Below are 72,089 nucleotides of genomic sequence, written 5' to 3'. Positions count from 1 at the left end.
ATAATAAAAGTGTCACATACCAAATACCCTACACTATATCCTGCAGCATGTAAAAGATTCTCCACCCAAATATCTGTGCTGCCAGTTCCCACGATTTTATCATGACAGCTGGTGTTTTTCTTAAAGCCCCATCTGCTGGAATCAAGAGATTGCATGAGACTCTCGTCTTTCTTGTCTTTTTTTTTTTTTTTTTTTTTTTTTTTTTTCTTTAAGGGACGTTTCTGGTTCTCCTGGTTGTGAGAAAAGCTTGAAAACAGGAAGTGAGTGCATCTTAAAGGCTCAGAAGGCAGATAAAAAGAACCCACCATTTATTTATCTCATGATTTTTCGTGTCCTGACACATGATGCTAGAACATGTAAGGTTGGCAGTACTAAAGTATTGTCCCATTCCTTCCCTGTTTAGCTGCCAGAACTGACAAGAATCCTTGCATGAGATGACATGACTGCAGATCACTATGACATCCACCGTCCTTTATATCTTGTACTTATCACATCACAACATTATTTAAACAGGGATGACTGCATTGCTAGAATATAATTTAATATAAACTCAGTTACAGAGAGCATCACATACCATTTGCAGGAAATCACTTTGAAAGAATTGGGTTTGTTTAGTTTGGAAAAGAGAAGACAGAGGGGACATGATAGCAGTTTTCAGGTATCTAAAAGGGTGTCATAAGGAGGAGGGAGAAATCTTGTTCACCTTAGCCTCTAAGGATAGAACAAGAAGCAATGGGCTTAAACTGCAGCAAGGGGGGTCTAGGTTGGACATTAGGAAAAAGTTCCTAACTGTCAGAGTGGTTAAACACTGGAATAAATTGCCTAGGGAGGTTGTGGAATCTCCATTTCTGGAGATATTTAAGAGTAGGTTAGATAAATGTCTATCAGGGATGGTCTAGACAGTATTTGGTCCTGCCATGTGGTCAGGGGACTGGACTCGATGACCTCTCGAGGTCCCTTCCAGTCCTAGAATCTATGAATCCACTGGTGATCCTTTGATGTCAAAAGGACAAATTCACAGCTGAAATAAGCAGACATAACTCCCTTGACTTGAATGGAGTTGCATCCGCTTACATGATCAGTAAATTTGGTGTTGAGAGTCCCTGATCTCTCCTTCCTATGTTTATGATGCTCTGTACACCGTCGCCGATGATTCGTTTGTGAAAGCTATACTTCTCTTTACACTTGTTTTGGGCATTCCAGATGTTTGGAGAGAACTAATTTCTCTGATTAAGCTTGAAACTCCCAGACCGACTTTGTATTATTAGGGCTCAATCTTTCATCTTGTTTTCTATTCCTTCCAGCTGTGAAAACTTATTTTCATCCATTTTTAAGTTTTGCAGACTTGGTCCAATCTTTTCAGTGCTGTGAGCTTTGGGGCACCACTGCGGGCCAGGTACAGAAATATAATTCCAGATTTTAGAATCAGATTGGTTTTTTCCCCTGAATTAGGAGGATTTAGCCAGTAAGGCATTAATGGGGTTAAGAAGTACTGTAATCAAATTGCATTAAATAAGAGAATAGCTCATCTCACAGTGAGAACCCTGAGGAAAAGGATTTTTTCGCACCAGAGTCGACATCAATATTCATAGTGATAAATTGGAGACAGCAGCCAAGGGTTTCACTCTCCAGCTCGTTGCCATATTTTGACTTCATGTTTCCTTATTGAGACTGCACTGTTGCAGATGTATGTGCTTCTGAACACTGAACACAGCTTCAGTGCATAGTCTTAAGTAGGGAAACCAAGCCTTAGGGACATGTTTCCATGCAATTCATTCTTCACGGAGAGAAAATAAGGATCAGTCTGCAGTTCACATAGCTCTAGCTGAAGATCTTGTGTTTGCTGCTCAACTGGTACCTCCATTGGCCATCTATTCCATCAGGAGGAGGATGCTGGACAGGGAGGCGCTCTGCGACTGTGGGGCCTATTACCATTCCTCCCTTGGTTCATGTACCTGGGCAGAGTTCCTCTGGGCTGCGTCTGCTGGCTCCCTAGAGGAGGAGCAGTGGGCACTGTCCGGGGTCCTCTGCTCAGTGTTCCCTTCTGGATCCCTGATTTTGAACATGTGACCCTCACTCCTGTCCCTGTTTTTCATTTGTTGTCCCCCGTCATTATTTGAGCCTTGGGTTAAGTAGCTCCTCCTCTTAGGCTGTGGGAGGGGCCTTCAGAGGTGGGCAGGCAATAGGTGGTGCCTCCATCAGATTGTTGTACTACAGTTGAATGCTGGATCTCAAACTCGCAAAATCTGCATAACTGATACTGAACTCAACTGAGCTATCTGATATAATTTCCAGGAAGCTGCAAAAATCAGCTTCATCAATCTCAGCTGAGAATTCCTTGCATAATGGAAAATAAATGATATCGTTCTTCTGAAGGGATGCGTTGAAAATTCCACGTTTTCTGTGGACGGTGTCAACATGGCCCCTAACAGCAGAAATATTCTGATCTCTATATTGTAGACTGAGACAGAGCATATTGAGATGAGTTGTTATAGCTGTTAGGAAGGGGACAGTGAGCAAAGAAATGCTGGGTCTTTCAAGTGCTCTTAAATGGGACGGTTTTGCTTATTTTTTCTTCTTTCAGAAATCCAAGGATCTGCTTTTTAAGTTGAAAACACGTAGAAGGCACTTTCCTGCATCCAGTCACTGAACTTGAGAACAGAGAAGAAAATCATATTCTGCATTCAACTCCTGAAGGAAATGGATAAATTTTCTGTGCCTCTGTGCTGTTTCCTCGATGAACGATGTTGACAACTTAGTTTGAAATGCCCTTTTCTCTGAATCAGTTTTTCTTTTCTTGCCTGCAGTCACTTGTACCCTTGCACAGGGATCGGTGTTGCACCATGTTTTAATGTGTTGTTTATAATTCACAAAGCACACGCCACCATGAACACAATACACAGATAGGCTCACAGCAGAAACTTGAAAGGGAGGAGACTCTGGCAGAGGCCTCACAGCCGCCTTAGGAAGCAGGGCTGCAGGCAGCTGAAAATCATTCAGGGGGCATGAGCGGAATCATCCCATGGGCTGGATCCAGCCCTCAGGTTGCTTGTTGGGCCACCAGTTTTTGTAGTCTAGGCATGGGGGAAGGGTTCACCCGCTCTGGTAAGCAGTACTGCTGGTCAAAAGCATTCAAAAACCTTGAGTCAAGCCTGAAAATATGATGAGCTTAGCTTAAAAATCATGAGATTTTTAAATGATAATTTTGTGGCTCATTTTATTTGCTTTCTAGTGTCTGAGCCTTTAGGGTGCACCTGGGTCAGTTTCAAGCTTCATAGTGGCAGAGAGTTTCTCTCTCTTGCTCTTTTTTCTTTTTTTTTTTTTTAATGGAAGATGAGATTCTTCCCCAATCTCATGACTCTATGAGCTAGAGCTTTGACAAAATCCTCAAGATCGCGAGACTTGCGATAAAATTGCAAGAGTTGCATTTGCAAAAGAAGCCTTAACTTCCCCCGCTCAGGGTATGTCTACACACAGCTAGGAGGGTGCTTCTGTGCGTTAGCAGTCGGAGTATGTACACAGGAGGGTGGGTGGGACTATACTTGAGCTAGTGCATCTGTCTACCCATGCTGGGAAGCACCCTCCCAGTTGCTGTGTAGACATATCCTAAGTGACTTCAGGATTTTGCTGGTTGCTCAGCAAGATGGTGGTGGTAGCAATGGGGGAATAAAAGGGTTTTAGCTGATGCTCTAAGAGGTGTGCCAGAAGATCAGGGGTATGGACAGTAGCCTCCCAACTGACCAGGGCAGAAAACAATTTCAGTCACCTCTCCACCCTCACCCTAGTGGCCATGCAACAAAACAAAACCCCACTAGCCAATTTGGGGGCTGGGGGGAAGGAATGGCCAATCAGCAGAGCAAAAATGGCTGGTCCATCAGAGCTGAGGGGGAAAAAAAGCCAAGTGGCACAGCAGTCCAGTGCCCCCTGGAAGCTGGTGCCCAGGGTGGCTGCCCTGCTCGCTGGCCTCTAGGACCAGCCCTGGTTACAGGCTGGGTAAGAACCCAGCTCCTTGGGAGGGGAGAATTTAGGCCATACTCTGGGTGCTTGGAAAGGAAATAATTGCAAAACGTGTGTCATAGTGTAGCATAAAAATAGACTTTTAACACTACCTTTACCGACGGCCACATAATATGCTTAACATTATATACAATTATAATACACCTGTACATATAACACCGGCTAGAGCACTCAGGACACCCAAGCCATATTCCCAGTTCTGCCATTGTCCTGCTGGCTGACCGTGGGAAGTCATGCCACCTCTCTGTGCCTCAGTTTCCTCACCTATCAAATGGGGATAACGATACTGACCTCCTTCGTAAAGCACTTTGGAAACATTGATGAGGAGCACTAGATAAAGGCTAGGCATTGTTAGGAACAGCCATAGAACAAGCTGTACGATTAAGTACTATTGTGATGGATGCTAGAGAAACCCCTAATATAGATAGGGTATTATTTATTGAACCCTAGCAATGTGCTTGACTCTTTACAATTACACAAAACACAGACCCTGCTCCCAGGAGCTTACAGTCTAGTCTGGACACAGACAAGACAAATCAGATTGAAATAGCACCTGGCATGCCAATATGAGAAGGAGGTAGAGTAAGACTTTGCAGAAGATTTGCGAAGGGATCGGAAGGAGGTTTGTTTGGCATACTCAAGGGAGGCGGTTCCATGCTGGGTGGAAGAAGGTCCAAAGACAAGAGAGGTAGATGAGTACAAAAGGAGCAGCCAGGAGAGGGGCTCAGGCCAAGCCAAGAGAGCTAGAGGAGGAGCAGAGATGTTCTTAATAGGACCCTACCAAATTCACAGCCATGAAAAACGCATCATGGACCGTGAAATCTGGTCTCCTCCCTCCCCTCCCCCAGTGAAATCTGGTCTTCTGTGTGCTTTTACCCTATACTATACAGATTTCATGGGGGGAAACCAGCGTTTCTCAAATTGGGGGTCCTGACCCAAAAGGGAGTTGCAGGGGAGTCGGAAGGTTATTTTAGTGGATTCGCGGTATTGCCACCCTTACTTCTGTGCTGCCTTCAGAGTTAGGTGGCTGGAGAGCAGCGGCTGTTGGCCGGGTACCCAGCTCTGAAGAGGGTGACCTGCCAGCAGCAGTGCAGAAGGGTGGCAATACATACCATGCCACCCTTACTTCTGCCTTGCTGCCTTCAGAGCTGGGTGGCTGGAGAGTGGCAGCTGCTGACTGAGGGCCCAGCTCTGCAGAAAACAGCGCAGAAAAGTAAGAGTGGCAACACCGTCCCATCCCATCCTTACTTCTGTGCTGCCGCTGGCAGCGGCTCTGCCTTCAGAGTTGAGCTCCCGGCCAGCAGCCACCTCTCTCCAGCTGCCCATTGCCATCGCAGCAGTGCAGAAATAAGGGTAGCAGTACTGCAACCCCCCCACACTCCTTTTTGGGTCAGGATCCCTACAATTACAACATTGTGAAAAAGAAGGAGCACCCGAATGTCAGCAATCAGCCTCCACTTTCCCCTTTGTAAGCAAAACAATGGTATAGGTGGAGCTAAATTAAGCTATTTCATAGGAGATGTCAGTTTTAGACTTCTAAGGCCTTGCCTGCACTAGGAAAAATGGGAATCCCAATTCTCCAGCAAGGATTTACGTATGAGACATAAGAGTCGATATACTCAAAAATCACATGGTTCTGATCCACCTATTCTGGTATTTTGACTCCAGCAGTGATGCTCCAGTGAAAGGCAAACCCCCCATAATGCAGCTAGCACTGTGCAGTGCTGTATATGGGGAGACGTGGGGGCGGGGAGGGGAAGAAATTCTTCCAGATTCCTGCAGTGATCTTGACCAATAACAGAGACAATAGATACGTAAGTGTAGTATGTCCCTGCAAGCAAGTTATTCCTGTTCTTCTCTGTATGGTGAAAACAAGGGGCATAAATTAAAGTTGCTTTATTTCACCTTAACCTGTGATTGATTTTTACCATAATCCCAACAACTTCTTCCCAATTTTCTGTTCACTGAGTCTCCCTTGCACATCACACATCCAGTGAGAATGTGTTAAGTAGGGTTGAAAATCCACTTTGCCTTGCTTGCACACCTAGACCTCCCAGTAACACAAGACCAAGAGTCTATTCAGTGATATCAAAATGTGGGAAATACATTGCGACAGGAAGTCGTTGAGGTCAAGAATTTAAGATTAAAAAAAGGGATTAGGCATTTATGTGGCTATCAAGAATATCCAGAGTTGTTATAATTAATGACAACAAACATTTCAGAAGGGCTATTAAAACTTATTCTTCAGGGATCTCTATTAGAAATCAGGGGCTAGAGGGATGGGAGATTGGCCATATCTGCCTACTGTGGGGTTCTTCTTAGAGCTGTGTGAAGAATGGTTTTTTTCAGTTTGCTGATAATTCTGAAAAACTGGGGGGGGGGGGAATCATTTTGAGTCAATTCAGAAACAAAATTTTTCAAAGTATTTAGTAATTGAAAAGTAAAAAAAAAAAATTGTTTGGGGTTGAACAAAACATGAGTTTAACCTGGAACAAAATGTTTCATCATAACATTTCATATCAAATTTAGTCTAGATTAATGGACTTGGAATCACTTCTCCATAAACATGCTGTCACTTAACCTCCTAGTTTATTCATCTGTAAAATGGGTACTGTAAAACTTCCCTCCCCATCTCATTAAGCCAATCTGTAAAGTTCATTCAGATCCTCACCTGAAAGGTGCTCTGTAAATACAAAGAACAGTCACACTAGTGAGCACTTTACGTGAATGACAAAAAAACCTGTGAAAAATCAGCCCTGACTTTAGCCTTGACCATATAAGGTTAAAAACTGGTGTCATAGTGAGGTTGGGGTGGCTGACAGTATGGGGCAAGGCGCTGAGGGTGGTGGGGCAGGTAACACTCACTGGGCTGGGGGGCAGGCGGTGCCGGGATGGGGCAGGGGCAGGTATTTGTCAGTCTCCAGTGCTCGGGCTTCGCCAGGGCCAGCAGCCTCTTCACCTCGGAGTCTCCACCGCTTGCCCAGGGGCCGCTCCTCCTCTCGGGCTCCCCGGCCACTGCCACCGCAGCCACCTGGGAGGATGCAGAGTGGGGGGCGCCGCCGCGGAGAAGACGCAAGGGGATGGGCTTGGCTGGGGCCACGCACCTGCCAGCCGAGAGCAGCAGGAACCGGGCGCCACTTGGGGGGAGCCGGGTGGCCCGAGCCCAGGGTGGCGGCAGCCTCTGCGGCAGCAGGGGCAAGCAGGGAGCATAGCCCGCCATGGGGCAGGAGAGGCCCTGCTGCTGCTGCTGTTTCCCGGCTCTGTCAGGAGGCACCTACAGCCACTGCCCCCACCACCCATGGAGCCGGAGCACAGAGCCCGGGGCCCAGCCCCGCCTGCCACCCGCTGATAAGGGCCGGGCTGCGGCTTCCGGCTCATCGCCGCAACGCCAGGCCAGGAGCAAACCCAGCCCCCAGCCAGCACTCCCTGCTGCCCCTGCCCGGCTCACCCCAGCGGCCTCCGCTCAGGCCCGCATCACTTTCACGGTAGGGTTACCATAGGTCCCTATTTTCCTGGACATTTTTACATATTTAAAAATTCCTCCCAGATGGCGATTTAACAACTAAAAAGCCAAACATGTCCGGGAAAATACGGACCTATGGTAACCCTAATGTTAGTCCAATAAAAGATATTACTTCACACACCTTGTCTCTCTAAAGATTTGGTTGAAAGGGGACCTGCTCTGGGGTATACCTCTCCTTAAACATGGATGCTCTTAAATACAAGCTTTGTCTCCCAAATTGCGTATGAAAAAAATGTTTTGTTTGGAAGAACATATAAAAGCCCTTTTCTAGCAGAGGAAGTTTCATTTGTTTAAAGGTTGCAGTAATCTGTTAGAAGAAAAGATTTGATCTAGCTCACTCCCTTTGACTCCCATTTTTGACACCTGGAAGTTTCACAGAGTGGGCACGTAGTGCATTTCTCTGGGGTGGGATAGAAAGATTTTGTGATCAAGTACCATGCCTTCAGGGTTTCTCTTATGATTGGGTTGCAGGGATGGTGTCTCTAGCTTGTTTGCCGGAAGCTGGGAATAGGCAACAGGGAATGGATCACTTGATGATTACCTGTTCTGTTCATTCCCTCTGAAGCATCTGGCATTGGCCACTGTTGGTATCTTGGCTAGATGGACCTTTGGTCCGACCCAGTATGGTCATTCTTTTGTTCTTATGCTCTGTAAAGTGCCATGGCAAGTGACTCCCCATTACCACAGATCAAATCTGAAGCACTTCCAGTGCTTACCAGCTTGATATGTTTAGTCTCCAATTCTTCTAAGTAGAGTCAGTCCCAGATAGGGTCATCCAACTGTAAAGTTTCTTGTGTAGAATATTCAGATCTCTCCAGTCCTCAACATTGTGTTATTTACTCAGACTGATTCTGGGGCTTTTGCCTTTCCGCAAGAATGCATCAAACATCCATAAAAAATGTTGTCTTATACCAAACAGGGAGAAGGGCTGACAACAGCTGAATAAAATTCAGGACTCTAAAAAGAATGTCCATCTTAATTAAATTAGCTAGATCCATCAGGTTCACTGGAAGGTCATGCCATCTGGTGAGATACACCCTTAGGTTCTGCAGAAGCAGATGAAGAGAAAAATGCTTAGTGACTTGGGATGACAACTGCATTCTAAAATACTCAAAGCCCCTGGCAAAGCAGTTGGCTTGCCAAACATTTGTTTTAACAATTTCCCTTCTTTTCTTAGGGCCCAAATCTGCTCCCATTAAAGTCAATTGGAGTTTTGCAGGATGAGAGCAGGGTTGGGCCCTGACTTTTCATTGACATTTGCTTCAGTCAGTCACGGTTGCCTGCTCTTTCACTAATTCCTCCTTCTCTTTTCCACAGCTCAGTGACAGAGTTAGAGCTTCTAGTTTCCTCCAGTTTCTAGTGAAATCTGAAAATCTAGGTTTAAAATAAAGGAGAAAGAACAGTTTTGTGATTACGCCACTGGACCAAGATTCAAGAGATCTGGTTCGATGCCTGCTTTTGTCACAGACTCCTTGTGTAACCATGAGCAAGTAATGTAATATCTCTGTGCCTCTGTTCCCCGTTTGCAAAATGAGGGTAGTAGTACTTGCAGGAGTGTTGAGAGAATACATTAATCAGTGTTTGTGAGATACTCAGATACTACAGATGAGAACCATATAAGTGCTAAAGGCTTGCATACACATGGAGTTATTCCCGATTAACTCCTATTCTGGAATAAGAATGTCCACACATCGAGTTAATCAGGAATAACTCCATATGTACACAAGCCCTCAGACAGGTAAAATAGGGGAGTCCTGGGCAGGATGGGAGGGAGGAAGCTTCAGTGATTACAATATATCCAGGACATTATTTTTCTTAAAAAGGAATGGGATGGGTTCTTACTACTGATTTTTATGTATCTTGGCTAATTATTAAACAACAATTGCATACTGGTAGTTATGTCTCAGGGAGATGAAATGTCTGACTAGAAGAGATCAAACAAAAATATATGGATCTCTGATTTCTACATAGCCTGGCTATATGAAAATTAAATATTGTTTAAAATATACTTCTAAGACATAAAGATCTTGCCTGAGGTCTGTAGTTTTCAGGGTCTATATTAGCTATTACCATGCAAGAAAGAGATCTTGGGAGTTATTGTGGATCGTTCTCTGAAGATTTCTGCTCAACATGCAGCGGCAGGCAGTCAAAAAAGCTAACAGAACATTAGGAACAGGATATTCTTCAAGAATACCATGCCCATAGTCAGCAGCAAATGATTGCCATGTGTACACAAAGATGCACATTGACAGGGCACACCATCCTGTGTGCATCTTATTACTGCAGCTTGCATAATGTGTGTTACCTGACGCAGCAAAAAGATGCAGATTAACCTTCCTGTGTGGACAAGCCGTAAGGGGCTGTAAATTAAAAAGAATACTTCAGCTCACTGTTTGCCTTTAGATTCTAGAACATAAGAATGGTCAGACCAATGGTCCATCTAGCCCAGCATACTGTCCTCTGACAGGGGCAAGTGCCAGATAATTCAGAGAGAATGAACAGAACAGGGCAATTATCGAGTGCTCCACCCCATCATACAGTCCCAGTTTCTCGCAGTCAGAAGCTTAAGGACACCCAGAGCATGGGGTTGTGTCCCTGACCATCCTGGCTAACAGCCATTCATGGACCTATCCTCCATGAACTTATCTAACTCTTTTTTGAACCCAGTAACAATTTTGGCCTTCACAACAATCCCTAGCCATGAGTTCTCCGGGTGGACTGGGCATTGTGTGAAGAAATACTTCCTTATGTTTGTTTTAAACCTGCTGCCTGTTAATTTTATTTGGTGACCTGTGGTTCTTGTGTTATGTGAAGGGGTAAATAACACTCCCTTACTCACTTTCTCCACACCATTCTTGATTCTACAGACCTCCATCATAGCCCCCCTTAGCCATCTCTTTTCCAACCTAAAAAAATCCCCGTCTTTTTAATCTCTTCTCATCTGGAAGTTGTTCCATCCCCTTAATCATTTTTGCCAATTCTAGTATATCTTTTTTGAGATAGGACACCCAGAACTGCACACAGTATTCAAGGTGTGGGCATACCATGGATTTATATAGTGACTTTACGATATTTTGTTTTATTAACTAGCCAGTTCCTAATGTTCTGCTGGCTTTTTAGAAAGCTGCTGCACATTGACCAGAGGTTTTCACAGAGAACTATCCATGATGACTCCAAGATCTTTCTTGAGTGGTAACAGCTAACTTAGACCTCATCATTTTATATGTGTAGTTGGGATGATGTTTTCCAATATCCATGACTTTGCACTAATCTACACTGAATTTCATCAATCATTTTGTTGCTCAGTCACCCAGTTGTGAGATCCCTATGTAACTCTTTGTAGTTAGCTTTGCACTTAACTACCTTTGAGTAATTTTGTATCGTCTGTAAACTTCTCCACCTCACTGTTTACCCCCATTTTCCAGCTTATTTATAAGTATGCTGAACAGCACTGGCCCCAGTACAGTTCCCTGGGTGACCATGCTATTTACCTCGCCCCACTGGGAAAACTGACCTTTTTATTCCTACCTTTGTTTCCTAGCTTTTCACCAGTTACTGATCTCATCAATACACTGACCAGCAGCTGTGCTTGTCTTGTTGGCTAGTAAGTTCTCGGCAGCAGTATAAACATAGGGCGATTATAATTCAAGAGTTATGAAACCACAAACATGTCCTTTATTGCCGGGCATTATTCCTATTGTTTGATCTCATGGTTGTTAAAGGAAGAGCAGCTCCATTCGCAGGCACTTAAATTTAAAATCTCTCTGGGTCCAACCCCGCACCATGGTTTGTAGCCAGCGCCTGGTGCTCCAGCCTCTTGCAGTAAAACCCAGCGGGAACTGGCGGCCTGGGGAGAAGGCAGCTCATTCCAGCAGCCCAGGTCCAGCGGGAGAGGCGGGCGGATTGCTCCTTTCTTCTCCGCCCGCATTAATGAAGCTGGAAAGCGCCGTCGCCAGCCCCCTCCCCACGCTCCTCCTCGCCCTCAGCGGCGAGCCGCGCTGCGCGCAAGCCGGTGCCTAAGCCGCTACCTGCACTGAAGCTGCAAGGCGCATGCTTCAAGCGGAGGGAAGGAGGAGGGAGCTGGAGGAGTGGGGGGAGACCAGCGATGCTGTCCCGGCCGGTTTAAACCGGGATAGACTGAGCTGTTGGGCGCTGCGGAGACTAAAGTTCTCCTCCTCCTGCGGGTCCGCTCCCCTCCTCCAGCCACTCCCCCTCCCCAGCTCCTTGTGGGTTGCAGGAGTTGGCGAGTCCGCCTGTTTGAATGGCTTTGCCGAGCCCTAGTTCTCTAGGATGCCCCGAGGGGAGGCTCAGGCCAATGCACACCCCAAGTAACGTGCGGCAGGGTTGTCCCGGGCAGGGAGACCCTCACCCTGTGTGTAGCCGCCAGCGGAGCAAAACGCGCTGCCCTGCTCCCATCATTGTGGGACTGGGGCGCCTCTGCTGGCTACCGCGGGGGCCGGGGCACGGTACTCACCTTCATTGACGCCCGGCTGAACACAATGTGCAGCGCCGTAGTACAAGGCACGGGATTCCAGCTGGGGGGAAAGTTCAGCGCGACCCAAGCGTGTGTGGGGGGGTTGTTTGATGACAACTGAAAACGTTTCTTTTGGTTGTTTTCGGGGGGGCGAGGGGGAGAACTCGCGCGAGCAAAGCAATCCCCTAATGTTTGCTGCACCAAAATCACTTTGAATATTGTTCACGTGGATTCGAGATCGCTGTTTGCTTAGGTGGAGCTGAGCGGTGTATTTTTAGAAATAGGGGCTGGGGGTGGAGAGTGCTGCTTTTATGTGCACGAAGGGAGGAAAGAAAGAGTTAAGCCCCGGAAACTATCCGCAGTGGTGAGTGACTCGCTCTCCCACTCCAGAAAAGCGAACTCCCCTCCGCCTTCCCCAGCTGAATGTGGTCTCCAGCAGGAATAGAGCCAGGTGTTACGTTTTTAAGAAGTAAGCAAATGCATTTAGAAACCAGAATGTTCCCTAACGAAAATTCAAAGTTGTCATCAGTTTGTCATCCCTATCGCTTTTTGATATAAGGCGTTGTTAAGACAATACATACACACCACACATCGTGTTTTATTAACGATACATACTTTGAGACATAAAATTCGAAATCACTACGATTAGGTGCCAAATCAACCTTAAGTTTTCCACTTACCTGAGACCATTAATGAGATTCCATGCTACAGAATAATGAATGTATAGGTATAGATCAGTGGATTTTTAGACAGATGTTCTAGATAACTGGCTATATATGCGCATGATACACAAGAATCTATATAAATACACCCATTTAAATGTATGCAGCATGTATATATATAGCTAGATTTTAGATAGTCACTATTTCTAGAACAATCTGTGCGTGTTTTTCCTACATAGATTTTACTGAAACAAACAGGAATTGGTAGTCTTTTAAGGAGCAGGTAGTTTTCAAGAAGAATTCTAGATTATCTAAATGCCAGACATGGTATGCTGCGAACTCTGCAACGTGTCAACCTGAACCTCAGTCAGAGAGCCCTTGCTAAACAAAGTCAGTCATATTTTTTCCCTCTCCAAGGAGACAGGCCCACCTCTGACAGATCTGCGTCGTACCTGTATACCTCAGCAGGGCTTCGATAGTTACAAGGAGAAGAGGAAATGAAATGCATGCTGTAGTAATGAGCAATAAAACGCAAGGCAAAGGAGGTGTTTCTCCTCCCCACCCCTGGAGATCACATGGTGACCCTTGCCAGCCAATACAAAGGACGCTAGGACCCTGAGGGACCCCCTGATTCCGAATTGCACCGGCTCTGCTGCATTATAAATACTTCTCCAAAACACACTGGCCCTCCTTTCTCGCTTTCTACCCAGCTCCGTTTGTTTCGCACTCATAAAAGCTGCGCCTCACTTATTGCTTGGCGTGTTTTGTTTCTTATTTAAAGCCGGGCTCCTTTTTTGTTTCTCGGCCAGTTTGCATGCATTGTTCGTCTCCCAAAATGGTTTGTGAGACTAAGATTGTGGCGGAAGATCATGAATCCATTTCAGGATCCAAAAAAGATGCGATCATTGTGTCTTCCTCCCAGATGTGGCCCTCCTTATCCGGCTCACCTTCCTCCTCCCCAGCTTCTCTGAGTGGCGTGGAAGGGGATTTCAAGAAAGACAACGTTTATATACGAGAATTTCATCCTTCCGAGCAAGAGGTGGTGCGCCGTATATTTTATGAAGGAATCATGGAAAGGATTCCTAACACCGCATTTAGAGGGTTAAAACACCAGCCCCTCATTCAGTTGATCTATGGGATATTCGCTAGTAAGTATATTCACTTTTTTTTAGGGGCACACTTGTTCAGCAATTTTAATAAAAAGGAAGCGTGATAATAAGATCTGTGTTGAAGGATGGAGAACCCATCCCTGCATCGATCCTATTAATATTTGGTGCAGAATTGCTGTCTCAGTGCTGCTGGTGCTGGAGGGAAAGAAAAGCCGCAGCCTCCGCATCCTATCCTGTCATGGTGCAAAAGTCAGGCCCGTTAAAAAGTCGCAATATTGCAAACAGCGGATCTGTACCTCGGGCGATTGCGAGGAGCAGGAATGAAGCGCTGGATCGCGAGCCACGCTTTGGAGATCACTGCAGAGCGGAGTGTGTGCAACGCCACTAAATGCATCCAGCCTGCAGGCAACGTGTGGGTAGGGCTCCCTGCTTGCATATGGGGTGCGCGTGGCTACTGGCTGGGGGTGGGGAGCGTTCTCTGGGGAGATAAGTTGGGGGCGGATGTTCTCTGCAGGCTCGAGAGGCTGCGTGGTCAAGGGGCTTCTCTCTGGAGGGAGAGGGGCGTGCGGCTGGCTCTGTATGTCAAGAAGAGGTATTAGTGGACTGGGTTTGGGGGCAGGGACTTGCGCGTTCTGCTTCTGCCTGTGTATGTGTGCGCGCAATGGGAGGGGAGAGTCCCTGCAGCTGGTTGGGGAAGGGGGTGCAGCCGGGGTGTGGTATTGTGTGCGTCTCTCTGCACTTGGGGGGAGAAGTGTGTGTATGGGGCGGTGCGGGGGCGGGGGCTCCTCTCTGCAGGCTTGTGGGGGTTTGCTGCCCGGGGCGGTGCGCATGGCGCTTTCTCGGCGCAGCCTGGCAGGAGTGGGACTGGGAGCTGCTGCCGCCTGTGCGGGAGGAGGCGGTGGGGCCCTGCCCGCAGCAGCCAGACCCGCATTTCCAGTTATTCCAGGCCGGGATGCTGCTCTCTGTTGGGGAGGGGGGGAGGTGAAGCGATGAATGGAAGCCGCGCCGCCGCCCGCACCTTTCCCCGCTCTCTCTAGACACCTGGGCGGGGCAGCGGCTGCAGCCGGGTTCCAGCGTTACCTAGAGACCGCCGGGCTCGGGCTCGAAACGCGTTCGAGCGGCTGCAGCTGCTGGGGAACGTTTGACCCAGGCGGTCTCGCGCCACCTCCTGGCTGCAGAGACTGCTGCTGGGGTCGCCCTCCTGCATGCAGCCGCGCGGGGCCCTGACCTCAGCAGGGTCTAGGGGCGAGACGTTGTTTGTAAGCAGCGCGTATTGCAAAGAGCTGCCGGTTTAGTATTCATTCAAAGCTGCGTGCCTTATTAGTTTATTAAACATTGCATCTTCTGGTTTGATGCAAGTTACAAAGCTTCATAAAACGTAGACTAGGCGGGATCCCTGCCTTGGCCAGCTGACAACCGAGAGGAAACTAGATTGTTGGTGCTTGATGGGGTTTAAAATGAAAAAAATTACCTCTGTAAGATAATGTTAGCTGCTATCAATGCAAAAGCTCCCCCGAAGAAAACGCCACGTGGACCCTTTTTTCTCACGCCCTTGCCCTTTGCATGCGGCAAGACAGCTGGGTCCTTCACCTTTTGGGCCAGGGAGAGAGAAGGGAATGATAAAGAAATTAAAGTAACTTTTTGTAATTATTGGTAAGATACTAAATGCACCTGAGAACAATGAAGTCTATGCCCGCCTCTCTCTGTGCCAATGAGATCTAAAGACATCCTTGCTTAAGATTCACAGCTTAAAGTGATAAGTGATGATGGGGCAAGCAGCCATCTCGGTGCTGTCTGCTATATTATTTTCAGTGTCCTGCATTACGTTGCTTCCTGATACTGAAGCAGACTAGTGTAAGGTTTTGGGATGGCTGGCCCTTAGGGACCTTCTGGAAAACCAGTATATTTCCCAGTGACCAAAATAATTAATTAATAAGCACGCAGCTACTGGGTGGTGCAAAATATCTTCCTTAGTCACAGTTGTGCTTTGTCCCCTGTAGTGCTGTGCCAATGAAAAGCCACATGTGGGCATCTTGGTTTTAGTGCTTTGATTTCTCTGCAGGAATTGGTGATGCAGTCAAATCTTGTCTGAGCAGCAATCACAGACATATCTTAATGGAGAGAGACATCTGTCTTTTGATATTTGTGTGAGACAATAATATTTGCAGGATTTTTCAACTGTGGCAAGTTGGATGGGAGTTTTTACAGAAACCACTGCAAAATCCTTCATCAAATGTGATATAATTATTATAGTTGAATTTTTTTAAAGTAAGTTGTGAAGTGGGAGTGTTAAATAAAACTTTTTACAGGCTGTTCTTAAATGAAAAATGTGCTATTAATCTAAAATATGTTGTGAAAATGTAAATTGATTAGCTTTTGTTTATATTGTACAAATGTATGTTATGTCTGTGATTTTTTTTTTTTTTTTAAACGGGTTTGTATTCCGAAATCAACACTAAATTCTCTTTTCTGACAGGTATCGTTTATTTCTCTTCCTTATCTCCATAGTAATATGCTTTGTTGTGACCAAGTCCTTGCTGCTGACCTGCTGTTTGCCCATCTTTCTGATGGGCATGAGGTACTACTTCAGTAGAAAAGTTATCCTCAGCTATCTCGAGTGCGCGCTGCATACGGACATGTCTGATATTGAGAATTATTACATGAAACCACCAGGTGAGTATTAATTCCATGGAGGGAACATTCACCAAATCCTGCTCATGGAAAAATGGCCATTTAATAGCTTTTCTCATGTCAACAGCACTGGGAAATCTTATAAATGGCCAGAATGCAACCTGCTGGCTGCACAAAATATGAGGAACCACCCTAATCTTTAATATGGATATACAGCCCAGGGAGACTACAGGTTCCAGAATGCAATGCTCTCTCAATTTCAGCATTCTAGCATAGTAGCTGAGATCATGGGGAAGCACTGCATGCTGGACCTATAGTTTCCTTGGGATACAGTATTAAAGGTGGTTGCGCCAGTCTGTTCTATTTAATGCGAATTATATCCATTGGACTCTATAAGTTGCCCATGCATCCTACAACTGACGGCATCCAGCACGGGGTGGGAGAGGGAGATGGAAGGAATTTTAGCAAAACTGCTTAGAAGAACCCACATGCATACCACCACTTCAGACTTGGGAGTCATACGTTTTAGTTAGTCTGTATATTTACATGTGTCATTCAAGAAGAACTCCCCATAAACAAGTGTTTTGGAAGAGGTGTGAAGCAGGTAAGTAAAGAGATGCTGTCTATCTGCACATGTGACATACATGTTATGAATATATAAATGTATATGTGTGTGTTATATAATTATTTTTGTTATGTAAATATGTTGTTAAGGTCTCAATTCTCATTAATAGAAAGTGGATTGTCACAGGAATCTGTCAAAGAAACAGAGGAAAGGGAAAACCTTGTATTTAAATTATATATTTTTTTGTTTTCATTTATGATCGGCACCAATATATAGGGATATTTGAGTCCCCTTGATCGCTAATATGGGTGATTAATATTTGAGGCTACAAATATTTCATTAATGACTGGTTAGGAGTGCAAAGCTAATGGCCAGTAACTTTCTGAAGCCAGGTTGTTCTCGCTACTGTAGACTTTTTTTAATGTGTTTTCATTTCCCCCCTGCAACATAGCTATTCTGCAAGTGCAAGATTCTCTACTGGCCATTTCTAGAGGATTAACATATTATAGTACAACAATCAAGTACATGTTTTCTCTTCATTTCCAACATTCAGTATTTTTAAAAATGGTTCATTCTGTAATAAAAATATTAATACGCCTTTGAACAATTTCTTTCAGATCTTGTTTCTCATCTAAATACATTAAGTGGTTCTCACTAATATTATGTCTGATTCTACGGTGTCTAATTTAAATTGGGAAGATCTGTGTTATATAGCAATTGACTGATTTGGGGCGGATGTATAGTGTGCATGTAATTAAAATGTCAAACTTCATTAAAGGAGGTGCAACCTTAAAAATAAGGGTTCAAACTGAAAAATGTTTAACCTCTGCAGTGGTTATTAATGAAAGAAAGTAGTGTGGGATCTTGTGCAGCTTTTGTGAAAAGTGATCTGGAATTCTTGACAAAGGGTATAATCTGAATTTGAAAAGTGTTTTTAGACATGCATCTTTCATTAACCCTTGTGAGTTGTATGGCTAACGCTGAAGTTATGAATCTCAATGAATATATTTACAAAATTAGCATGTATAGAAAATGAAGATAGAAAATGTACTCCGATGAAGAGTGAGAAACGTCAGTAGTATTTGCTTTACATTAGTACGGAGAACAAGTGATCAGGGCAATCACATTCTCACTATGAATGAGACACAACTGATTTTTACAGCATTACACTCTGCCTTCATTTACTGACATCATGGGTCATTCAATTTTGGAATAAACTCATGGACTTCCCTCTTGGTTTAATCTGTCAGAATTTAAACATGGGTAGGCAGGGTTCAAATGTGCCTTGAATGGCCGGCTTACGCCAGATTTATGGTATCGGTACTGCTTATTAAAGGGTTGCTCATGTCAGAAATGTTGAACAAGTTGGCACAATTCATAGCCGCTGCTGAGGAGAGCTTCAGGGCTAGAACAGGATTGAAACTTCAGGTCAGGACTGAGGGAGGCTTAGTGGTGAAGCCATTAGGTGCAAGCTTTATTATACTGTGTGAGGAAGCTTCCAATGCACCTACCTATTCAATGTGAACCCTATCTAATGCTAACTGGCCTTGGTTTCATGAGCATTAAATTCACCCTTCCCTCTTATTCCCAAAACATATACAGCTTTCAGTTTCACACTCCCTCCCTTTGATTTAAGGTATCAAGACGAACTGTCCCTTTTCCAGCGCTGCCACGAATCTGGTAGGCTTTTGAGATTTTAATGTTTGCTTACATCCTGGAGGTAGCTTGGAGTGTGGATGAGTAGTCAGTTGTATGCCAAGCCAATTATATTCTATCAGTTTGTGCAACATGCAGACATTGTGATGATATACAAATTCCAATCACAAGTATTTTATTTCTCATAATCTGCTGTTCGGACACAAGCCACACATTATTACAGTGCTCTCAAATGAAAAGTGCTGGCTTCCTATTACAATTTGTACGGTACTGACAGCAACTACATACATAATTTGCTAACACCCTTTCTGAAACCAAGGTGTGAGTGAACTCCCATAAGTTTCACAAGCTCACCAGAATCTTCTGTATTCTCCATTATTTTGCTTAAAACTGGATTTAAATCCCTTTATTTTTCCATGAAAATATTCCTATATCATCACCAGACTTGCAAACCTTTCTCTGCATGTATGGAGGGAATACGTGCTGTCCTCAGGACTGAGTGAAAAAACACAAATACTAGAGAATCATAATATTTGAATGGAACATAAACATCAAGACAGATAAACGTTAAGGCTGGGATTTTCAAATACTTGGTCCCCAACTCCCATTAAATTCAATGAGTTAGGTGCCTAACTCCTTTAGGCTCCTTGGATAATCACTTTGTAAGTGCTTGCTATTTTTGAATTTGAACATGGAGGATATGGGGACAATGCTTGTTTCATACAATGGTACATCAGAAAAAGGACAGATGGCCAGTCTTGAAACTTGCTAGAACCATAATGTCTGATCATGCTGTCATTGAAGAAGTTTTGTTATTAACTTCGATGGGATCAGGATTATTTATTTGTAGTGCACTAGCACGTGGAGGCCCTAATGAGGAGCAGAGCCCTGTTGTACAGTGAGATGTACAGACGTGGTATATATGACAGTTATATGCCAGATATAGCAATAGCCCCCAGTGAACAAATATGACAAAACGCTGTTTAAAAATGACCCAAAAGATCTGATGTATAGAGGACTCAGTAGGCAGTATATGGGGCACTTTTACAGACACTAACCAGAAAGGCAACAAGGAGTCTGGTGGCACCTTCAAGACTAACAGATTTATTTGGGCATAAGCTTTTGTGGGTAAAAAACCTACTTCTTCAGATGCATGGAGAAACCAGAAAGGATACAGCTTCCAATGGGTGTTGGGTTCCTAACTCCCTTAGGCTGTTTTGAAATCCCAGCCGGAGTAATTACTAAAGGAAGCTTTGAAAGGAATTGCCTCTGTTGCTATTTCATGACCTTTGGTATAGATGCATTACTTACTTACTCACCAGGCTTAAAGACCCAATGTTCAGCAATTCTTTGCATTATTGGCATGTTGGGTTATTTTTTCTTTCCTCGTGTTTTGTAGAGAAGCTGTTTCTCTCTGATCCACTGGTCCCAAATGTATTTTAGTTATTGCTTGTTTTTAAATTTTCTCTAGTGATCAGATACTTGGAGATGGGTTTGGTATATACAGATAAATACATAATGCTGATCGGAGTGTTGCAGAAGTAGATTTAACAAAACTCTATTTTTCAGTTTTCTCTCCTACTTGCCCCATTATTTAGGACCTGATCCAGCAAAGCATTTATGCACACACTTAACTGTAAGCACACGAGTACTGCAACTGACTTTAATAGGATACTTATATGGTTAGTACTCTCCTGGGTTGGGGATTTAGTGCATAAGAGCAGATTGTTAAAACACCTTGATGCTGTAAATAATCTTGTCTCTCTAATTTAAAAAATGTGAAAAGAATAACCTTTCATGTTTGAAACGGTAGCATTGTCATTCTCTTCTCAGAAAGAGTAGTGGGGAAAACATTACAGATGACAGAGCATCATTGTTAATTGTGAGTGACCTGGGTTTTAGTGTAAAGAAATGAATCTTTATTACCTGTCAGGGAAATTGATGAGCTGAATTTTGGAAAGTGACTAGCCTTACCTTTAATGATAGATTCATTTGTCTGTCTTTAGAAAATTTCTGAGTCTAATGTTGTCGTATGTGGGCTCTATGATGTAATTAAGTTTTTAAATCCGTAGTTGCAACAGTGAGAAGTTAATTTGAAATTGAACCCTGCCTTTAGTAGTTCTTAACATAAATGAGTTGTGCACAGCTGGGTTTTTGTGTACAGTACTTTTGTGGTATGATAGTTTTGTTGCCTAATCAATTTCACAGTGTCTCCTTAAGTTTTAACTGTACCATTCTTTCACAGTTTTGTTTTGTATATTTTTGCAGTGGCTCAGAATTCTTCAAAGATTGGGATCTTGACTGGAAAACCAATGGAAAATTAAATAGTTGCCACTAAAAAGGATGATCACTTTTAATCCAAGTAGATCTAGCCTTTCTATCATTTGAATTTTGGTTAAATGTGTTAAAATCTGACATTAGCCTGGCTACTTAGGATTTTTCTGTATTCTGAGTTGCTGCAACTTATAAACTGATGCAAAAGAATATGAACACACTCCTATTTCAGTTTAAGTTGACCAGGAATAGGTTTAATCTAAAGTGAAGTAAGCTACTCTTAGATTGAAATGACAGGCGTTTATACTGGTTTATCTAAACCATTTGAACTGAATTTATTTAACTAAATTGGTGCAGGCTTTCAGAGTTACCAGCTAAGTCAGTGGGATAGACTGTGATCTTGTCTTACATGCTCAGGCAGGAGAGTAAGGGGACATAAGACCCTGCCCTCCTGAATCCAGGTCTGGTGCTGAGCACAGCCCCCACATTCCCCGTTCCCTCCACCGTTTTCCCCTACAAGGAAATGGGCAGAGCATGTACCGCTGTCCTAAATGCACCAGTGGGCAGAGTTAGGCTGGCACAAGGGGGAATGTAAGATGCACCCTGTATGCAAGAAAAAGGAGCAAGGGAGAAGTGACTCAAGTACAATTTCTTCCAGGGCTCTTCCTTGAGTGGCACAGCTAGACAGGGCAGAGACGCAGGCCCCATCCTACTTCAGTGAATTTGATAGAAGTTTTGCCAGTATTGAGAGTTTATTCTAGTCCTAGCTGAGATCAGAAATTTGTCCAGTGAGTTTATTTGTCAGTTAACTAAGTAGTGGGTCAGTTACATAGAGGAGTATTGGTAACTTATTTTATCTCGGAATTTTCTTTTTGGTGGCTTCTTGTCTAGCCAGAGATCAGAGAATTCTGTGCTTTATGCTGTCGTTCTTGGGCCTGCTTCCTCTCATTTTTCAATGGGTTTATGCCACTGGAACACCATTTATCTCCTCACCAGTTTAGAGAGTTCAGAACCTGACCCCTTGATTTTAAATGAAGGGCCCCAGCCTGAAAAAATTTCATGGGCAGGTAGCCGTATTGCATACAGTAGAGTTGTGCTGGGTATGTCTACACGGCAAAGAAAAACCCACAACTGGCCTGTGCCAGCTGACTTGGGTTGTGAGGCTGTTTTTAATACTGTATAGACTTATGGGTGTGGGCTGCAGCCTGGGTGTTCGGACCCTCCCACCCCACCGGGTCCTAGAGGATCCTAGAGATTCTTTTATGTTGAGAAGTGAGATCCTTAAAACTATTTTGAAACCCTCACACAATTGCTTTATTAAAGAAGATGAAGGTAGTAACACCTGTAGTTAAAATTGCCTGATATTTTCCATTATAAGGCTCTGTTTTGCCCAATTTAAACTGTTTGGGCTGAAATTTTCCATGCTAGGTGGGTGTCTGCCTCAGGTTGATAGGATTTATTTATTTTATTTTTCTTTGAAAAAAATTTAACAAAAACAGGTCAGCTGTTTCCAAGAGTGAGATTAGAGAAAAATATGTTTTGCCATGTTAACAAATTGGTTGTAATATTCCCTCCTCTTCTCTCCCCCCCCCCCCGAGATTGTTGTATAACTTCATTGGTGTGTTAGATACAGAAACTCAGGGCTACCACAATTAAAGTGTTATCTCCTTTGAAGTGCCATATATATATTTTTTTTAATTGCCCACCTGAGCTTGGAAAAAAATAAAGTCCCCAAAGTAAAGGTTGAAATGCTGCAAAGTTTGATGTCATCTGTTCATTTTGCCTAATTAGGGTGTTGAGTTTCTTCAAGAGCATGATTGCATATGTGCAAATGGGACAGAAATGCATTATCAAGCTGCATCCCTCAGCTTTGTCTGTCTTCCATTTTTGCTAAATGGTACATTTTGCAATATGCAATAACAAATTATTTTTGTGTTACTAGAAAACCTGGATTAAAATATAGCCCATAATTGTACACCCTGCTTATTTTCTTTTCTACTTTGTAACTGTATATATAAATATGAAAGAATATATTAAATAGGTACTTATCTAAATTAGTAATGGGATTGGTGGGTTGTGATTTTTTTTTTTTTTAATCCAATAACAAGCCATGTGTTATAAGGTTTTTAATAGCCCCCATATATAAAAGTGCCATTAATTAAACTGTAATGCTGCAAGTTTCAACTGGAGTAAAGTAGACATCAGCAGTTACTCAGAGGTAATTATTTTTTCAAGACTTTCAAACAAAAGCAACTCAAGGACATTTTAAAAGTAAAATTACAGTAGCATCATTCATTTCTATTTGCTCTACATCTTAGTAGCTTTTAAAAACACTTTGATTTCTCATAAAATTTTCTGACTCCATTCTACTAGCCAGCTTCTCTTGTGTGTATTAATATATGTCCTAAGGGGCCGTGTGGAAATATAATACCCAGTTTGAAAGTGAAGCATTGGCATCAATGGCTGCAACCAGAGGCTGGCTGGCTGATTAATGGCTTTTTTTTTTAATTTATTATTTTTTTTCCCCCCAGTTGCATGTTTGTCCTCTTCTCCCTCCTCTCATCCCTTTGCTTAGGAATAATCGTCAAAATGGGTGCCTAAAAGTTTGGTTCCTAGCCTAAGATTTTCAAAGATGGTCTTAAAATTAGGCGCTGTGCTTAGGTACCTAAATAAGTGGCAAAATTTTCAGAAGTGCTGACGCCTTTTGAGACACAACTTTGGATTTAGGAGTCTGATTTTTAGTGCCTGTTTTTAAAATCTGCACCCTTAAGAGCCAGATAGGCAAAATCAATGAGTGTTAGGCATCTCCTTGCTTTTGAAAGTCCCAGTGGGTGCCTATCTGCATCTTTAGGCGCCTTAATACCTTTGAAAATCTGGCCCTACATCCTTATTAAATAAAAGTTCTGATTTTCAAAAGTGCCAAAACCTATTTGTTCCCGTTGACTTCAATGAGAGGTAGTGCGTGGGTACTCAGTGTCATTTACATATAAGATGCCTATGTAGATTTAGGAACCTAAGTTTAGACACTTATTTTTTGAAAATTTTGGCTGTACTGTCCATGATTGTCTCTAACACAGGATTTCTTTTTGTATTGCAGTATTACTGAAGATTTTTTAACAATCACAATAAAGCTGTGTACTGCTACATCATCAGATATAATCCCAGACTACTGCAGGGCAGAGCAAAATAGCCAAACATTTTGTCAGTACCTGGTTCTGTAGCTAGTAGAGCACTGTAAAGCCTTTGGTTGTGCTCCCCCCCCCCCCTTTTTTTTTAGACCTAAGGAATAAAGTGGAAAGTTCACCAGTGGTTCATAGCATAGTTTTAGTTTATTCTTGTAAGAAGCAAGGAATTACTCCAGAATCTTGTTCTGACAAGTGCTTAGTGAGATCATTCTTTAATCTTCTGATCTAAAACCAGCAAAAAGTCTCCCCCCCCCGCCCACATCTGTTATTCCTATTCAGTGCCAATCATGATACAACTTTTGATAATGGCAAAATGAAATCACTAAAAAGCTTCAGTTATGCTTTATTATAATAATTTAACATTTATAATACAGTTTATAATGCTCTAATATATGATATAGATATGAGTGGTAAGTGTTGTAGATGGTAATACACATGTGATTCTTAGGCTTAGGGCATATCTATACTACAGGCACTGCAGTGGTACAGCTGCCACTGGGCCTCTGTAGTGTAGACTTTTCCTAGGGGTTTTCGTGTCAGGATAGGGAATCTGCATTGACCATTGACGTAGCTGCGTCTACACTTGGGGTAAAGTCGGTTTAACTATGGTGCTCTGAGGTGTGGATTTTTTACACCCCAAAGCGACATAGCTAGATTGAGCTAAATTTTAAAGTGTAGACCAGGGCTATAAGGGTATGTCTAAACAGCAAAAGCTGTGTGCAGGCTAGCCTACTTGAGCTCCCTTGCATCCAGCTAGTTTGGGTAACAGTAGCACAACATGGGTTTCAGAATGTGCTAGCAAGCAGAGTACCTGTCCAGGATGTGTGCCAGGCATGTACTGCCTGTGCTGAAGACTGCGCTGCCCTGTCTTCACTGCTGCTGTTACCTGCACTAGCTGGATTTGAGTTAGCTCGGGCAAGCTAGTCCATGCATAGCCTTTGCTGTGTAGACATACTCTGGTGTTAGATGATCATAAGACAAGTTTATAAGCAGCCTGTTGACCTGTTGGACTCTCTCAATCAGTTGATTAACCGTTTATTAAAACATCTGCTAATCATTTAATCTTTTTATAAGCAATTTTTCAATGTATCCTCAATATAAAATTTGACCAAAGTCTCTCTTAAGAATGGAAAGTGTAGAATTACGTGGTAGGAAATGACAATTCTGACTTCTTACAGGTGTGAGAACTCCTACAACTTAACAGCAAGTTAGGGTTTGATATTTTTTTAAACCTAATTCTGCAAGTAGAAAAATATGAATTCTTAAAAATGGATCACAGAAAAGATTCGTTTGGCTTTGTGTATTTAAAAAAAAAATCAACTGAACAGGACTTTACTATTGGAAAATATGGATTAAAACACTATAGAATCATAGAATATCAGGGTTGGAAGGGACCTCAGGAGGTCATCTAGTCCAACCCCCTGCTCAAAACAGGAACAATCCCCAGACAGATTTTTGCCTCAGATCCCTCAAGGATTGAACTCTCAACCCTGGGTTTAGCAGGCCAATGGTCAAACCACTGAGCTATAAGAATTCTGGAAATATAAAGCAAACAACCAGCAGGTAGTTTTTCTTTTCTTTTCTTTTCTTTTCTTTTCTTTTCTTTTCTTTTAAAGTGACTATGTGGCTTGTGTGAGATACCTAACTGTTATGAGTGGAAACGGAGTTTTCTCTCTCTGAGAGACAAAGAGATCCAGAATCACAAGTGGCAAGTATGGAAGCTTCTCCGGCTCTGTCCCATCAATGTACTTGAACCTGACTTGGTAGCCACCCCCATGGATGAGAGTACTTACCTTTCTGCATATGCAGTTGTAGGTCTCACTGCTAGTTGCGTTTTGTGATGGAACAGCTGTCCACCAGAAAGTGACCACCACCACATCTCTCATACAATAGAGATCTGAACAGCTGTTACATAATTCAATAGTAGTGTTGAATGATTGGTGACTGGTTACTAAGTCTCTGGGTTATCTTCTACCTGTCCTTCTTTTTCTTCCCTCCCCATCCCCCCAGTGCTTTCAGTGTATGATCAGCAAGTTATGTCCCACTAGTCAGCTAAAATAGACAGCATCTCTAATTTCTATAATTCTGTTAGGCTATCTTGTCCATCCCCATGTCATATTCTCCAGTGAATTTGGACTTGTTTTGAAGTTTTTGTAACCATGGAGGTTTCCCACATTTTGTTAGGGTGATGGTTCCACAGCCCAGGAAATTTCTCCCTGCTTTCCCTCTTTCTCTGCCCCCCCCCCGCCCCCTGCCAAGGTCTTTCTTTCCTTGGAGTTTACAATGTTCAGATACTTGTGGATGCTTATCATAGTGCCTCTTCATTTATATGGAAAATGAGAACATACAGAGTTATAATAAATATTTAAAAAAAAACCCCAACAGTACACTACTAAGAGGTCTAGAAGGGATATAAATCCTCATGTTTCAGAGCATAAAGCAGCCTCTTAATACATGGAGGGTAGGAGAACACTTTCCTTGGAGCCAGTTTAACTGCAGACAGCTAGGGTTTCTTGCCCCTTCCTCTAAAGTGCCCAGTGCTAGTCACTGTCAAATAGAGAAACTGAACTAGACGGACCACTGGTTCAATACAGCGTGACAGTCCTATGAGAAGGATAAGTACAATCAGAACTATAGGAAGTAGTTCTATAGGACATGTAAAAGAACCACTGAAATCAAGAGTGCAAAAGAGACATGTCTCATGGGATGGTTGTTGGTTTTAGGAGGTTTCCAGGTACTTACAAATCTTGCTTAGCTTACGAAATGTAGAAAAATCAGTCAATTGTAATATAGTTGTAGGCTATTGGTTATTTTGTTCTTTTCATTGATTCCCCCAGAGAACAAGATAACAGCATCAGAAATACTGCATAACACTACTAGTGGAACACTGGAGAAGACCTAGACTATATAGTCTTCCAAAATAAAATAAAGTAAATAATAAAATAGTCCTGAGCAGCTTTTGATACCATCGAGACAAAAACCAAATGTAGAGCACCTGCCATTTCCAGGCACTAATCCGTCCAAGCACTCACCAGGCTTAAACAGGCTTAGCTAAAGAGTAAGCCATTGTGGCACTATCTGAGTTTATAAAGCTAGTGGTATAACAGTTTTCTAAAACTCTGTAAGGCTGAAAACCAGGGAATGTTAGTGATGTAAAAAAAGGGCGATTAACAGTGGTCAGGTGGAATTAAAAAGTCCAAACTGTTTAAAAGATGTATTCTTTAAAGTGTCATTTCAAACTTCTCCTGCCTCTGAAGTCAACTAGATTCACTTAATGGGTCTGGAAAAAATAATCTGGTTTTGTTTCAGAACCTGCAGGTGTTCCAAGGGTCACATCAAGCTGTGTCTTTCAGCATCTCAAAGGCCGTGGTTTTCATTCAGGAGAAAGGCTCTGAAAATGTTTATCCAAAAAATTCACTTCTGGGCTGAGATGGAAGTAGGAGAAAGTTCAGATTAAAGGCCTAATTCAGCAAAGTGCTTAAGTACAAGCCTAACTTCAGTTGCATGCTTAAATCCAGTTGTTGTCAGTGAGAGTCAAGCTCATGCTTTGTGCTTCTCTGACTAGAGATGGGATTACTTGTTTACTTTAGGGTAAGGCATTGCTGAATCAGGGCCAACATTTTGTGGAGGTTTTCCTCTTTTGTTCTTTTCATATTTTTTGTGGCCATGTCTATACTACAGAGTTAAGTCGACTTCATGTAAATCGACATCAAGCCTCCGATTTAAGCAAGTTGATCTTGCGTGTCCACACTAGGCTCATTGTGTCAGGGGAGTGCATTCTTGCTAGCAGGGTTTTCATTGATGCATGGAGCACTGCACTGTGGGTAGCTATCCCAAAGTGCACATAGCCAAGTGGAATTCTGGGTTGGGCTTGCAGTGCCTTATGGAACCAAAACATTGGCACGGGTGGTTATGAGAACATGGTATTAGCTTCCCACGATGCACTTACCTCCACCCTCCTTCCTTCCCTCCCTCCTTGAAATCAACGGCAAACAAACCAAGCCTTTTTCGTGCCTTTTTTTGCAAGCTAGGGTTACCCGTGCAGATGCCATAGCACGATAAGCATGGACCCTGCTCAGCTGTTGTGAGCATTACAAATACCTTGCGCCTTATCCTGCAGCATTTACACAGCCGATATAAGAAGAACAGGAGTACTTGTGGCACCTTAGAGACTAACAAATTTATTAGAGCATAAGCTTTTGTGGACTACAGCCCACTTCTTCGGATGCATATAGAATGGAACATATAATGAGGAGATATATATACACACATACAGAGAGCATAAACAGGTGGGAGTTGTCTTACCAACTCTGAGAGGCCAATTAATTAAGAGAAAAAAAACTTTTGAAGTGATAATCAAGCTAGCCGAGTACAGACAGTGTGATAAGAAGTGTGAGAGTACTTACAAGGGGAGATAGAGTCAACGTTTGTAATGGCTCAGCCATTCCCAGTCCTTATTCAAACCGGAGTTGATTGTGTCTAGTTTGCATATCAATTCTAGCTCTGCAGTCTCTCTTTGGAGTCTGTTTTTGAAGTTTTTCTGTTGTAATATAGCCACCCGCAGGTCTGTCACTGAATGACCAGACAGGTTAAAGTGTTCTCCCACTGGTTTTTGAGTATTTTGATTCCTGATGTCAGATTTGTGTCCATTAATTATTTTGCGTAGAGACTGTCCGGTTTGGCCAATGTACATGGCAGAGGGGCATTGCTGGCACATGATGGCATATATCACATTGGTAGATGTGCAGGTGAACGAGCCCCTGATGGTATGGCTGATGTGATTAGGTCCTATGATGATGTCACTTGAATAGATATGTGGACAGAGTTGGCATCGGGGTTTGTTACAAGGATAGGTTCCTGGGTTAGTGGTTTTGTTCAGTGATGTGTGGTTGCTGGTGAGTATTTGCTTTAGGTTGGGGGGTTGTCTGTAAGCGAGGACAGGTCTGTCTCCCAAGATCTGTGAGAGTAAAGGATCATCTTTCAGGATAGGTTGTAGATCTCTGATGATGCGCTGGAGAGGTTTTAGTTGGGGGCTGAAGGTGACAGCTAGTGGTGTTCTGTTATTTTCTTTGTTGGGCCTGTCTTGTAGGAGGTGACTTCTGGGTACTCGTCTGGCTCTGTCAATCTGTTTTTTCACTTCAGCAGGTGGGTATTGTAGTTTTAAGAATGCTTGATAGAGATCTTGTAGGTGCTTGTCTCTATCCGAGGGATTGGAGCAAATGCGGTTATATAGGAGCTGCTGCATGGAACAATGTGATGCCATGCCAGGAGCCCTGCTGGAAGACCTAGAGCAGAGCAATTCGCAGTTGCTGGTGACAGTCGCCCATCACCTTGACACGGTTGAGTGCCATTTCTGGGTCTGGGAAACAAGCACTGACTGGTGGGAACGCATCGTTATGCAGTCACGGGATGATGAGCAGAGGCTGCAGAACTTTCGAATGCATAAGGATGCTTTCCAGGAACTGTGTGAAGAGCTTTCCCCAGCCCTGAAGCGCAGCAATAGTGAAATGAGAGCTGCTCTTACAGTGGAGAAGCGAGTGGCGATAGCTCTGTGGAAGCTTGCAGTGCCAGACTGCTACCAGTCAGTGGGGTATCAGTTTGGAGTGGGTAAATCTACCATGGGATCTGTTGTGATCCAAGTTTGCAGGGCCATCAACAGACTTCTGCTAAGAAGGGTAGTGACTCTGGGCAACGTGCAGAACATAGTGGATGGTTTTTCCGTGATGGGGTTCCCTAATTGCAGTGGGGTGATAGATGGAATGCATATCCCTATCTTGGCACCAGATCACCTTGCCAAAGAGTACATAAACCGAAAGGGGCACTCCTTTCCCCTAGCAACCTGAATGGTGTTTGAGGCTAGATACCAGTGTAAAGCCCCCAAATAGTTTGTTACAGAAGCGACACTGGGTTGGGGACAGGGGGGAAGGGAGACCAACAGGAAGCTGCCCCCCCCCCCGCACCCTCTCCCTTTTTAATGCTGCTTGCAATATATGGTGATCCCTTCCAACCACAACCATAGCATGTTTGGGAAAGCGTAGTTGTGTGACCCAGATTTCATCAAACAGGTGACAAATTACTTGTTGAATTGTTTGTGGTTTAAGGGCTAGTGTTCAAAACTTCCCGTTTCCCCTAGGTGACCCTATGCGATATCACTCTCCTGAGGGTAACAGAGGCGGCAAGGGAGCAGATGCTGCAAGCGTCTGGATACAGACCTGGTCCTTATGCTGCAATGCCTTGTGCTGCATTGATGCCAGCAGAGTTAATACTGGAATGGCGCAGGAAAGTGTCCTACCGTGATGGATGAAATAAGGCAGCTCTTCCCAAAAACCTTCTGCAAAGGATTGCAGGATACCTCCATGAAAGCTTCCTAGATATCTCCATGGAGGATCCCCCATGCACATGAACAGTCTTTTTCAGAGAGCACCATCTGGGTAGCTGGAGTGGCCTCTACTACACCTATTTTTTTTGTTTAGATTAAACAAAAAAATAATAGTATGTAACCCCTACAGTTTGATTGGAAATGTGTACTCACCAGAGGCACCTTCCCCGGCATCACGCTCCGCTGCCAACTGGTCCTGCCAAGGGATGGGCTCCAGGGTTAAAAACCGTTCTTGGCGGTCGGGGAGAATGGATCCTCCGCTTGCCTGCCTCACGTTCTCCTCCTCTTCCTTGTCAACAATGTCCTCATTGTTACTCGAGGTTGCCCAGGGCTCCTGGGAGGTATCCACAGAGCATTTTGGGGTAATGGTGGGGTCGCCGCCAAGAATCGCATGCAGCTCCTCATAAAAGCAGCATTTCTGTGGAGCAGAACCAGAACAACTGTTCGCCTCCCTTGTCTTCTGGTACACTTGCCAAAGCTCCTTTACTTTCATGTGGCACTGCTGCGGGTCCCTGATGTAGCCCTTCTCCCCCATACCCTGTGTGATCTTGGCATAGATGTCAGTGTTTCTTGTGCTGGATTGGAGCTCTGTCTACACAGACTTCTCCCCACGCAGCAATAAGATCGACCACCTCCTGTATACTCCATGCTGAAGCGCGTTTGTGGCCTTGAGTCTCCATGATCAGCTGTGCTGGCGAGCTCCCCACGCTGATCAAACAGGAAATGAAAATTCAAAAGTTCCTGGGGCTTTAACAGGGGAGCAGCTGCTTCCTGTGTACCTGGCTGATGGGCAGTGGAATTGAAAGCACTCTCCAGAGCTGTCACAGTGGAGCACTGTGGGACACCTCCTGGAGGCTAATTCATTCAAATTGCACAATGTGGTGTTTACACTATCCGTATGTCAACCCATGGATGTTGAATCAAGCGCTACACCTCTCACGGAGGTGGAGTACAGAAGACGACTTTACAGGCCACTTAGGTAGGTGGAAGGGACAAGGTAGTGTAGACACATACATTATTAGATTAACTTAACACGGCTTATGTCGACCTAAGTTTGTAGTGTAGACCAGGCCTGTAAGTGACAGATGGGGGTTTATATAGAAATCTTGTCTCAACATTGCCATACAGCATTTTTAATGCAATGCTGGAAAAACATAACTTCATGGGGCTGCTTTGGATTCTTATCAGTGCCCCTGCAATGAGTTTATTATCTCCTACGGGAGAACCCAGGTCCTGGCACACAAGGAGAGACAGTTGGTCCAACTAATTCAGTATCCTATCTTTGACAGTGACTGAGAGTGAATGTTCATTCTACCATGTCTAAGCATGAAACACCGTAATGTCTAAGCCTAATGTTTTAGAGGAAGGTAAAACTCCCTCATAGTGCATGGGACTGGGGACTTCTTCCTGATCCTAAATGCTGTTAAGTTTATGCTCTGATTCATTAAGATTGTTATTTCTCATAAACCTAGCTAGTGCAACAGCAGATGTTAATCTCATTCATGAGTCTGATCCTCTTTCAACGCTTACTCAGCTGCCAGCCTCAAATATCCCAGGGAAGGGCATTCCACGGATAGATTATACTCTGCATAAAAAAGTGTTTCCTTTCAGTAGCCCTACAGTTGCTGCCTCTAATTGCATTCTGTGTTCCCCTCACTCACATAATTAGGTATAGTGGGGAGGCGTGGAGACACTGAGGATTTATACCACATTGACTTGTTTTACATACCTCTCTCAAGTCCTCACATCTCTTGATTGATCTCTAATCTGAAGCTACAGCTAATGGAATCCTGTCAACGTGTAACTTGAGTGTAATGTTAATATAGCAACATTTACAAAGTTGTGAATAATTGGACTAGATTTATAGGGTGACCTTTTGATCATAATGGTGTGGTCTGAGCATATAACAAAAGGGTTGGTCTCACTTTTGATCAGGGATTTCCATGTGCAATTGTTATTAGGGCTGTCAAGCGATTAATCGCGTGGTTAGTGTTTTTTTTTTTTTTTTTTAAATCGCACTATTAAACAATAATAGAATACCACTGAAATATTTTGGATGTTTTCTACATTTTCAAATATATTGATTTCAGTTATAACACAGAACACACAAGAGTACAGTGCTCACTTTACATTTATTTTTTATTCGAAATATTTGTGCTTTAAAAAACGAGATATTTTTCAATTCACCTCATACAAGTACTGTAATGCAATCTCTTTATCATGAAAGTTGAACTTACAAATGTAGAATTATGTACAAAAAAAACTGCATTCAAAAATAAAACCATGTAATACTTTAGATCCTATAAGTTCACTCAGTCCTACTTCTTGTTCAGCCAGTCACTCAGACAAACAAGTTTGTTTATATTTGCAGAAGATAATGCTGCCCACATCTTGTTTACAGTAGTCACCTGAAAGTGAGAATAGGTGTTCGCATGGCATGGTTGTAGTTGGCGTTGCAAGATATTTATGTGCAAGATATGCTAAAGATTCACGTCCCTTCATGCTTCAACCACCATTCAGAGGACATGCGTCCATGCTGATGATTGGATAGTTATCAAGCAGAACCCAAGCAGTGTGGACCGATGCATGTTCCCTTTCATCCTCTGAGTCAGATGCCACCAACAGAAGGTTGATTTTCTTTTTTGGTGGTTCAGGTTCTGTAGTTTCTGCATTGGAGTGTTGCTCTTTTAAGACTTCTGGAAGCATGCTCCACACCTCATCCCTCTCAGATTTTGGAAGGCACTTCAGATTCTTAAACCTTAGATCGAGAAGCTATCTTTAGAAATCTCACATTGGTACCTTCTTTGCATTTTGTCAAATCTGCAGTGAAGTGTTCTTAAAATAAACAACATGTGTTGGGTCATCATCTGAGACTGCTATAACATGAAATATATGGCAGAATGCGGGTAAAACAGACATACTCTTCTCCCCCAAGGAGTTCAGTCAAAATTTAATTAAAACACTTTTTTTAATGAGTGTCATCAGCATGGAAGCATGTCCTCTGGAATGTTGGCTGAAGCATGAAGGGGCATATGAATCTTTAGCATATCTGGCACGTAAATACTTTGCAATGATGGTTACAAAAGTGCCATGCGAATGCCTGTTCTCACTTTCAGGTGACATTGTAAATAAGCTGGATCTCCCGTAAATGTAAACAAACTTGTTTTTGTAGATACAGACTAACACGGCTACCCCCTGATACTTGTTTGTCTGAGCGATTGGCTGAAGAAATAGAACTGAGTGGACTTTGTAGGCTCTAAAATTTTACATTGATTTGTTTTTGAGTGCAGTTATGTAACAAAAAAAAAATCTACATTTGTAAGTTGCACTTTCACGATAAAGAGATTGCATTATGGTACTTGTATGAGTTCAGTTGAAAAATACTAGTTCTCTTATTTATCATGTTTACAGTGTAAATATTTGTAATAAAAATAACATAAGCACTGTATACTTTGATTTCAATTACAACACAGAATACAATATATTTGAAAATGTAGAAAAAGATCCAAAAATATTTAATATATTTCAATTGGTATTCTGTTGTTTAACAGTGTGATTAAAACTGTGATTAATCCATTAAGTTTTTGAGATAATCACGGGAGTTAACTGCCATTAATCAACAACCCTAATTTTTACTTAATGTTAATGCATCATACAGAGCAGATCTGTAGCCTGTGCCCAGCCTGAGAGAGGTTCATGTATTTATGGATGCAGAATTCTCTCCTGAATGACATCACGCTTAAATAAATGAGTTAGTTTCATCCCTGGTGTAAGAGGGGTCAGTGGAGTTACAGCTGGGATGAATTCAGCGTGATCTGCCCAAAGAAGAGTGGCACATCATTCTCAAAAACAGCCAGTAGTAATATGTATACAGGCCTGATTCACTTTTGCATTACTCCAGATTTACACTGGGTGTAACTCCATTGGTTTCATGGGAGTTAGATTGGAGTATTGCAGGGATAAATTGGGCCTATGCTTTCCAGAGAAACTGCTCAATGGGTTCTTTACTTTTTGTGGCGCTATTTCAGATAGGCAGAGACAGAAGATACTTGGGAGTGCAGGAAGCTTTGTGTTCATGAGTCACATAATTCACAAACGACAGAACAAGGTGAAGCCTTGAGTGATTTGCTGCATTGTTAAATCATACCACTGTTGTAATGCTCCTATCAGCAAGTTGTTGAATAAATGGGCTAAATTCAGCCCTACCATAAGCAGATGCAATTCCACCAAAATAATCTTACACCATAGATGGAATTGGCTGTATGGGGTAGGTATGAATATAAAAATCCCCAAGGGACTCTGTTTACAATGGATCCAGGAAAGCAGGCAGACTGCAGTCAAGAAGGTGTTAGATTACAGCATGGAGTGAGAGAGAACCAAGGAAGGATGCTACAATTGAATTGAATTCATTGAGTGTTTTCATCTTTAATGGAAGAGACCTTGGTTTATTCTCCATAAGAGACTAGTGTTACTATTTCCTGCAATGTTGCTGGGCTTATTAATGGACATTAGTGGCCTGATTTTCAGAAGTGCTGAGCACTCCCAGGTACCACTGAAGTCAACAGGAACTGCAGGTGCTCAACACCTTTAAAAGTCAGGCCAGAAGAAAGAATTGTACTGACATGCTCAGGGCTTGTTGGCAGCATTGCCTTATGTTATCCATCTTATTGACCATCATGATAACTTAGCACCATGTGCTGTTACCAAGAATTGCAGCCTTATCTTGGTAGGTTGTTCCACCGGGAAGCACCTCTAACGTACGAAGCTGTGTATTGAGCTGAATGCTTCATTGTCCGCTCCATTGTTCTGGAAGAGTATTTGTGCACTGGTGGGTCGAGACTGGAGAGTCACTGATGTAGGCAGTGTTCAAGTATTTGAGGCCCTTAAAGTCCAGGGCCTTGAAAAGGCACAGGGAGCAAATTGGGAGCCATTGGAAGGTGCAGTGGATTGTCTTGCTCAGGAGGTGGGCAAAATTGCATAAACTGGGGTTTCTGCAGTGCTTCTACCTCCCAGATGCAGAGGTGACTAGCATGGCACATTCTGGCTAGCTCCTCCACCCCAAAGGGGAAAAGCATGTTTTCCTTGCAAGTTGTATGCAGAATACTGCAGTTCTCATCACTGTTCCTACCTGGGTGACCAGGATTAGTAATGAGCCTGATTAGCCTCAAGACCATGTAGTACTTTTTTGTACAGAAGTTGGGTGCTTCAAAGGAGGGAGGGGCTATTGTCTTGGTTAGCTCATCAAAGTGCTTTCCCCTTTCCGACAGCATCATTTCAGTCTTTCCAGGGCTTACTTTGAGCCATCTACTCTTTATCCACGTGTTCTTGTGATAATGTCTCTGTGTCTGCAGAGGTGGAGATATGGAGCTGGGTCTAAATAGTAGCCAATGAAGCCTGTAGCCTTGTCTGTGTCTCCAAAAGAGGTTCATATCGGTATTGAAGCAGAGGTGGGACAGTACTGATCTGTGCAATAACCACACAAATGAGGGCCCTCAAGAATGAGAAGCAGCTGTCCATTGCATCTCTTGGGGTTGTGTCTGAGAGGAATGCAGCAAAGCATCATAATGCTGCATTTTCTACGGTATATTGTGGCAGACTCCATATTTTGATATGCAATGTTGCACATATTGGTATAACTCCATTTTATGAAATGTGTGATCTGAGTGTTTGGGTATGGTTGATTTTTAACTGTCAGCCTATTTAATACTTGCTTGTATTCCAGGGAGGGTGTATGTATGTGTTCGCACACACAGGTTGCAGTTCTGAGCTACAGTGCCAGAAATGGGGGGGGGGGACTGGTTCTAGGAAACCAGCTGTGTACTTTTAGTTTGTACTGAATTTGTGGCTTGAGCCTTTACTTTTCTCATTGTTTTATCACAAGAACAGCCCTCCTGGGTGAGACCAAAGGTCCATCTAGCCCAGAATCCTGTCCTCTGACAGTGGCCAATGCCCAATGCTTCAGAAGGAATGAACAGAACAGGGCAATTATCTAGTGATCTATTCCTTGTCTTGCACTCCCAGCTTCTGGCAGTTAGAGGCATTTGAGTAACACATCCTTCAAGGTGGTTTTAAAGAAGCTATAACTTCTTTACTGATGGTTGTTCAGTCCAATGGATTATTAATAGAGGCTGGAGGCAGTCTTATGCTTTGTATTAGCTGAAAGATGTCATCCTCTTTTAATTTTGGTTTAACCGCAGGAAGAAACGCAAGCTGGCATACAATGCAGTATGAGCTTTTCATCTTTTAGATTAAAGAAAATGCAACAGTAGGTTCTCCCTCTGCAGTGAAGCACCCAAAAAATTTCATCACACTCAAGAAAGTAAAGCAGATAAACTAATAAAGATAAATGTTGATGTCAAAGATTTTTCAGGCCAGTGGTGTTTGCTATATACCATTACAGTGTCATTTATTTATTAGCTAGCACCTGTTCCTGTAGTAACTAGGGTCCTGATCTGAAACCAGATGAAGTCAATGGGTGTTTTTCCAGTTACCACATTGGGAGGAGGGAAAAAATAAACGTGTCCAGGTCATTTAAACACTTTACAGTTAAATACGTGATTCTTTCGGTTAGTGGTATGTTTCCTGCCTGTGGAGCACAGGCCAATCCTGGCCATGCCTCCTTATTTCATTTTATTTGAATTAAAAATAACTTGTTTGCACATATTTGTTTGCCGGGCTGATTAGTGAATGCAATAAAATGTATACGAGTCTAGTCAAGGTTGAGAGAATTTACACCCAATAAAAATGAGACCATTTAATTAACAAAAAAATAGAGGGGCCCCTCCCTGCATTCACTGAAGTTAATGGCAGAACTCTTACTGATGCTGGTGGGAACAGGAGTAAGGCTCACAATGAACAACAGCAAAAATGTTAAAGTTCTAACTTATTTTAATATGCAAAATATTGAGTTTGTTTCTAACTGGCTGGAATTAGTGATTGGTTATTCTATCCTAAAGCATCATTTATGCCTCATATTAGATGTGTGTAATTTAGACTGTGCCTCTAAAGTATCTTGGGCCATGTCCTGCTCATTGGGTGTCAACCAGAGCTGGTCGGGAATTTTTCAATGGAACTTTTGTTTGCAGAAATGTATTAGTTTTGATGAAACTTCTGTCAGGAGGGTTTCTTGGGTCCAGGATAGGATTTTGGGAGGGAGAGAAAGTAGCCTAGTTGTTAAGGCATTCATCAGTGATGTGGGAGACCCAGGTTCAAGTCCTACTGGGCTTTCAAGTCATTTTCTCTCTGTGTCTCATGTTAGAGCTGTTCCACTTCACATAAATAAATATTAATTGGGGTAGAGTGAGGCTGACCACGTAATTAGAGCACTGACTTGGGATGTGAGAAACCCAGGTTTATGTCCCTTCTCTGCCTAACATTGAGAGCAGAGACTTGAACATGGGTCTCCCACATCCAAGGTGAGTTCCTAATGCAGTGGGAGCTGGGTCTCTTGTATGGTTTTTGTCTTTCTCTACGCAAAAAAAATAAAATAAAATGTTTTTGTTTCACCCTGATGTGGAATTGAGACCAATTCTGAAACTCCAGTTTTTCACAAACTGGAATTCTTGTTTTCTGGCCAGTGCTAGTGTTAACAGAACAAGTTATGTGAATAAGGTGAACAGGATTTGGACCAATATATTTTGTCCAAGGTTTTTCTTAATCGATGATTAAGCCATCTTCTGAACGAAGACTAAGTCATTTGACTATTGTTTATTGTCTTTATAACAGTAAAAGTACACATTGTAATATAAACTAGGGAGTTTACAAATAAATCTAGATCTTCTCTCCTAGTTCTTTCAATCTGTGGAAATTGAATGGTGCTCATCTATGTTTAATACTTATCCAGAAAGCAATAAAGTCACAGTAGTAGATTTATACAGGATGGTAGAAACCAGGTATTAACAATGTTCATTTTATACAGTTCACTTAAAAAACCCAAAACAGCAACATAAAATTTATTTTTTAAACTAATAGCATAAGAATCCAATTTTTAGCAGCTGCCTTTCAGAATTGGCACTGGGAAGATACAGTCCAGATGTAAAGCTAACATATGAAGTGTGCTAGATTTAGATTTTTTTTTTTAAGCACCTAAATTATTAATTTACAAAGGGTCTGACCCTGCATTTCATTAGCGTCACTGAGAATTTTGGATGCATAAAGAATACAGAATCAGATCCCTAATATGTCAAATCTTTTCTGCATAACTAAATTATAATAAATCAGGTGTCTACCTTATTTGATCCTTCTATTTATACCTTTCATTATCAAAATCTTGAATTTTCCCCTCTCCTTTTTGGTTGACTTTTGGATAAGACGCCTGCCTTCCCTCCTCTTGTGCAGCCCTGTTGATTTCATTGAGGTTATATAGTTGGTACTGATGACAGCATTTGGCCAAAATTGTACATCTTGGTATTCCATGCTTTATTAAATGCTTCAGTAGGCTTTCATGCCTACATTTAAAGCAACTTCAGTTTATTGGTTAACGGTAACAATTGCTCATTGAAGGGGTGGGGGGAAGCATGCTCTGCCAATCGATGGCTCCCAAACTTTATGGTTCATGTGCCATCGTCTTAAATTGTGGATGGGTGGAACATCAAGCTCCACGATGTACCATAGTTTGGGAAGCCCTGCTTTCCCTCCTGTAACTGTCAGAATGAGGGATTGTCTTTACATACAGCGCTAAAGTGGCACAGCTACACCAGTTAGGGTGACCAGATGTCTCGATTTTATAGGGACAGCCCCGATATTTGGAGCTTTGTCTTATATAGGCGCCTATTACCCCCCACCCCATCCCGATTTTTCACCCTTGGTGTCTGGTCACCCTAACACCAGTGCAGCTGCGATGCTGCAGTGCTTTAGTGAAGACACTACTACACCGACGGGAGAGCTTCTCCTGTTGGTGTAATTAATCTATTTCCCTGAGAGGCAGTAGCTATGTCAATGGGAGAAGGCCTCCCGTTCACATGGTGCCGTCTACATGGGACGGGGAGGTGAGGGAGGGGGTACGTTAACTCCTGAGTGACACAGTTATATCAACATAGGGCTGTAGTGTTACCCTAGCCCCTGAGTGTTTTCTAATCCTTTCTCAGCAGACAGGCTGCAGTATTATTTCTGGCTGGCTGATAGATAGTACCTTTTTTTTTTGGTGGACTGCATTGCTAATTTCTTCTGGTTTTCCATTAAATTCTTTCAGCATCACTGCACAGTGCAGAATTTGCGCAGAATTAATGTTCTGCACAAAATTTCCTTTTCCTCTGTAGAATTGATGCTGAAGAGCTGCTGACTGCCACTAGGGGCTGCTGGACCTGGCAGAGCCCAGCTTACAAATACAGGACACTGTTTGGGGGAGGAAGGAGAGGGGGAGTTGGAGGGCTCCAGGCAGCTGCAGTTCCCGGGTCATCCTGAAGGAAGGAGGTGGCGTACAGGAAAGTACATATAAGCTCAGGACCCAGCATCAGGCTTTTTCCCTCTGGATCCCTGGACTCTGGGGATTGGAGGTGTAGGTGTCTGGGTTACACTGTGGCGGGCCTCAGGGCAGGAGGGTGTCTGGGTTGGAGGGCGCCCTGTGGCTGTGGTCTGTGGGGAGGGGATGAGAGTGTCTGGGCTGCTTGGCTCTCCGTGACTGGGATCTGGGGGGAGGGGAAGTGGTTGTCTTAGCTGGGAGGTGCCCCATGCCTGGGCTCTGGGGATGAGGGAGTATGGGTGTGTGGGCTGGAGGAGGTCCCACGGCTAGGCTCTGTGGGAAGGGTGTGGTGGGTGGGCTGGAGGGGGCTCCATGGCTGGGCTCTGGAGCGGGAGGGGGCAGTGAAACAGGAACTAGGTAGGGTTATTTTAACTCTATTCTTGGGGCAATCTTTTTTGTTTTATATATTGTTACAGTCACAGTAGCTGACAGGTATTCTGAAATAAATTACCACAATGGAACTCGCGTGATTATATAGTGTTATTTTGACAAATAAAATATGCATAATTTTGCGGAATTTTAACATATTGTTCAGAGAATTCCCCAGGAGTATCTTATGTGCATCCCCTTACGTACTGGGCAGCGTAGCTGGTCCGCCATGGTGTGGAGAGTATGCTGTACCTTTTAACAGGGTGTTGTAGAATATGCTGTCCTCTACAGAAAGGTACCTGGGCCATTTGGCTGCCTCTTGGTGCTTCCCTTGAGATGGTGTGGCTTTGCACTCCCTGTCCTACAGGCCAGGCCTTTAACGGCATAATCTGGCATACCATGACCAACAAAAAGGCCAAAATGCACATTTTAAAATTCCTGCTATTTGCAATTTTAGATTTCACATAATCAGTGCTTCATCAGAGCCTTCTCTCCACTCTCCTGGCTACATCTTTTCAATTGAAAAATGTTTCCAGTTGTCTCGTTAGGGGCCTGATCCTGGTATGTGCTGAGCAGTTCCTGAAAGTTGCTGAGCACCATTCCCTCCTCTTGTTATCAGTGCAAGATCAGGACATTCAGCATCGTGCGGGGCTGGGCCCTCATCAAACAACTAAACAGTAAGACGTAGAAATGCTATGCCAGCACTGGGCTGATTGTATTAATTCAAGGGTCTAGTCTAAGTAATGTCTTTGGACCCACTTTTCCTTTCACTTACTACAATAACTTCGCTGTAGTCAGTGGACATACAGGAGTGTGAAGCTTACAGGAGAATTGTGTCCAGCATTTCCATTATTTTAGGGCCTAACCTAGTGGTTAATGTCTTCTGCTATAAATCCCCCAATTCTGCCTTCTTCCCATTGTCTTCAGCTGGAAGATGTTTGTGGGTAGGATTTGGCCTTTACGGCTTCAAAGAGTTATAGACTGAACCTTGATATGTGTAGCTTCAGCTGTGATGTGTGTGTGTGGGGGGGGTTTCTGGGCAAATAAGTATTTAATAACTATTTATAATTTAGAGATTAACACACAGTCTGAAATCTTGAGAAATTAGCTCTGTGTGTGTGAGAGTGAGACTGACTTCTGGGACAAAACAAATTAGATAAAATGGCAAAATGTTCTTGAAGTCTGCTAATTACTTTGGGGGCAGTTTGAGAAGAGGAGCAAGTATTGTTAGGTTGATTCTCTGACCACTGCAATAAATCAAACCCACTCTCACCACTTGCATCTTTCTGTTCAACCGCACTGACAATAAATCCTCTCCCAAATACCAAGCCAAATCAAAATCCAGGTTAAATAAATGCATCATCACTGTACGAAAAAATATGTAGAATTCATAAGGATGACCCAGGTGCAACAGTTCCAAGTTCCGTAGGGGTCTCTAAAGGATAACATTCCTCACCTCCCCCCCCCCTTAAAAAAGAAACAGTCATTCACTTAATATTTTCTCAATGCTTAGTTGAAGATTAAATATGAATGATAAATATGCATTTCTGGCTATTTTTTATTCCATTTCTTAAAGACTTAGATCAGAGTGGTTGTCTTGCAATGCCTGGGCACCTCTGCTGTTAATCTCCTTTCTCATATTTAAAATGCTTGTGAATGAACTTCTAGGTGAAAAAAGTGATTGACTTAGCGTGACGGGCTGAAGCCATAAATAGCACAGCCAGGTACTGTGCAAGCTACTTGCATCTGAGTCTGGATCTGCAACAAACTCGATCACGCTATATGGTGAGTTTTCACAGGAGGCCTGGGCTCAGATGCTGACATGGAAAAGAAAGGTTCAGACAAAGTCTAATCATGAGAGCAGCGCTAGTGTTCTGCCTCTGGATTGGCCTCTCTTGGGGCAGTTTTCTGATATGCAGGGAGATGATTGAATCGTGCAATGCACTGGCTGTAATACATGTAGGGGGATTGTGCGTATGACTGAGGTGAGTGATGGTGAACACTGGTGACTGTCCCACAGAGGATATGAGACCAGAGCATGTTAACAGTTTTCCTTTTGCTCAAATGACAGAGGCCTGTATTTGGGGAGCAAGGACAAGAGTTCAAGTCCCAACTCCCTGGCTATGTATAATGTATAGTAAGCCTGTTTTCAGTGTAGGAGTTTTTTATGAAATCTCACTGATTGCATTAAAATTCTGATCTCTGTTTTAAACATGCACATGAAGTGACCTGTCCAGGACTGATCTGAAGTGGAATGTATAGGAGCAGAGATTATGGGGGAAGATCATTGGGGGATGAAGTGTTAGATGGCTGTCTTTTTCTAGATGAGAAGGGAGTTCTTACAGGAGTTCTGTGTGCTCTGAGCATTGCTCTTTTTGATGGTACAATTTCAGACGTTTTGCCTGATAGCGGGGAGACAAATGAGCATGTGATCTTTTTACAGTTTAATTAAATTAGTAAAAACTGTTTACTATTCAGACAATTCATCCTGAGATGAAGACAGACAAAAAGAAAAGAAACAAAAAGAGAGAAGGAACAAGGATAGCTAGCTGAGCTCCATCTCTGGCTGGAGGCTGATCCTTTTGTTCTACATCTATCTCCTTCTAGGGTTTCATCTAGACAGCAGCTCTCCCAGGCATGTCTTTCAAATGTTGCCTGATTCAAGGGATGACAGACTTAGTGCCCTTCATTCTTACTGCTGAGCGTTATTTATATCAGAAATAAGGAATCTTGAAAGTGAGGTTATACAGAGCCCTTAACATAAAGGAAGGGATCCTGCAGCATTCTTAATTTAAGACTTGGGGGGGAGGGATAGCTCAGTGGTTTGAGCATTGGCCTGCTAAACCCAGGGTTGTGAGTTCAATCCTTGAGGGGGCCATTTAGGAATCTGGGGCAAAAATCTGTCTGGGGATTGGTCCTGCTCTGAGCAGGGGGTTGGACTAGATGACCTTCTGAGGTCCCTTCCAACCCTGATATTCTATGATTCTATGAATGTTGAATAATTTTTGTGTCCCCTTCAGTTTAGGTATTTGTATCTCCCCATTTAGGCCTGGTCAGATTGAGAGGGATGCTAACAGGTGTTAGAACTAACAGGTCCTATTGGGTATCCAGGATCTCTGAAATGTAGCACTTCTTAAGCAACAATGCTGGACAGCTACAAACTATTGTAAAGTTCATTAGTTGTCAGAAAGTTCTACAATAATGTCTTTCATCCTAGGTCCAATATAGACTTGTGACTAGGAGTGAAAGAAATGCTGGCCCCACTGAAATCGAGAGGAAAAATACAAGGGCAGGCCCAGAGAATGGAGAGAAACTTAAATGTCAGGAAGGAAGGAAGGAAGAGCTGCCCTGTAAAAATGTATGTCAGCCTTTGTGCTGATTAGTTACACAATTGCAATCATCTACAACTGGTACAAATGCCATCGAGTCTTGGTAGCTCTCTTCATACGAGAGCATCTAGATTTTGTGATTAGACAGAAGGTAGATTTCGTGTATATATGCCTGAAACTTGTAAAATCAGCAGCATTCATTTATTTTGCAACAGACAATGTTTTCCCCACAAGTCTCTTCTTTCTTGTTTGACATACGTTTAATCTGGCTGGCATGTCCCTTTCATCACAGAGAAATGGAGAAATTTGCCCGGGCTGGCAAGTTGCTCTATTCTCTCTTAAGCATACCCGCAAGATAAAAGGTCAAAATGATTTAAATAGCACCTCAAACGTCCATGGCTCTGCACAGAACGCTTTGGCCTAGGGATCTCCTCTGTGCCCACTTCCTGCCATGATATCTGTCTCTTTCTCACCTTAACGCTGTCTATAAAGGATCTGGTGGAAAGGTGAGATACAGACCCTCGTTTGCCACCTGGTCATTTCTAAATATTGACCAACTCCCAGGCTGTGAAGGACAATTTGTGATTGTGAGAAACAAGAAAATTAAACTCACCATAGCACTTTTATATAGTGCCTTATGAACTTTATCTATCTAATCCTCAAATACCGCTGTGTGGTAGGTGATTGTTACTAAACCTGCTTTGCAGATAGGGCAGCTGAGAGGCCAGGTGACTTGCCCAAAATCTCATGGGGAGATGGAATTGGAATTCAAGAATTCTAAGTTAGTGTTTGCCCAAGGGGATATAATTAAGGCTCCATCATGTTGCAACTTGTTGCACTGAAATGTCACGACACAGCAATGCAACATCAATGCATTGGATGAGACATGCCAATTCATCTTGCTAATTAGGGACCAGATTGTGATAGGCCTTTGGGTGGGCATGCAGGAGAGTAGGGGTGCTGAGAGAGACCACTCCACTCCCCCCCCCCCCCCCCCCCCCACACACACACTGCACAAGGGCTTGTCACCATTGCAGGACCTGTCCTTTGGGGAGCCCAGAGGGTGATATTTTCCCTCTACAGAGTGCAGGAGGAAGATTACTGGGTGGGGATTGCTCTATGGAAAAGATTGTTCTAGAACTCCTGGCTATGTTCTCTCTTGCCGTGAATCTGCAGAGCTAGAGGGCAGGAATGGCATGCATTTCCCTAGGCCCTAGCCGCTCCCCACTGCTTCCCTTAGTTCAAACCCACAGGTCACCTTTGACAGAAGACAGGAAGAGGGATAATGCCATACAGGAGCCGGAGACTCCCTTTCTGCATGGAGTTATGTGTCTGGATGGGACCTTCCTTGAGTGGAACGTGGCAGGAGGGGGAGGCAGGGGACCTTCTAGGCTGCCGTTAACCTCCATTTCGAACTCCAACACATGCCGTTTCCCAGTCATTGTGTGCTCTCCCTGGTTCCAATGAACACACAGTGTTCGCTTTGCTTTCCATGTTTTCCTCGCTGCAATTCCCCTGCAGCCCTCCCCATTGGATGTCTCAGGTAAATTATATTTGTAGTACATCATATTGTACAGAGTGCTGCAGTAGCTTGGCCAACTGGTTTTGAGTTGTAGGTGTACATCTGCTGATTGTTTATGCTACTGAGATCTGCTAAAACAGAATGGAACATAATCGTTCATTTACGGGCCCCCTTAAAGGGATGTTGTCCACTTAAGTCATATTTCTGTCTGAAAATACTTTATGTACTACAAGTAGTAGCTAAAGTTATCTAACTGAAAGAGACTTACGTTTGGCAGCATTTATTCCCTGTATAATCAATTTCTCCTTTCCCTGTGGAGCTTTCACAGAACAGCAGGGAAGAGAAAAGCATTTGGGGTCAGGTTGTGAACATCCTACTTGCATTGAGGAGCAGTTTACTTACACAAGTCATGATACTGCAGTCGTCAGGCCTGGTTGTGTGAGTAACTGATCAGCAGTGTCAGTCTGGGGTTGGCAGTCTGGCCCTTCAGAAAAACCTGGTTTTAGGGTGGGGTTTTCAGAAGTGCTCCGTTTTAGTCCAAGTCTGTTCCATTGATGTTGATGGCAGCTTTACCCGTAAGAGCAAGATTAGGCCAGTAGTGAGTATTTTAGAAAATTCCATTCTTGAATGGGCAAAACTTAGCAGCAGCTGTCAGGCTCAGGTACGGCATCTGAAAGTATTTGTCAGTCTGTTGTCTTTTTTTTTTTTTTTTTTTTTTTTTTTGTACATGACTTGACTTCCAAGCTGACAATATTTCACAGAGAGCTGCTGTTGGTTCCCCTGTTTAAAATTAATAAGGTTTCCTCACAGGTTAGATTAGACCAGTGCCTCAGCAGCTATGTCTGTAGGAATCAATGGGGTTTCCAGAAAGAGAATAAGTGAAATACAAAGGAGAAATTTTGTAACGTATCAGCTTGATTCTTTTGAATAAAATGGGAGTGGGGAGCAGAAGCTGTCTTAATGCGTTTATAGACTTTCAGAGCTTAATTTGTCCATTTCTGGGAATGAAGGATTTCCAACCTCTGAGAATTTCTCATGTTCCCACTGCACCATTTCCCACCAAAAATACTACAGAAGGGTCTCCCTGCCCTTATTTAAAACACATATACATACACCCTTAGGTAAAATATAAAAGAAAATGATAACTTTCCTATAGTTTTTTTTTTTTTCAATCATCCTATAGAGGAAAGACATAATTTGTTATTAAATTTTACTAGTTTTTAGGGTAATTTCTGTAGACTCCTATTAAATGTCCCAAGACACCTTCAGAATTTAATAAACTTAAAATCAATTTCTTTAGTACTTTTCCTGTGTGGTGTCTCACTTTTCTGTCCTCTTACTCTTCTCTGCTTTCACTTCTCTTCTTTGCTTCCACTGCTGGCTCCAATCTTCCCATCCATCCGCCCATTGCTCTTTCATTCGCCTAAAGAGGCAGAAGAAATTGCAATAAAAATAAATCCTTTTAGTTTCACCCACCGCCCCCGATGGCTTGTGGGAGAGAGCTGTCGCTGTGCGGCACACGGTGGGTGGATTTGTGCAGCCAGGGAGAGGAGTAGAAATGGACAGTGTTTCACAAACTACACTATGTTGTGGTAGGGGGAACTGGAGTAATCTGAGATGGGAATCAGCAATGAGGGATGGGGGTCAAGGGAGGGTTAGATGAACCACAATCTGTTGGCAAAGTAAGAAATTCCCAGAAGCAGAAAATCACTCTTAAATCTAGGCAGGTAGACTAGAAAGACTGCCATGTGTGCTGGTCATGTCTTAATGTAATACTAGCCTTTCAAAAGCTAAGAAACCAAATATAAAATGTTTAGAACATTAGTCTTTCTATCATTTTACTGGTGTGGTTTCTACACCGCTGAAATTGCCCTTGTGCATGCTATGGTTTTATGACTGCCTCATTCCACTCCTTACAATACCACCTGTTTCGTGACCATCCAGAAAACCAGCAAAAGTTCAGATGCTTAGTAGAACTGGGACTTGATTCAGTTGATGTAGATGTTTGTTACACGCTAGCAGGATGGTGTAACTTATTGCCAAGGATACAGTAAGATGTGGTTGTAGAAAGGAAAAACAACCAACAAGAGAGTGTAAAAAGTTTAAGATAAAACAACTGGTCTCTAGCACACTAAAGATGGTGCAAATAATTGTAAGAAGGCATAAGATAAAAGGAGCCAGCTTCTCTGCTTTATCTTGCAATGCATTGATCTTTCCTTATCCTGTTATGACCCCTGTCTTGGCCTGTTGAGCAACACCAACTTCCTGATGTATAACATATGTCAACATTTACATACTCTCTAAATTGACCTGTGACCCATGGACTTAAATACAGCTCAAGCAAAAGTGTACTGTGGTGGACCTTGGAGATACCTTAATGTGGCCTTTTAAGAGAGGGGACAGCTGCTTTTTGGAGAATGTCCTGACAGCTCAATACACTGCCAGCATTACATGATTAAACCTGCCTCTCTACCTACCACTGGTATGCACTGTAATTGCAGTGACCTCTCTGGCTGACCATCGACCTCAAAAGATGACCGAATGGAGGAAGATGTATAAATGTGTTTGCAATAAATATTTGAAACAGGACTGTCCAAGATCTTCTTTTTAAGGATGCTGCGTAACCTTAACTCCCTTTTTTTTTTTGGTTGTGAGATTAAATCACCATCCATATGTGCTTTTAATGTAGCTTTGAGCTGTTCGTTTCTGCTGAATTCAAACCTGTTTGATTTGAATGAAGAGGCATCTGAATAGCAGTACAAAATAGCTAGTGACACATTGTTATACTGTTGTAACTTGTGCATCCTCAGTGGCGATACAGCAGGCTACCTACTGATAGCGAATGTTCATTTGCTTTATCATAGTCATAGAGGTGCTTTCTCCAGAGGTCATCTAATCCATCCACCCGTGCTGAGGCAGGACCAAATATACCTGTCCCTGACAGATGTTTGTCTAACCTGTTCTTAGAAACCTCCAATGACCAGTTACCAAGGGAGGTTGTGGAATACCCATTCACCCTTGCTTAACTATTCTTAGTCTTAGAAATTTTTTTGTTTCTTAAACCTAAATCTCTCTTGCCTCGAACTAAGCCAAATACTACTTGTCCATCCCTTGGTGGACATGGAGAACACTTGATCATGTCCTCTTTATAACAGACCTTAATTTAGTTGAAGACTGTTATCAGCTCCCCTCTCAGGCTTCCTTTCTTAAGACTGAACATGGGTTTTTAACCTTTCCTCATAGGTCAGGTTTTCTAAACCTTTTATCACTTTTGTTGCTCTCATCTCAACTCTCTGCAATTCGATCATATCTTTTTTTTAAAGTGTGGTGCCCATACATGGACACGCTACTTCAGCTGAGACCTCACCAGTGCCCAATAGAGCAGGACAATTACCTTCCATGTTTTATGCACAACACTCATGCTAATACATCCCAGAATAACATTTAGTTTTTGTGCCACAGCATCACACTATTTATTGATTTATGTTCAATTTTTGATCCCCTATAACACCAGCTCTTTTTCTGCAATATTGCTAGACAGTTATTCCCCATTTGATTTTTTCCTCCTAAGTGAAGGCAACATGAACCCTCATGCAGTCCTGAGAATCACGACAGAATACCCATGTTGGGGATCAATGAAGACTTGGGGTTGGATAGGTGATTGTGTTTTTGAGTATGAATGAGAAGGTGAGCTTGTACGTTTTTAGAGAGGCTGAATATTTGGACTTGAGAAGCCTGGGAGTTGAAGTAAGGACAGAAGAGGGTGAAGATCTAAGTAACCCCTTTTTTGGCAAAGTTCACATGTGGGGATGTTTTGGGTGTGACTGTAATAGGATTTACAGAAATGTGACAGTCCAGAAAATGAGAGCAGAAACTAACCTCTGTATTCCTTATGGGAGGATAGTGAAGTTGGGTGTCATGAGTGAGATGAGGCGTTGAGCTCAGTGATGCCCCTATGTGACAATTTGGGTCCAGACACACCAGGGGGAGAACAGAAGACTGACCCCCCCCAGATAAGCAGTAAAACCAACTGATTGCATACTATGTTAATCAATAGGTTTTTATAGTACAATAAGGTCTCTTACGAAAGCTTGTAATGTTCTAAATGGAGTAATTGTTATGAGATATGTATACAGGCTTGATTATGAGCGTATGTATTTGTGTGTAGAAAACTGGTGCAGCCTCAGTTCCATGTCAGAAAGGGAAGGGCACCCCTAAACTTGTCTACATGAAACTGTCTTTGAGAAACTATCCATTGCCTAGCCCAGGAGAAGACATTGGTGGACCATTAGAGATAGTGAAATGACATTGAGACAACTCAAAATGGAAAAGAACATAAAGTCAGGAAGCCGTTTCCCCTCTCTGACTAACCAAGAGTCACTGTGGACAAAGGTGAGGGGAGAAAAAAGCTTTTTAAAAGCTGGCTTGGAACGGAGCGGTGTTTTTCTTTGTTTTTATCTGGAACTTGGGAGACAGCTCAAGGTGGGATGCTGTCTGTGAACATGGGAGCCCACCCATAGCTAGGGGGTATGCTTGGAAACTGTTCTAAGAAAATAGGTAACTTATTAGAAAAGGGATTTTATCTAATATGAAAGTGTAAAGGCTGAAGTTGCCTCTTGGTTTTGTTTTCTGTGTAACTTGTGTTTGCTTTCTGTTACTATTTCATCTTGGAATATATGGTTTTTCTTTTAAATAAACTTCTTGTTTTTTATCCCAAGCAGATCTCTGATGTGCAAACCATGTGGAGTGTGTGTGCCAAAGTAATGTGATAATTGGGGGGCTGGTATCACACCTTCGGGGGTGACAAACCAGAGGGGATCAATCAGAGTGTCTGGCAATTAAGAACGTGGGAAGATGTGTATGGGGAAACCCAGGACTGGAAGAGCTGTTGGTGTCACTCTAAGATGTAACTAGGCTGGTGAGACGGGGTGAAACCTTATTCTTGTGGGCAGGTTGTTGATGTCACGAATTGAACCAAAGCTGCCCAGCATAAAGACCCCTGAAGTTAAAGGGTGGGAAGAGACAGAACCCTATAGTGGTCTGGGTGGACCCCAAAACATCACACCCTAACAATCAGGGATTTGCCCATTTTGGATCTACTGAATGAAGGATATTATGATGAAGTAAACAACTCTTAGGGTGGGGTAGGCCAAAAAGGGTCTGTGTTACGGTTAATTCACTTATATGTTGGGTATCATGGTGGGTTTTTTTTTTTTCTTGGTGGAGAGAGATTAGATTAAAAGTGTGTTGCATTTTAGAATAAACAGGAGCAGGTATATTCAAATAGCTTAGTGGCAGAGTGATAGAGGAGGGTGTATTGTGGGCTACAGAAAGGTTGTTTGTAGTGGCTGGAGTTGAAACCAGGAGGATGAGAAGGTTAGCATTTCAGGGAATTGTGCTGGGCTGGAGGTGGTGATCGTTTGATCTCAATTCCACGTTGGATACAAGGAAGCTAAGGCAGGAAAGCCATGTCTGAAGAGAAATAATCATGAATCAGTAGTGACAGGAGCGTGAACCATGCTGAGAATATTGAAGGCGGCTGTGTAGGGAGACTGTTCAAAGGAGTCTGAAGAGACTTTTGAGAGAGGTGTGACGCACTGAAGGCGTTTGGAAATGTACAAGTGGGCAGGTGATTAATTATCCTGGGATACGGGAGGTGAGGTTTGAAGGAGAATAGGATGAAGGCGTGAGGTGCTTTTGTTGTCTGACAGGACCTCGTGGCAGAGAGATATTGGAAAGACAGAAAGATTGTGGGTAGTAGATATCTGAAGTGATGTAGCTGACAACAGAAGAAATAAGGGGTTAGCTTCACCAGTACAGTCTGGGCCTGCTTTGTGCTTCTCTGGCAGCCGAAAGCAGCCATAAACCTGGATTAAGTGGCCAGTTAAATTAGTGATGCGAAGCAGCAGTAAACCCAGAGTGGCGCAAAGCAGCTGGAGCACATCAGTGATTCTGGTCCATTGAGTTCTTTGATCACAGGAGTAGAGGACGAAGCTTATTGTATTAGAGGCACCAAATTTCTTGGGGCCCTTGGAATTGTAGTCAGATAAGGCCAAATACTCTGCTGGAGTAAATTGGCTCTGCTCCAGTGAAGCCAAGGGAACTGGACCAGCTTACCCCAATAAATATTTGGCCCATGGTAGTTAGCATTCACTAGAACAGAAGTTCTCAAATTGTGGATTGGGACCCCAAAGTGGGTTGCAACGCCATTTTAATGGGGTTGCCAGGGCTGGCTTAGACTTGCTGGGGCCCAGGGCTAAAGTACAAGCCCCACCACCCAGGGCCAAAGCTCAAGCCTCAGGGCTCAGGTAATAGGCCCCTGCCTGGGGTCGTGTAGTAAAGGCGGTAGAGCTTGAGTGGACTCAGGCTTCAGTTTCCCCTCCCCTTCAGTGTAGTAATTTTTGTTCTCAGAGGGGTCGCAGTGCAATGAAGTTTGAGAACTGCTGCTCTAGAAGGGTCTTATCTAAAACCTGAGCTTTTTTATCTACCTTAGGTACTTATTTGGCCCCCAGTATCTGAGTGCCTCACTGTCTTTTTAATGTAGTTATCCACACAATGCCCCTATGAGACAGGGTAGTGTCATTACCCCCATGTTACAGAGAAGATCCTAAGTGACTTGCTCAGGGTCACACTGGAAGGCTTGTGGCAGAAGAAGAAATTGAACCCAGATCTCGCAAGCCCTACATGAGCTCCCTCAACCACTGGACCATCCATCCTCCTCCTTGACATATGTCTGTACTGGCATCATGGGATGTGTTTGCAGTTCCAGTAGCTATACCAGAAATCGCTTTAATCTAGCTCACTTGGGTCCTTGAACAGCGAACCTGGGGCACTGTGGGCTTCAGCCTGGGCTAGCCCTACAAGTAATTACTCAGGGTTCTAGGCTGGCTTGTACCGCCCGTGCTGAAGCATGCATTGCCACGGCTTTACTGCTCCAAGATCCGAGCTAGCTAGATTGCAGCTTGAGAAGACGTACTCAAACTAGCTTGAATCGCACCTTGTGATTGCACTCTAGACATACCCTTTGTTGTGTAACAGACACCTGGGAAGCCCTGCTGTTTTTCAAGGCACTGACCATATGATGGCCCGAGAATGGTCATTATACCAGGGAAACAGTGAAGAGAAGAAGAAAGCAATGGTATTTATAGAGACAAAGTGGTTAAAGAACACAGTTATAGATCTTTGTAAAGAAGGGCTCGTTTAAGGAGATTTTCATGCAATAACTGGCCAAGGTCAAGAATTTTGAGGGTATTTTAAGCTGGGTGGAAGTGGTGGATGATGGAAAGGAGCTAAGCCTGTGGACATTTGTTTCTGTAGTTGTATTGGTCCCAGCATATTAGAGAGACAAGGTGGGTGAGTTAGTATCTTTTAAAGAACAAATTTCTGTTGTCCCTTTCACCAACAGAGAAGTGGATCCAATAAAAGATCACCTCACCCACCTTGTCTCTCTAAGGGTACATCTACACTACAGCGGGGAGTCGATTTAAGATACGCAAATTCAGCTACGTGAATAGCGTAGCTGAATTCGACGTATTGCAGCCGACTTACCCCGTTGTGAGGACGGCGGCAAAATCGACTTCTGCCGCTTTTTGTCGGCGGCGCTTACTACCACCTCCGCTGGTGGAGTTAGAGCGCCGATTTGGGGATCGATTGTCGCGTCCCGACGGGACGCGATAAATCGATCCCCGAGAGGTCGATTTCTACCCGCCGTGTGATCGGCGTTGGCCCACCTACCCGCTAGGGGGCGGTGGGGAGCTATGAGGTCACTGGCCGGCCTGGGTCACGCCTCCGTCAGCGGGGAATTAGCGGCGGGGCGGCCGCCAGCCAGAGTCAGTAGCGCGCCCCTCAGGCAGGGGAGCGCCGGCAAAGGTCAGTAGCGCGCCCCTCAGGCAGGGGAGCGCCGGCAAAGGTCCCGGCGTGGCTCTGCCGGGTAGGGGAGCGCAGGCCCACCCTACACCACTGCGCTCCAGCCCAGGGCCCTGACAGTGGCAGAACGAGGGTCCCACCACTGGGTCAGCGGGGTCGTCCCGCTACATAGACTCACCACTGTACAGCTCTGTCCCTGGGCTACTTCCTACCCGATTGCTCGCCCGAATCCCTCTGGTCCCGTGAGTGCGTCGGGGTATTCCGCTGCTGGCAGCTCCGGCTCCCCCTCAGGCTCAGGCTCCTCCAGCTCCTCTGGGTACTCGGCTGCTGGCAGCTCCCGCTCCCCCTCCGACTCCTCCAGTTCCTCTGGGTACTCGGCAGCGGGCAGTCCTGGCAGCCCCAGTCCGTCCTCCAGGTGAGGTTTCCACAGGTCCAGGGCCTCCCCTGGTGTGGCAGCAGGCTCTGAAGGGAGCAGCCCACGGCCTGTGTCTGCCTCCCTCCCTGGTGCTGCCCTAACTGAGCTAAGGGCCCCGCCCTTTATACTTCCTGTTCCACCCCTCCCCTTCCGGGGGGTGGAGCAAGCTTGGGCTGGCCCCGCCCACTCAGGCTGAGGGAAAGGCCCTTTACCCTCAGGTTCGGAGGGCAGCCACCCTGGCCCCCTACACGCCGATTCAGGCGGGTAGTATAGACCAGACCTAAGTCTATGAAGGTAGATGAGGGTGAAGTTGAGGAAAAGTAAAAAGGAACAGGTATCGCAATGGAGGCTCGTCGCTGACAAGATGTTTATTCATCTCTCCAGTGATGATTATTTTCAAACAGCAAAAGCCAATTTATGCGAGAATAAAATGTGAACTCCGGGTATTAATAGCACCCTATTAATTCTGTTACCTACTTCTGCCAAGAAAGATCTGTTAGCTATTTTATTTCAGTCCAGACAAAAATGTATGAAAAGCAGAAAGGCTGCAGGCCTATGACTCAAACCTGTAATTTCAGAATAGATGGGGGAAGGAGATACACATTCTCCACCCCACGGACGAAAAAAGTCAACAGGGAAAGAATAGGAGGCTTTCCCCCTTGAATGCCTTTGCCATGTCCTCATTCAGGATGTGTAGAACTGAACTTTTGAGGGTAGTGATTCTTTTTAGTGCTTCTAGAACTAATTCAGCAAGACGGAAGGACCAATCACCAGGAAGAATTAGTGATAGGCCTGTGAATCAGCACAGGTTATACTGACCGTTAAGAGACAGGTTGAAAAGGCAGAGTTTTCCTGTTCCGAAATGTGGTGGTTCACTCTCCGAGCCAGTGTCTTATTTGGCGAGTGGATCTCAGGTCAGCAGTTTACCACCAGTTTGCTCCCCTTCGAATAATGCTCAGCAACAGATGTGCACTGGATGGTTCCCAAGAAGGATTCTTCAAACCTGGCACTAGCAAAAATGAAATCTTGTTCGAGGCTGACCATTTTTCTTGCCTTTAGGTGGGATAAAATACATCTACAGTAGCAACAGTCCACCTAGAAGGGACAGACCTGTTAAAAGTCATTGGGATAGCTGTGCTGGAAATGGGAACAGACTATGGCTTGTATTGTTTAAGCAGATGTATCCTCGCTGCTTTTTTGGCTGGGAACACAAACTGGTAATGTGCCACATACCTTTTTTTTTTTTAATTTTAAACTCAAGATCATTATAATTAGGTTTCAAAGTCTTAGTTTTAACCTAATAGAAAGGAGGTGGTCCTATCACCTTCCCCCGTCGGAGCCTGGGCCAGCTGCACAAACAAAGGTCTGAAAGCACTGAACAAAAATGCATCCTAATTCAGTCTGGAGCCTGGAAGCCATGGTGATGGGCAGGGTGCATCAGAAATGTATCGGGCTTGAAATGTTTAGAAATGTGGAGTTTGAAAACGAACTAAAGCCAAAATTTAAAAACTTCTTTTTAAAATATGGAATGGATTTAAAAACCTGCAACTAACTATTTAAGTCTTGGAAGTGATTTGCTTGGTAAGCCTTAATGGCCTGCCCCGCTTGCTGGTCGTGCAGGACCATGCAGAAGGCCAGTTTTAGTTTAAAAAGAAAAAGTAATGGGAAGCAATTTCTTAACACAGGTTTAAAAATAGATTTTTTTTCCTGTTTAAAATTGTTGCAGTAATTTGCTTTTTAAAAAAAAAAAAAAAAAAAAGGGCAGGAATCCCAGAGGATACTCGATTTACGGCACCATCCCTCATCCTAGTCTTTCTCTAAACCTAGCTGTGCCACATGTCGTCGTGTTGAGAGTAGAGCTAGTTGGGGAATTTTTAAACCAAATATTTTTTGTTGGAAAATGCTGATTTGTCAAAATTGATACTTAATGGGAATGTGTGCATGTTTCAGTGGAGAATAACTTCTCAGGTCTAGGATGGGATTCCTGAATTTGGCAGAGTAGGGCCTTGAACCAGGGTTTCCTACATCTCAGGTGACTTCCCTAAGGGTTATTGGCTAATCTGAACACTTTTTTTGCACCCCACCCATCTCTTGATCTGAAATAGGAAACTTAAAAAAAAAAAATCTGAACACTTTAGTAGAATGAAAAACTATTTCCCGCCCAGTTTCCATTCCGAGTTTAGGAGTGGAAATGGTATAACTGGAGTAGAGAGAAAAGGGGTGCGTTGTGTTGCTAGAACAACAAACCACATCTGATCTGGAACTAGTCCTGTAGTCTGATTTGGTGGCACCATTATTTACTGCCATGCTGATGGGTCAGGTTCCAGGTCTGGCAAGGATCAGAATGCTGGACAGGCAGCAATCTGAATTGCTGGGGGAGCAGAGAACACCTTATTACTTCCCAGTGAATCATATTTCTCATGTCGTCTCCCAGAATTGACCTGATGCATTGCCAAGATTCAGGGGAGTCAACCTGGGGCCTAATCTCTCTTCCCCCCCCCCCCCCGCCTTCTTTTGTGAATTGTCCTTACTTGCTTGTTTAGCCTTATTCAAGCCACTGGGTTTGCTCATATGGATAAGGATGTTTTGCAGGATTAGGCCCTAAATGTGGAACTGGATGGGGGGAGGGGGAGGGAAGAGATCCTGTAGTTCCTTCCAGTTCTTCTCATCCCTCTAAAGAGCGCTCCCCCCCCCAACCCCAATCCTATCTCATCTAATTGAGTCATCTGAATTAACGATTTCATTAGGAGTATTTTAATGGCCCACACTTATACAGATGACTGCATGATGGATGGGCTGATCACAATAACCACAAGGCTTGTTGTTTAAAACTTCTGCAGTGCAAAAAGCAGTGTCCTGCTGCAGCCCCACCATTTGTTACAGAAGAAATGTGCTTTCCATTTTTCAGCACTTGTAAGTCACAGAAAATCAGCAGAACATGCTGCGTTGTCAATATGACAACATAAAAGGAGAATTTATCCATGTATCCACTCACAATAAATGAGTGAAGATTGGGCCCTGTGTTAAAAAATGTTGTTGTTAGCCTAGAAAGCAACGGTGTAATGACTGTTTGTTTATAATAGGATCAGAGATGAACGTCCTTGGAGCTAATGTTTTCATCTGAATATGCTGACAAGTCCTAAGGGCTAGGCTTAAACCCAGACTTGCTTCCTAGATTTAGTTTTGTAACTGATTTGACTGATTTTGTCCAAGGAAGCTGAGCGCAGCATCTGGTTTATCAGGGAAGTCCTGACATTAGCAATCTTTTTCAGATTTGGCTAACTGAGTCATAAGAAGGTTCAGTGACACGGCCCATGTTGTAAAACCACATCAATGAATTGTATAATGCAAAAAGTAATGCGAGGCAGATTTGGCATGTTTTGGTGGAAACATTTACTCGGGGGGACAATGCTTATGGAAGGCTTAGACCTTGCCCAGGAGTCTTCTGTGGGCATGTTCAGAGCAAGTGTCCACAATCGTCGTTCCAGTAATCCAGCTTAGCAGCTTCTCCACTTTTCTGGCAGTGTGTTGATGTACCGCAGCAGGTAGTGTTCTTACCGTAAGAGCAGCACCCAAGGATGATCGCTGTAGACATGCTTTGCTTGCTGTTTCTAGGAAAGCAATTACTAGGTGAAGAAGGATATTCCCTGCTTGCTTATTAGGTCATTTCCTTTTTATGATGATTTGCCCTTACACAGCATATTTCATCCACATAGATGCTACCGTTTACTGTTCTTAGGGATTATTTCACTCACCATTCATGTGAAGTCACCTGTAGGGTAAAACACAGCGCAGCAGTGCACAAGTTAGAGCAGGAGTGAGAAATAACCTTCTTCTAGTGCTTGCTCGTGTCTATTCCATTCTAAGTGTGTGCGCGCCCACGTGCACAGTTGGAGATTTTTGCCTTAGCGGTATCCGTAGGGTCAGCTGTGGCGCCCCCTTGAGTGCCGCGCTCATGCACTGCTTTATTAGGTGCCGCCGACCCTACACCCTCCCAGTTCCTTCCTACTGCCCCTGAGGCTTGGTCTGAGCACCTTGTCTTGCATCGCAAGGGCATTAGCAGTTCTTACAGTCCATTGTTCTGTCTCCTTTGTTTTTAGTTGTTAAGTACTTAGTTAGACCATTATGTTTAAGTGTTAGAGTAGTAGTTTAAGAGTTAGAGTCCCAGCTGGGACTTGTCTCGGAGTGGGGCATGCCCCATTCCCCAGGCTTTAAGCCATGCTCATTGTGCAGCCAGCCGATGCCCATTAGCTACCCCCACGATAGCTGTTTGGGGGATTCCCACAGAAAGGACAAGTGCAGGATCTGCAAAAACTTTTGTCCTCAAATTCAAAAGGAGCAGGATATTCGCTTAAGGGACCTCCTCATGGAGGCTGTGCTTTGTCCTGCCTCGGAGCCCTCTCGATCAGACTCCACATCCAGCACTTTGGCATCTGCACGCAGTGCACCACCGGCACCGGAATCCGCCTGGCACCATTCCCCCTCACTGGCGCCTAAGAAGCGGTCAAAGTCGACAGGCGTACCGGCACTGCAGAAAAAGGGGGCTTTGAGCAAAGACCTGTTAGGCCACATGCCCGCCCCGGAGCTTCTTGGGGACACCGCTGCGGTCGGACCCTGTAGCCCAGCCAGGGACCCACCTCTGACTCCCAGGACCAGCAGGGGATCCCAGCCCCTCATAAGGCCATCTGTGCCCAAAGCGGGCCTGTCTGCCAAAGAGCAAGTAGGCCAGCCAGCACTGTGTACGCCAAGCCAAGCGATGGACCTGGCTAAGGCCACAGCATCTATGGGCAAGCCAGTTATGGGACTACCTCCTAAAGCAGCAGAGCATCCCCGGATCTCAGGCATCGATTCCCATTACTGCAGCCTAGGACCCTGGCACTGCAGCCTCGGTCCTTGGTCAGAAGACCCTGGTCCCTGATGCCAAGATCTCCACCTACAAGGCACGGGACAGCTCCTTTCCCGTTGGTGACCCACATCTCCGATGCCTCGGACTTGGGATGGGGAGCCCACCTGGGCAATCTCAGCATGCAAGGTCGTTGGTTGAGTCACGATCACTCACTACACATCAACGTCAGGGAGCTCAGAGCGGTTTGCCTGGCCTGCCAAGCCTTCCTACCTCACATAAAAAGCAGGGTGGTCCAGGTCCAGGTCCAGGTCCTGACAGAAAGTACAGCAGCTATGTTTTATATCAACAAGCAAGGCAGAGCCAAATCATCTGCCCTTTGCCAAGAAGTCCTCAGGCTCTGGGATTTTTGTATACAGCACAACATCCTTCTCATAGCCGCACATCTCCCCGGGGCCAGGAACGCCTTGGCAGATCGCCTCAGCATGATCTTCTCATCTCGCCACGAATGGTCCCTTCATCCGGAAGTGGTCAGCATCATCCCCCAGAGGTGGGGGACTCTCCAGGTGGACCTGTTTGCGTCCAGGAAGAACAGGAAATGCCACTTTCAGGGGATTGACAGAAGCTCCCTGCCAGATGCTTTTCTGCTCCCGTGGTTGTGAGCTCTGTTGTACGCCTTCCCCCCAGTGCTGTTTAATTCAGAGTCCTCATGAAGATCAAACAGGACAGGGCAGGGTGATCCTCATAGCGCCAGCTAGGCCGTGCCAACGCTGGTTCGGCATGCTGCTGGACCTCTCAGTTGCTGCTCTGTTACAGCTACCGTTCAGGCCAGACCTGCTGTCCCAGAACCAGGCAGTCCTCTGCATCCAAACCTGGCAGCACTGCACCTGACGGCTTGGCTGCTGCATGGTTAAATGCGGAGGAGCAGGAGTGCTCAGCCGGTGCCCAGCAGGACCTGTTGGGCAGCAGAAAGCCCTCCACCAGGGTGACCTACCTGGCTAAATGGAAGCGGTTCGCTTGTTGGACTTCAGATAAAGGCATTCAGCCCGAGCAAGCCGTACTGCAATTAATCCTGGACTACCTTCTGCATCTCAAGCTCCAAGGCCTATCCCTTTCATCTATCAAGGTTCACTTGGCCGCCATCTCAGCCTTCCATCTGCTGCTTGAGGGTAGATCGGTTTTCGCTCAGGATATGACTGCCAGGTTCCTCAAAGGGCCTTGAATGCCATTACCCGCATGTCAGGGACCACATTCCTCCGTGGGACCTGAATCTTGTGCTGTCACAGCTCACGGGACACACCCCTCTTTGAAACTCTGACTTCCTGCTTTCTCCTTCTCCTTTCCTGGTTGCAATAACATGCATCTGCCGGGTCTCTGAGATTAGGGTGCTCACCTCAGAACCGCCCTATACGGTCTCTTACAAAGACAACGTCCAGCTGCGGCTGCACCCAGCTTTCCTGCCCAAGGTGGTCTCTCAGTTTCATACGGGCCAGGACATTTACTTAACCTGTCTTTTTTTCCAAAGCCGCATAAGTCGGAGGCAGAGCATAGATTGCATTCCCTAGACATCCGGAGGGTACTAATGTTCTACATTGAAAGATCCAAGCCATTCCACAAGTCAACACAATTGTTCGTTGCGGTGGCCGACAGGATGAACGGTCATCTGGTGTCCACTCAAAGAATTTCTTCTTGGATCACTGCCTGCATTCGCTGCTGCTACCATCAGGCAAAGGTGTCCCTTCCGGCGATTGTCACCGCTCATTCAACCAGGGTGCAAGCCTCTTCAGCAGCTTTCCTGGTCCAGGTGCCTATCCAGGACATCTGTAGGGAGGCCATCTGGTCGTCCATCCACCCGTTTATGTCCCATTACGCACTTACCCAGCAGGCCCGGGACAAAACTGGCTTCAGTAGAGTAGTGCTGCAAGCCACTAGACTGAGAACTCCAAGCCCACCTCCAAGTATACTGTTTGTGGGTCACCTAGAATAGAATCAACATGACCAAGCACTCAAAGAAGAAAAAACGGTTACCTACCTTTTTCTTAGCTGTTGTCCTTCGAGATGCATTGCTCATGTCCATTCCATTACCCCACCACCTACCCCGCTGTCAGAGTTGCTGGCAAGAAGGAACTAAGAGGACATAGAGTTGTTGGCGCCTAATATACCAGCGCACGAGCGCAGCACTCAAGGGGGTGCCAAAGCCAACCCTACGGATACTGCTAAGGCAAAAATCTCCAACAACTGTGCACGTGGGCGCGCATACACCTAGAATGGAATGGACATGAGCAACACATCTCGAAGAACAGTTATGGAAAGGTAGGTTGTTGTTTTTTTTCCAGTTGACAATGCCATGGAAGCTTTAAGTAGACAGACTGCAAGTACTCAATGGGAATTCTGACATCCGCTTAGGATCAACATCCCATCCTCTGGGAGGAAAGCACTGTAGGACACTAAATGACGTGACCGGTTTTTATGTTTCACCTGAAAGGCAACAATATCCCCAGTAACTCCTTAACACTGTGACGGGCTCTGGTTCATTATTGACTCAGAGGGGAAGAATGCTGCCTACTAAATCATTAACATAACTTCCTCCAGCTGCTGGGTTTTTGTTGTTGATCTCTTGTCCAAGTACTCAGTGCACTAGTCCTACTTAGCTTTGAGACCACAGCTGAAGGTGGCTGGCTGCAGGGCTACTCACTTTATCCTAATTTATACTGTACACAGGCTATTCACATGTCCCATGGAACTAGTCCTTTGACAATGCTGGTATATCAAATAAGGAATTTTGCAATAAAACCTACAATAAAGAAGCTCATTTTGCAGCTGCTTTTGACACAGAGCACCCTCTAACTAAGGCCGTTCCAAGAAATCAAAGATATGTAATGTTGATGTGTTAAGGAGAGTTAATAAATTCCCTTTGTGTGCTTTATTGGAATAAGTGCAACATCTTTATACCAGATACCCTTCTAATAGGGCCGGGTGGCATATGGGATGGTTCCACTTCACCATTTCCCATATGATTTAGGAAAAGTGAGCCCCTGAGTTTGACACATTTTCAGGCTTTCACTTGAGAATTAAATCTTGGAGCAGGTTGAGGACAAATTCCCCTGGTCACCTTACACGGGTGTATTGTCTAATGTCCTTTACAATTCTGGTCTCGAACAGGAGGTCTGATATTTCAAATTGGAGGAGGTTTTTTTACACATCTCCCTCTTGGGCAATAATAATCTCTTATCAGTCTTAAGAAAGCAATTTTGGGCCAGATGCAGAAAGCTATTTAAGCACCTAAATATGCAGATAGATGCCCAGTAGGATTTTCAATAGCACTTAAGTCGGTTGGGCACCCAACTCGCATTGATTTCAGTACTTTTGTAATCTGGCTCTGTTGGCATAAGGTGATGTATTAAGCCCAGGTAGGCTTATGCAGAAGGGCAGTTGCATTCTTTAGCTTCAGACTCTGCTTTGTCTTCTCTAGGCTCCTGCTTCTGGGTAGCTGTGTTGGACGGAAATGTGGTGGGAATCGTGGCTGCGAGAGGCAACGAGGAAGACAACACCATGGAGCTGCGCCGCATGTCCGTAGATTCCAACTTCCGGGGTAAAGGGATTGCCAAGGCCCTGGGCCGCAAAGTGCTGGAGTTTGCCATGCTCAACAACTATTCCTCCATTATACTGGGAACCACGGCTGTCAAGGTGGCAGCCCACAAGCTGTATGAATCCTTAGGGTTCAAACATGTGGGCATCATTGAACACTACACCCTCCCTGGGATGACACATTCCATACTAGAGAGAATGTTTTTCCAGCTTCGCTACCACCGCTACCGCCTGCAGCTGCGCGAAGAATAGAAACAAAAGCAAAACAAAGTGTTTTCTCCTATCCCTTCAAAATTGCCCTTTTTTTTCATTGTTTTTGTTTTCAATTGTGTTTTGTTTCGTTCCCTCATTTCATTTTTAATTTGCTTTGTACAGCTTGATTGTACAAAATAAGGATCCTTTCTCGCATGCTGTAGGTGGTGGTGCTGAGGCTGGAAGTACTGCTCTCCTAATGCATACAGTGTTAATGACCTGGCAGGTCAGAGTGGACCTACAGCCTGTTGTTCCAATCTTACCCAGGTACCTACATAAAGCACAGAAACTTACAAACATAATAGTACCACTGGTCTGGTGTACATAGTATTTTTTTTCAAATGTAAGATAATGTAGTGATGACATTCATAATACAGTAAGTGCAGAAATATTACTTGAATGCATTTCTCAGTATTTCATGCACCAGTAACTAGAATATGCATTCATCTTACTATAAATTACTGGTTAATAGTTTTCAAAGAAAATGTGAAAAAAAAACGCTTGCTACAATGCATGAAGAGGAAGTGTGTGCACGCACTCAAACACACAGCACTGCCATCCAGGCACTGGTGTTGCACTTTTTTTGGATGTGCCTCATTCTGCCAAATATCTGAAAGAACCTTGGTGCATCCAGTAACCATGACTTTTTCTCCATTCTCATTTTCCTTCCTAAGCCAGCAAACAGACTTGAACCATTTGAACTCTGAGCCCCATTGTAACATATTGTAAAGTAAGATCAAACTTAACTATCTCCTGCGCTGTTCTAGATCCATGCATATCCTGCAGTCCTGGGCCAGACTTCCGCATGTGCATTGGAGTTTCTCTTTGCTGCCTTCTGGGTTTGTTTGTTTTTTTGTTTGTTTGGGGTTTTTTCTTTTTTTTTTAATTTTATATTTGTTTTGGCTTTTGCTGAATGGTGTCATTGAAGCATAATGGAGGCTGCAGTTTCTATGGCAACACATTTGCACATAAATGTGAGCAACAAATCTAAACACTTCAGACAAGCAATGTGTGACAGATAATTGCATTTTGGGAGTGTGGGGGGGAAGCATACATATTATCTTAACCAGCTGCTGTTTAATAATTGTAGATGGCCTCACTGCAGCCTTCCATAAAAGGTAATAACTGCTTTAATGTCAGATTTGTGAATTGTACAATGCAAAAAGCAATGCAAAGCAGATTCGGCATGTGTCTGTACCTAATATGTATGTACAGTGCCTGCCAACAAAAGAATAACCAAGACTACAGCTTCTTCTAGCCTGAAATACCAATTTTATAACTTATTTAAACAAATAACAACTTTGCATGAATTATGTCGGGGAAAAATCAGTAGGTTTTAATTTTTAAAATGTGGTATCAGAAATATTAAAAACATTTCTGGTTGCACTTAATTTGGTGTGGGTGGTGGGATTCAGCTATCTTATTACATTTAAAGGGAAACCCCCTTTAACTTAAGTTCCTGGAAAAAAAAGTTACTATTCTATGAAGTATTATGTGTGTGAGGTGGGGGAAAGAAAACCATGATACAATTGATAAGGGACTGAACATATGTTCCTAACACTTATAACTATAGTAGAAGCAACTAGGTAGGAGAGTTTCAGAGAGGAGGGAACAAATTTATCCTTGTCAAATCAAATAGTGGAGACAAGTAAGAAGGTTACTAGAAAGAATTAAAGGAAGACCGGACAGAGAAGGCTTAACTAGTAAGAAGTGAGACAGAGAATACACATGTGAATTCTATTGTGAGGTGGAAACTAAAATGCTAGCCTTTCACTTCCAGTCCAGGGTCTTTCCTGCACTGAGATTCATCAATGTAAAGGTAGGAATTGGGTCCAGAGTTCATTAGTTCCTAACTGGCTGGTAGCCCATGGCACTGGCCTGTTAGACAGGAGAGCCAAACTCAGGAGTGTCCGTGCAATTCCTGCTTACCAAGGGCGGGATCATCTCCATGGGTGCTTCTTTCAATAGGGAGGAAGCCTGCACATGCTTGGCAAGTGTTAAGGAGAAAGGCAGCTTTCACAGTAGAGAAATTGGAGCCTAATGAGGGTGTGAGGTTAGTCTCCTGAGCCCAGCACTTTCTTTCATTGTCTGCTCTTGCTTCTAGCTGGCAGGGAGGGAGAACAGCTTCCATACGCAATACCAGATCCAGGAGTGAGCAGGGTGAGAGGTACCAGGGAGTAGGTGTAGGCACATCCAAGTCAGAAGATTTTTGTCTTATTACTCTGTTAAGCAATTCACACTCTCAGCCCTGGATTTCTGCCTGCCTCAATCTATACCATACATAAAATGGCAGTGCCCTCAGGTTATATTGTCCCAGTAATAAAGGGAAAAAGTAGATAATGGAGGGCAGTATTTCAAGAGACCAAGAGTTTAATTAACACAATTTCTTTGCGGGCTACTATCTATTTTTTAAAAGTCTTTCTATGCTGTACATTTCTCCTGAAGTGGAGGGTAGGGGTTTTTGTATAGTGTACAGAAATTGGCATAATATTTTCTTGCTGCTTTCAGTGATTTATTAACCTGAGTAAAAATAGACCATTATAAAGTGTTAGCAAAAGTGAAAGAAAAAAAAGTTTGTGCCTTTTTTAGTTTATTTTTTTTCTGTTGCTGTAGAATCACTGCACTAAAACCTTTCCAGACAATGAAAATAACTAGTCTCTTAATGAAGGGGAAAATACATAAATTTAATTTTTTTTTATTGGGGTGTCTAATTAAAAGAATGTTCTTGGTTTTATTTGATACCTGTGCCTTTGTAATATGCCTCATTCATATCTATGTGATAAGCCAAAACTGGTTCAAATACCCTAATTTCCCACAGAGACAGAAACACAGTTAAGTCACCAACTTCCTTTAATAATAAAAAAAGGTTAAAATGTAACATTATTATTGTATCTCTGACTGTAACACCTTTGATTTGCATAAGCGAGATACGCTTTTAAAATATGCAACTTGGAAGGTGCTATGGGAACTCTGTACTTCTAAACATGTGGGCAGGGCCCTGAAGTTGTAATGACAGGAATCAAGATGCTGCCTCTCAGAGATTTATTGTTGTGCAAATTTATTTCTCTTAATGCCTGTGTGAAGTCACCCTTGCTTTGTCAGAAAGGCATTTTGGAATATTTAGTTTGGTGGGAACACCAGGAGCCATTGTTGTCTGTCCTGTTCGCTAGTTTTATCTCCAAAAGGAAGTAGTTCTTGCTATCATTTTGCCAAACCATGACACCAGAGTGATTGGTAGAACTCCTACTAATCTAAGCCCTGTCTGTGCTGACATTCACTGGGAACTCTCCAGCTGCTACAGTAGCTCCACCTCTGGTAGCAGGAGTGAGAGTGCTAGTGTAGACAAGGCTCAGATATCTTTATTGCTGTTTGCTAGATCTCCTTTGAGTACGGTTAGACAACTCAGAGGTTAAAAACACCAGATCCGCCAGTGCAGTCTTAGTTGTTGGACCTGCACTTTTGGGGAAACTTTCCCCAAGCATGTTAATCGGGACCCAGTCTTGGAGCCAGATAATCCCCTCTATTTCCTGTAGAATCTCTGTGGACTTCAAGCTACAGACTACTAATGCTTATCCGTTCCCATCAGAGGGCCCACTCCTGCAGTCCCTACCCAGACAAGTCTCCCAATCTGCATAGAGACCGCAAGATCAAAGACTTGTTTTTGTTTTTATCCACCCAGAGTCTCAGATTTTTATATATTTAAATGGCATCATACAAGATGGTTACATCCATTTTTCTCATTACAAGAACCCCAGAGCACATGTGATGTGACACTTCTCACCACAAAAACTCCTAGCTTTGCATTGCGTATTAAAATGCAGCTTGCTCTGAACCTACTGCTGCTGGAAGCCATATTGCTGGACAGACATCTTGTGACAATACCAGTCCTTCATTCTGCTTGAACATTTCTTCGAGTGATGGTCCCTACTGTATTCCACTGTGGGTTATGAATGTGCACCATACGTCCAGAGATGGAGAATTTAAAAGTAGTGTCCATTGGTCTGCAGATGTGCCCTGACTGACCACCTGCCTCCAACCGAGGGGATAAATGGCGGGGCAGACCAACCGCCTCTCCAGTTCCTTCTTGTCACCTCATTGTCTGGATCAGAACCTCTCTGTCTATAGCTTCAGCTTTGGCCCTTAAAATAGGATTTAGTGTTGTAAATAGTTTTAGCATTTTACAGATTTCCCCCAAGGTTCTTGCAGAGTTTCACTTGAACTAGTCGATCGGCTTATCTGTGTTTTTTTTCCCCTAAACTGCACGCTTCCTCAGAGGAACACTCCATGCCCTTGATGTGCAGTGAGCCTTGACCTTTTACCTACACAGAACAAAACCAGTCAGGAAATCCCCAGGACTATTTGTCGCTCTAATGGAAAGAATCGGGGGACAAGTGTTCTGCACCAGGGGGTTTCCAAATGGATCTCTGACTAAATCCTATTCTGCTATCAACTATCCAACCTTCCCTCCCCACCTCATGGGGTAAGCTTATTCCACAAGAGCACAAGCAGCAACTATGGCAGCGCTCCAGGAAATGCGCCACCTTGATAGGGGTAAAGCAGCCATGTGGCGCTCCATTCACACCTTTACGGACATTATGCCCTAGTCCAGGGCTCTTCTGCTGATGCCTGTCCTTCGCTCAGCCCTAGTGTCTGCCTCCTCGCACCCTCCTTCTGCTGAGACACTGCTTGTTAATCACCTTCAGCGGAATACAAGAGGGACCTTCGCTTGAAGAAGAGGAGGAGGTTAGTTACCTGTAACTGGAGGTTCTTTGAGATGTGTGGTCCCTATCTGTATTCCACTTCCCGCCCTCCTTCCCCTCTGCTTCAGATCTTCCCTGATCTGTGGTGAGGAAGGAACTGGAGAGGTGGTTGGTCTGTCCCACCCTTTATTCCCTCGGTCAGAGGCATGAGGTGAGCCAGGGCGTGTGCGTTGACCAACAGACACTACTTTCAAATTCTCCAGCTCCAGACACACGGTGCGTTTGCGTAACCCGCAGTGGAATAGAAATCTCGAAGAACCTCCAGTTACAGGTATACAGCGGTAAGTGTGTAAGGGACTATACAAAGAGATTAAAGACACGGTCCCTGCCCTGAGAAACTCTAAATCTAAGTCTGCAGTTGAAAGAACTTTTAGAGGATCTTTCCAGAGGGTTAATTCTAACACTGTAGAGAGTTAATTTCTGTACTAAATAAGAAACTATATTAAAAATGAATTTTAACAGGGAACAGTAACAGGTGTCTAAACACTATCTATGAACAGGCTCTCAATGGGAGAAAAGGGGCTGCCATTTTAGTATTTCCATGCAAGCCCTCCAGACTGATGCACAATGAGGTGGAACAATCACAGATTCTGTGTGTGTTTGTGTCTGTATCTCATCATAAGGGTTGGAGTTTATATATTTATTTATTTAGTAAACCTAACAGCAGGTAAAACCACCTCAAATTCAACTGGAGAATGTTTTTAAGAAGTAATAGAACGTAGTATTTGACAACCGCTGTGCCACTACTGGGTTTTCCCATATATGTAAATGGATTATCCCTGCTCTCTGCCCCATTCTGCACTGTCAGCGTCACAGTTGCAGCTTTCTAGTTAATTTTTATTTTAGTGTCAGGATTCTGTTTTGGTGATTCGTTTGGCTGCAGAATGTAGATTTCCTGCCCGCAGCCTTGATCCTGCCGTGAGCTCCATATGTGTGGATTCCTGCGGGAGACCTGACTGGGGTCAGACCCAAGATCCTCTTGGCCAAACCCTCCTTGCAAGATCAGGGCCTAATATTTGTATAGTCCTCTTAAAAATTGTAAATCACTAAAGGGAAAAATAAACATTTGATTCACATGTGTCTAATATTAACCTCATTAGCGCCTGAGCATTCCTTGGGAGAAACCTGGGCAGTTTTCGCTACAACAATAGTAGTTGTGTGCGCATGCTAAACTGGGGGCCAGAACCGGCCCCTTGGTGCCTGCTCTGAGCAGTGCCACCTATGAACCATGTGTCTCATTGACAGCTAACCCTGAGCAACAGGAATCTAGACCCCTGACTAGGCTCCGTTCCATTCAGTGATACTAAGTGGTTAAAGCAGTATGGAAAGTAGGTTCTAATCTTCTCCAGGCCTCCTCCAACTGATATTGTCACAAATTCATGCCATTCCCCCTCCAGTGAAATGGTCAGCACCCGCAGGAGGTTTAGAAATGGCTGCTTTAATCTCTGCTCTGACAGGCGCTTCACAGTGCTTCTTGCCATGGGAGCTTTCAGAATTCTGCACTGAGAGGGATGGCACGGGCTTTCCCCTAGGCTGCTGCTGCTACAGGGTATGTACAAGATTATTTTTCATTACCACTTTAATGCTTCCTAGGTTCCCCTCTCCATGATTGTATTGCAGTCTCTATTTGCACACAGGACTGTGGGCTCCAGATACTGTTTTTATCCACAGAGTCCTCCACGTGTCAGTAGAATAACAGTTTCTCCTTCCTAGTGCATCCATGTAACAAAATTATTGGGGGAATGAAACTTAATTCCAAGAACTGTGTTTGTGATTAATTTGTAGAACTGCCTAAGTTGATTTTAAAATTGCTAATTAGCAAATATCCACATCAGTTCATTACTTTGCCTGTATGATTTTAAAATGAGTATTTGTGTAACAGCCTGGCATTTAATGTAGTTAAATCTTGTCAAGGGTTGAACAGTTTTTGATTGGTTGATTGTACAGATGCAGGATGAAGCTTGTTTTTGAAAAGTGCTTATCTGAAATGAAAACAAGAATTTAACTAAAATGTAAAATACTGTAACAATGTTCTATGCATATGTGATCTTGAAATGTAACAGCAACAAATTATTTATTGGAATGGTCATTGAAACGCCATGTGAAAGTAGAGTGTGCGTTACGCTTTGTAAAACAGTATCAGAGTTTGCATCACAACAAAAGAAATACACTTAAATCCAATCGCAGAGTCCAATACCGTTTAGCAATGTGAAAATTAGTGCAACTTCCTTTTAAAGGATCAAGTGACATGAGTAACGTATTAACGTCCCGAGGCCCAATCCTGCAGCCCTTACTCACGTCAGTGACCGAGCATGAACCGTGAAGATGACTGGAAGTCAAGGAAACCTGGGCTGTGTTCTCGCCTCTGCCAATGACCTGCTGGGTGACCTGAGGCAGGTCACTTCACCTCACCTCTGTGAATCATTTTGAGAACAATGATAGGTTCTTTCATTTGCAAAACTCCTTGAGATCCAAGTATTATTATTACTCGGATGTGTAAGAGATGCAGGATTAGGCCTCGGCTGACTGCTATTCTGAGGTGCACACTTCTAGGGTGCAAACCCATGCAGTGAGGAGCACTTTCAAGTCCCTGTGACTTCAGTTGGAATGGAGGGTGCTCAGCATCTTGCAGGGTCAGGCCCTTAGACCCTGGTGCTCCCACCGTAGTGGGTGGCAGAATTCCCATGGATTTCACTGGGACTAGAATCAGGCCATCGGATAAAAAAAATCTGATCAATGAAAGACAGTTGCTTAGATGTTTACAGAAGGCTGTTCCTGTCCTTACTATTGTCCTTTGTAGCGTTGAACCGTATCAGTTCATGATCTGTATCTCCTGCCTTTTAATTTTTCCAGCGTTTATGGCTGAGATGCAGATTACTGGATAATTAATCCTTTCTGCAAGGTGTTCAGAATTGCTAGACACACAAGGGCAAGAGCCAGCTCCTGTTACCTTTGAATTAACAGTCTAATTTTAAATTTGCTCTAAGCCTGCATTTCATTAGAGCCTGGCTTAATGCTATTGATATGCACTCTATTTAAAGTCTAATAAAGGTATTTTAATTCCAAGCCATCTGGAGTCCTGGGGTTGCATACACTATGCCACATAAAGAAAAATTAATGGATTTGAAATTATTAAATCAGTTTGAAATGCAAAAGGATCCGTTTTCTTCTTCACAAACCATACTCACACCAAACCTTGATCAAGAAATCTCACACCCTTATGTTTGTAGCCAGAGGTTTTTACCTCTCCTCAGTCAGAGGGATATGTATAGATGTTGTATTTTCCCTCTCTGCCACTACAAGACTTACCTGAATTATCTTTCTAAGCATCTTTGACTGAAATTAAAATAAGCTAGCATGCAATGTAAACAACTGAGAGTGTAGTTAAAAGACAATAATTTAAAACTAAGCTAGAAGTCAACATTTGGCGTGTGCAAATTACTGTTCAATGCTTTCTTTGTTTTACAACATGGATAGTTTTTTGAAGAGGGAACAGTTTACTGTTAAAGTTTAAAATAGTAAAAGGTGGAAGTTAATTAAATCAACAGTGTAACAAATACATAATGCAGTTGTAAATTTCTTTATAGGTAACATGCTTGAATGTGAAATCAGCAGCTAAGCATAATGAATATATACTAATATTGTTTTCAATTTCCTTTAGCCAAAGCTAAGTTTAGACATTTGCCTTGTATGTAGATTTCTTTTCTTTTCTTTTTTAATAACTAGGTTTCAACAAAAGCATCCACTGCTTTTTGGTTGTTCTGATGACTGTGCTGGGCTGTTATCTTTAAGCAGTTTGTGGGCTTGTGTTATTTTATTAAAGCTAAAAAAATCTTCTTGAAACTAATGCAGTTAAGGTAAAATCACTTCTTTGTAGTGTTAACAGATTGTGTAGTATGCATTTGCAGAAATGTCCATTCAATGTCAACTGAAAAAAATTGGGGCTAGATGATTAACAGAATTGTTAGTGTCCAAGCGAGTGTTCTCTTAGTAAAAATCATGGGTTATAAGATTTAACATGCTCCTCAATGGAAACTCAGATTCCCCTCAACTGTCTCCTATTCTGCATCTCTTCATACCTCTACAAGACCAATGTGAAAAAAGTCTTTTGTGTTTTCTACGTTCAGCATGGTATGTACTGTACTTTGTAACAGGAAGTGGCTGCAAGTCCTTAAAGACGTATTCTCCTATGAACATACCGTACTTTAAAACAGCAATAATTACCACTGCAAAGAAAATGAGTGTGTTTGCAAAGACGGGGGGGGAGGAGAACGGGAAAGTAGTAAATGAAGACATAGCAAGGTACACACTGGCAATGAAGTGCTGCTATTGTAACTGGGGAGCAGAATTAAGTACTATAATGGGCCATTGGTTTTTGAGACTTGAACTTGTTGATACACGATCATCCAGTTTGAAGCCAATAGAAACACCCCAAGTCTTTATACAATGTAGTATCTTCTTGGTAGAATCTTAAAAGTAAGTTAGAGTAGTCCACCATTCCTAGCTGCAGAGGGTTGTCCTTTCAGCAGATAGATGAGAGCACTGTCAAAAGTAGCATAGAGCAGCGTCTCTGTTTCTGCAGTCTCCTAATCCAGTGTTACGCTACAACTCTGACTCCACAATAGCAGAAGATAGACTAAAGGAATGTACTTTTCTGTGGCAGCACACAATGAGGATAATCAGTACTGTTGGTAAATGTTCGCATACTGTCCACATGTATCAATACAAACCAGTTACTACAGCATGCGTCAAGAAATGTTATATATGCAAGTTACTCCTCAGTATATCTTTAGGCATTTGAGTCCCAGCCTATAAACTGCTACTCGATGTAGTGATCTCTCTACTCAATCTTCCATTAGCAGAGTACTGAAACACTATATCCACTCAGCTCTGAAATGAAGGCAGTGTGTCTTTAAGAAGAACCAAGTGTGATATTGTAAACGAATGACTTGTAGGTACTTAAGTTCTGTTTTCTGATGGCCGTTGTAACTGTGAAAATTAACCAGACCTGCTGTGATAAATTTGGATAAATAAGGTTTATTTGGTTAATTTTTTATAAGTGAAAACTGAAAAGCTGAAAGAGAATTGTAATATGAAAGCAACTGCTGTAAATGTATGAATGAATAAAATCTAAAAGGTACATAAGTTATTTCTAAACTGCATTGCAGTGAAATTACTGACTCTGGTCTTGGAGTACATGAGGTTTCAGA

The 72,089-nt window shown here is 43.6% G+C and overlaps 1 protein-coding gene across 2 annotated transcripts; it reads left to right on the top strand.

Annotated features, from left to right (window-relative positions):
• The first annotated feature begins 13,349 nt into the window (after window positions 1-13,349).
• Window positions 13,350-70,726, top strand: NAT8L (N-acetyltransferase 8 like). Of its 2 annotated transcripts, XM_034770714.1 has the most exons (3): window positions 13,351-13,824; window positions 16,294-16,458; window positions 61,752-70,726. In XM_034770714.1, exons 1-3 carry the CDS (start codon window positions 13,491-13,493, stop codon window positions 62,117-62,119), a joined length of 867 nt encoding a protein of 288 aa, XP_034626605.1. In that variant the 5' UTR covers window positions 13,351-13,490; the 3' UTR covers window positions 62,120-70,726. The 2 variants fall into 2 exon arrangements, with proteins under 2 accessions (XP_034626606.1, XP_034626605.1); XM_034770715.1 differs by lacking the exon at window positions 16,294-16,458 and having other exon boundaries at window positions 13,350-13,824.
• The last annotated feature ends 1,363 nt before the right edge of the window (window positions 70,727-72,089 follow it).

The sequence above is a fragment of the Trachemys scripta genome, chromosome 5 (genome assembly GCF_013100865.1).
Source record: "Trachemys scripta elegans isolate TJP31775 chromosome 5, CAS_Tse_1.0, whole genome shotgun sequence".
Taxonomy (NCBI): domain Eukaryota; kingdom Metazoa; phylum Chordata; order Testudines; family Emydidae; genus Trachemys; species Trachemys scripta.
This window is presented reverse-complemented; position numbering and strand designations above follow the sequence as displayed.

Bases quoted from the DNA above. Each gene is read 5' to 3' on its own strand.
- NAT8L (XM_034770714.1), top strand. From the start codon at position 13,491: ATGCATTGTTCGTCTCCCAAAATGGTTTGTGAGACTAAGATTGTGGCG. The intron at 13,825-16,293 runs GTAAGTATATTC...TTATCTCCATAG, and splicing joins GATCTATGGGATATTCGCTA to TAATATGCTTTGTTGTGACC. The intron at 16,459-61,751 runs GTGAGTATTAAT...TGTCTTCTCTAG, and splicing joins TTATTACATGAAACCACCAG to GCTCCTGCTTCTGGGTAGCT.